At 42.9% G+C, this 72,089-nt stretch overlaps 1 protein-coding gene across 2 annotated transcripts; it reads right to left on the reverse strand.

Moving 5' to 3' along the window:
• Positions 1 to 8,632: 8,632 nt before the first annotated feature.
• TAC1 (tachykinin precursor 1) lies at positions 8,633 to 31,035 on the reverse strand. Of its 2 annotated transcripts, XM_035129552.3 has the most exons (6): positions 30,743 to 31,020; positions 30,252 to 30,520; positions 21,986 to 22,082; positions 19,260 to 19,283; positions 15,093 to 15,146; positions 8,633 to 9,335 (listed from the first exon to the last, which is right to left on the reverse strand). In XM_035129552.3, the coding sequence occupies exons 2-6, from the start codon at positions 30,372 to 30,374 to the stop codon at positions 9,286 to 9,288; spliced, it is 348 nt and encodes a 115-aa protein (XP_034985443.1). In that variant the 5' UTR covers positions 30,375 to 30,520; positions 30,743 to 31,020; the 3' UTR covers positions 8,633 to 9,285. The 2 variants fall into 2 exon arrangements, with proteins under 2 accessions (XP_034985443.1, XP_034985444.1); XM_035129553.3 differs by lacking the exon at positions 15,093 to 15,146 and having other exon boundaries at positions 30,743 to 31,035.
• Positions 31,036 to 72,089: the final 41,054 nt, after the last annotated feature.

Below are 72,089 nucleotides of genomic sequence, written 5' to 3' on the forward strand. Positions count from 1 at the left end.
TATGTTTATTTGAAGCCCCTTTACTTACCCCTGGAAAAATTCCTGTAGACTCCCATGGCAGAGGATGTACAGCAGATAAGATGGAAAAAAGTAGGTTTAGGAGATTACTAGTTCCGGGTTTTGTTTTCCTCCAGCCTCAGCTATAGACTTTGGGGTTCATCCCGGCGATTGTCAGCAAAGCTCATCCCTTTGTACCTCACCCTAATGAAATACCTGCCCTTACACTCATGTGGTGTTGTTTGTCTACCTCGTTCTGTGAAAAGTTCCTCTTAGTTTAAATGTTAGGTTTTTTAGCTTATGCAACAAATTAACCTTGGCGCTTTTTGAGAGAAAACGGCAGTTCTGTCCTTAACAGTTATAATAATGTGGAAGGGCAGGACATTTTCAAGAACCGGCAGTTAACACCTTTCTTTGTTCAAATGGCCTTGGCTGTTTGAAAGAAGCAAAAAGCTTTCCACATACAATGACAGCATTAGTACAAGAGAGACAAAAAAAAGGGCGGGGGGGCTTTCTGAATCTATCAAGAGTGCACTTTTGCTATTCTGCTCTACCTCCTTAAGCAACTTCAGTCTTTATGGTTCTGGTGGTTTTTCTTCTCTTGGGGAGGCAGGGGCAGGGAGAAGCGGGGTAAGAAGCTGCACACACACTATGCATTTAAGGCACATTTAAAGAACTTTCCCCAGAAGAAACTCGTTTGTTGAGAGTGCTAGTAAGCTACAATTCCCAGGATTCTTTGGGAGAAGTGGCAGCCATGTTATTTCTGAAATGGAAGTCCTTTGAGTACCAATGAGGTTTTTCTCCTTTCCATCGAAAGGCTTAAAGAATCTGTGTTTGCAAAATTTGGCAATGTAAAGATGTATTGAAGTGGTAATATTGCATTTTTCTTTTTGCATGTGTGCATTCCCTCCAACATTTCTCTAGTGAAAATAGGGATGCCCCCTTCCATAATGATAATTTTTACTATTTATACCCCACACATCTTACTGGGTTGCCCCAGCCACTGTGGGCAGCTTCCAACATATATAAAAAGATAATAAAACGTTTAAAAAAACACAACCCTTCCCTATACAGGATTGCCTTTGGTCGGATAACTCAATACCCTCAGTCGGATAACTCAATACCCTCCAACATTTCTCCAATGAAAATAGGGACATCCTAAGGTAGGGGTCAGCAACCTTTTTCAGCCATGGGCCAGTCCACTGTCCCTCAGACCATGTGGTGGGCCGGACTATATTTTGGAAAAAAATAATGAACGAATTCCTATGCCCCACAAATAACCCAGAGATGCATTTTAAATAAAAGCACACATTCTACTCATATAAAAACACCAGGCAGGCACCACAAATAATCCAGAGATGCATTTTAAATAAAAGGACACATTTTACTCATGTAAAAACACACCGATTCCCAGACCGTGGGCCAGATTTATAAGGCGATTGGGCTGAATCCAGCCCACGGACTGCCTACCACTGTCCTAAGGAAAAGGGGGACATTCTGGGATCAAATCAGAAACTGGGATGGCATCTCTAAATCAGGGATGTCCCTGGAAAATAGGGACACTTGGAGTGTTTCTGTGTGTTGTTATTGTTTTAAAATGTGAAATCACATGTACAGACAAACAAAAATAGGAAACGTAATCAAAGCTACAAAATGCAAGAGCAGTGCAGGGGTTGCATTTTCTGAATAAACAGAGTTGATAAGGTAGAAAAATAAAAGCTGCAAAGCACACCATGAAAGGCGAATTTTGCAATTTTGTGGGGGACAGAGAGCTTTGTATACCTGCATTCGACATGTCAGAACAGTGTAATTTATATTTATTTATTTAAGCAATTTATCCGTGTGCTGCTCTGGTTCTCCAGAAGCGGCTTTGTCATGCTGGCCACATGACCTGGAAGCTGTACGCCGGCTCCCTTGGCCAATAACACGAGATGAGTGCCGCAACCCCAGAGTCGGTCACGACTGGACCTAATGGTCAGGGGTCCCTTTACCTTTATGTATGCTTAGCTAGACTCAAAGCGGTTTAAAAGATACAATACAAAAATGTCAATCAAAATGCCTGTGGGGTTTTGTTTTGTTTTTGTTCTTTTGGTAAAGTTCCTCAGTAGACACTAGAAGTTCATTAGGGAGAGGGCTTGCCTGGCCTCAACTGAAAGGTGCTGCGTTGGCAGAGCAAGGTGTGACAAGACTCAAAGCTTTTGAGCATGATTTGTCTATTTAATTCCTGACAATTCGGCTCCTGACTCCTTCAGCCCTCTCCTCTCCCGGACACAGCCCCTCCGATGCCTTGTCACTTAGCTCCCTGCTGCCTTCTTCATTTTGCAGGTGCCCAGGGATGTGAATTGACACAGCTGGAGGTGAGGTTACCTGCCAGTAGTTAACAGATGGTGCTGTCTCTGTAGATGATAGTGGAAGAAGTAATGTCAGCAGGGTGTGAAACTTTTTCAATTCGCCACACATGCACAATGACATCATGATGTTACCCATGTTAACAGAAGGGCGAGAGAGAACGGTGAGTGAGGAATGTGTTTGGTGAGCATTCAAGCACATGTCAACATCTCAGAGGAAAGCTGACTGAGTCATTTATTGCACGGAGTGCAAAAAAAATCAATGTGGAATGGAAAGATCTTCAAAAGATACTGGGGGAAAGTACTGTTGAGGGAGGGTGCGGGTGGATGGCTTAAATGATGTCATGTTCCGAGTTCTAACTAATGTAAAATCATAGAATTGTAGAGTTGCAAGGGACCACAAGTGTGAGTCTCGAACCCACGACCATGAGATTAAGAGTCTCGTGCTCTACCAAGTGAGCCAACTCCAAGACGCAAACTTGTTTCGCATGAATACATGAAACATAGAAAGCTGCTTTTTACTGAGTCAGACCATTGATTCTAGTTTGATAATGTTGACACTGACCGACAGTGGACTCCTCTATACTTTCACTTGACACATTTTTTGGATAGTATTCCTCTGGGTTGGAGAGCTTTTCTCGTCGTTCTGTGCCTTGCAAAAACCCCATTTTAACTGCTGTTCGGATCTTATCAGATGCACGGAAAACCTGAAGAGAGTTTATGCTTAACCGTTCTGCTTAACAGTTCTGCAGGTAAGTCTGCATTTATGCAAGGGGTAGCCATGTTGCAAGAGAAAAGCTCTCCGACCTGGGGGAATTAATCAGTACGCAATGCAATCAAAATACAAGCCAAACAAAAGTGTGGACGAGCCCAGTGTCTCTCCACTGTTTTAGGCATGAGTCTCTCCCCGCCCTACCTGGAGATGCTAGGGATTGAACCTAGGGCTGTCTGCATGCAAAGCAGATGCTGTTATGTATAATTGTTCCATTGCACACTGAAATGGAGAATGCCTGTATGTATATTGCTGAAGTGATACTGGAAAATTCCAATGACGCATACTGAAGCTCTGTGAGCTCTTAGCAGGTTGATTATAGAATCACAGAATTGTAGAGTTGGAAGAGACCGCAAAGATCATCTAGTTACAGTGGTACCTCGGGTTACAGACACTTCAGGTTACAGACACTTCAGGTTGCAGAGTCCGCTAACCCAGAAATAGTACCTCAGGTTAAGAACTTTGCTTCAGGATGAGAACAGAAATCTCGCAGCAGCGGCACGGTGGCAGCGGGAGGCCCCATTAGCTAAAGTGGTACCTCAGGTTAAGAACAGTTTCGGGTTAAGAACAGACCTCCTCCAGAACGAATTAACTTCTTAACCCGAGGTACCACTGTACAACCCCCATGATATGCATGAATCTTTAGCTCAACATGGGGCTCGAACCCACAACCCTGAGAATAAAAGTCTCACCGAGCTATCTCCATGTTATTAATTAACAGTGTGGTGATTAGCTGTTGATGTTCCCCGCTAGCTCTCACATGGTGTTTATCTTTAGATCATGTGAAGGTTATTCAGTTACAAATCTTCATCTTGAATGTAGTTGCCTGTTAGTCTATCTCTGGAAGTCACAGAGAACAAAGAATGTGATTATTATACCTCATCAGGAGCACATAGCCTTAAGCTGGAATGCAAGCTATAGGAGAGATAGAGCTTTGCTTTTTGCTCTGGTCATACTTACGTTAGATATTTCAAAAGAAGAACCTATGCTTGGACAATCATATGCTTTATATAACTTTCTGGGTGTATCCTTGATTGTTTTGTACCTGTTTTGAATAAGTTCTGGTTAGTAAAGCTTGGAATAATATTCACGGGTCTGGACAATGTTTTATTCCAAGAGGAGTCAGCTTTTATGTATCCAACTGCTTCAAGCTGTACAATATTAATATCTGCAATAGATGCTCTACTATTGAGCTGTGGTCCTTCTCTATGAGCCGTAGCAACTGCCCAGATGCAGTGAAATAATGGTGTAGTATGGTTTCGGATTCTTTGCAAACTAATTCCCAGATCTCCATATTCAAAATGTGTAAGAGAACAGTGGCAGCCTGTGTCAATCACATCATATCCTATCAGCAAAGAATGTGGAAACAGCTGGGTAGCAATAGTTGAGTTTTGCATGTATGAAAGTGTGCATGTGTGTGAGAGAGAGAGAGCGAGAGAGAGAAATGGGGAACATACAAAAGGCAATAAATGGCTCAAATTGAATCCTGTCTCATGCAACTGAGTTATTGGAGAGGCAAGAATGAAACTTACCCGCTTAGAAAGGCCTGCTGAGAAATGACCTTTAATTAAAAGTCCTCCATTGAACTGGGGCCTTATGAAATCCCTTATTCCTTAGGACAAAACAATCATGGAGAAGCAGCGAACATAAAGCAATCTAAGCTGGCAACGCAATGTGGAAGAAATGCCAGGGCAAGTCACACGGGTGAGAAAGAAAGAGCATAATTGATCAGGAACGTCTACAGTACAATTGGGGAGCTCCTTCCATGTGCATGTTACATGACAATCTAAGGGCCCCTCCAGACCAGTGGTTTGTATTCTGCAACACGTCTCTGACAAAATAATTGTGCATGTAGCAGCGGGTTTATTACACTAACCGTTCACACACAAACCATTCTGCTTTATTAGCTGTTCTGCAATGGCTCCCCAGTGTCACTGCATAATTGTAGACTGGAGGGATGCTCTTGTGCTAACAAAAGTGGGACGAGAAACCAAAACAACCCCGAACACGGTGATAGAAAAAGTTGGTTGCTTTTTACAGGTTGGCTCTGAGCAGCCAATCACAGGAGTTACACTTAGCCTGGGGCTTAGAGGTGATCTAGGTGTTAATAGCAGGAAGATGAGGCCTGTCAAAGTAATAAAATACTACAGAAATTGTTCTGCTTCCCTGCTAGACAACGATCTTCCCTCAGGTTGAAACATAGCTGCCAAGTACCCCGTTTTCCCCGGGAAACCCCCGCTTTTACTTACCTTTTCCCAGTGGTCCCTCGTATCACTTCGTCTCCCATTTTTCTCCATTATTTCCTCCTGCTGGCGGCCATTTTTTTCTTTCTGATTTGCCCTTCTATGGGCACAAAAAATGGCCACTGCCGGCTTCAAAAGTCACATCTACGCATGTCCGGAAGTGCATAGACGCTACTTCCGGTGTCGGCGGTGGCCATTTTTGGTGCCCATAGATGGGCAGAGCGACACCGGAAGTAGCGTCGACGCACTTCCTGACATGCGTAGAAGCGACTTTCGAAGCCGGCGACGGCCATTTTTGGTGCCCATAGAAGGGCAAAGCAACACCGGAAGTTACGTCAGCGCAACGTCCGGTGTCACACGGCTGCTGGTCCCGGATTCTGCAGTCCGGGACTTGGAAGGTAAGGGTTGAAATAATAATAAAAAAATTGTCCAGTAGAGCCTTATAGGCCAACTAAGTTTGTTCTGGTATAAGCTTTCATGTGTATGCACACGTCTTCAGATACACTTCCCTCAGGTTGTGTATTGAAGGGGAGACTTGATCTCTCCGCTTAAATATGATGAAGGATTTTGGAAACTAGGGGATCTTGAAGGGACAGGCTAGGCAGGGTAGAAACCAAGGCTTTTTTCAGCCCTAACTCACAGGAACCCAGTTCCGGCTCCCCTCAGGTGGGCGCCATTGCGATTCTAAGAGAACAAAGGAGGTGTTCATGTTGAGTTCCAATACCCCTTTTTCTAGAAGAAGAAGAAAAGCACTGGCAGAAACACGCCACAGGATGCATATAGGTGAATATTTACGGGGGGAAATATAATCAGTAGGACAAAAGACTGCAGGATGTACAATTTGTGATAGCTGTTTGTAAAGCTGAAATGCACTCTCATCTCTACATTCTTACCCAAACTACAATCAACCTTTGCTCCTGAATGTTCCATTAAAAATCCATCATGACAAGAAGTTTCACCTGTAAATTTGTAGCATCCTTGAATCTATATTGAGGTACACAAAACAAACAAGTATTCATAATAGTCCAAAGCTATGCATGCACTTAGTGAATAAATCTCTGTACCCATGAAGGACACGTGCTAAAATGTCTTTTAAACATCCACTCGTGTGTTTTTTCTGTAGTCGTTGAAATGTTTCCACTTCACTGGTTTGAGAGGACAGGTAATTGCTTCAGCTCTCACGTAGCTCTATGGAAGTTCCAACCCCCACCCCCTGCTTTGTGCAAAAATAACCCTATATTATTAAAAGCAAAACTTCACAGCTGAATCTTGGAGGTAATCTAGGTTAAGGAATGTGGATCTATGTTCCACCGGTGTATGTGCTCTCCACAGAAAGCAGCAAGTTTGTTTGTTAAACTCTGTCAGAAATATATCCCTCCCACCCTCTTTTGGTCAGTTTCCTCCCCAGGCATCTATGCAGTAACCCACCCCCCTTCTCAACCTGTTCAGTGATTTCACCTGTTCTACAGGTATGCTGCTCAACTAGCAAGTAGCAGGGCTGATGAACAGGAGAAGCTACGGCTGCCCTCATCTCTCGCTGTATTAGAGGAAAATCAATTTGAAGCCCCCCCCCCCCAAGACAGGTGTTGGGTTCAGAGTTTTTTGCTGGTGTTTTGTGCAACATATCATTGCTGCCATTCAAGTGCACGAGTTGTGGATTTATACTGGACCATCCACACATTGCTCTGCTTTAGTTATTCTGCAATGCTTCCACAGTTTTACTGCATTATTGCAATCTGGAAGGGCTTTCTTGGGCTATAGTGGAAGGAAAGTAGAATAATGACCAGGAGTGCCAAACCGAATAAAATACTTTTTGGGGGGAGTGGCATGTAAACTCTGTTTCACAGAATCAGTCACAAGACATGACACATGCATACCATTTGAATAGCAATGCCTGTCAACTCGGGGGAGCGGCTCAAATATTTTATTGGGGTGGGGGGCTGAATGGACCTGTGCCCCTAGGAGTTGCTTCCTGTGATGATGATCCTCTCCCTCAGGAATATTTGCAGTTACAGGATTCCAGGTTACAGGATTGCAGCAGGGAACTATGGGACACACACATCTATGGCAAACGAACAGTATAACTGCCCCAAAATGTTTACAAGTGTGAGTGTCAGTGGTATTGGAAATGCGATTGCGTAGAACCACCCCAATAACATCACAATGAATGTTTAATAAAAAGGACTCTTATTCATTGGAGGGAAGAGCTTGTGACTCTGCCCTGTTGAGCTATCTGGTTCCAGCCCTATTATTAACATATTAACAGCAATCTCTGCCCATTGACTTGTTGGGGGCAACCTCTACCAGTGTCCTAATGTCAGGCTTCAGGGAATCAGCTTCCTCCCCCCGTGGCAGTAAATAAGCCAGGCTTCCTCAACATCGGCCCTCCAGATGTTTTTGGCCTACAACTCCCATGATCCCCAGCTAGCAGGACCACTGGTCAGGGATGATGGGAATTGTAGTCTCAAAATATCTGGGGGGGGCAGGTTGAGGAAGCCTGAAATAAGCAGATCAAACGAAAGGAAAGTCTAACCAGTTGGGCTCTCCATGTCCTTGGGGATGGGGCGGGAACGCTGTCCAGAGACTGTGAATCTGTTAACCCTCTCTCTTCCAGTGTTTCTTCTTCTAGCTGCTCCTACCCTTCCTTCTCAGTTCAGCCCTCCTCAGCACAGTCCCTGACACCTAACGCAATTTTCTCCCATATTTGATAGGCACCAGCTGTGTACTCTCAGGCCCCTTTTTGAACCCATTGAGTGTGCTATGGAGATTATAAGCTATGCACACTGACTTGGGAGTAACTCTCATTGAAAACAATGGGATCAACTTTCTGAGTATACCTGTGTAGGATAGTGATTAGCTACTTAGATCAGGGATGTGGAAACTGTGGTCCTCCAGATATTTTTGGACTCCAAGTCCTATGCCAGCAAGCAAATTCAATGGCCAGGGCATAGCTGCCAAGTTCTCCCTTTTCTCGCGAGGAAGCCTATTCAGCATAAGGGAAAAATCCCTTTAAAAAAGGGATAACTTGGCAGCTATGGGCCAGGGATCATGGGAAATAGAGTCCAACAACCTCTGTAGGGTTCTAGGTTCCCCCACCCTGGACTTGGAGTCAAGAGAAAGTAGAAAACACACCTAATACAGTACCTAATTTGTATATCTCCATCCTGCCTGCACACCCGCTCTGCTCTCCTCCCTCACTCTCTCTGTGTGTTTACATCCAGTGCCTTTCTGTTTGAAATAATTACATCATTGCCTGCAAGTTGCAAAATCTCCAGAGTAGATTTTTCTTTTATTTAAAGTGTTAGCTGCTGTAAAATCCAGATAATGAAACGAAGACTTCTAGATTCACATTTAAAGCACTCTCTTTAAAATATATGTGTGTGCATGAAACAAACAAACAAACAAAAAAACAACATGCTGCAATGATACAAATATATTTTAGCTACAGAAATTACAGCACATTCTCTCCCCCCCCCTTTGGCTATGAACACAAATTGAGGCACTAGACACCAGAGCAAGTTGGCGTTGGTAGTGAAGCTGATACAATTGCTATAAATTAACAAAAGTTTATTATTATTATTATTTCTTTACTACTTTTTCTTAAACATTTGGTGAACATCTCTTTCACAGAACATATCAAACAATGTGCTTTGTTGTGGAACACCACGGATTTCTTTATTCCGTACGGAGTTGCCATAGTAGAATCCATCTTTCGCATACCAGTTTACTGTATGTATCAATGCCACAATAGGAAGGGGTGGGGGGAAATAATTGTGTGGGTTTTCTTTTTTAAAAAAATTAAATTTACAACGTTAAAAAAAAAAGACCAGTCTTAAATAAATAATTCCTTACAATGGCTCTTCCATATTACACCAACTTGGCCATTTAAACAAACAAATCTCAACATATAACGGACCGGGAAGTCTCATTTACGTCTCCTTTCGTACATCTGTGCTGCATTCCATTCAGAAGATCCTGGGAGGGAAACAAAACGACAACAAAGCATGGCATGTTAATTTGAATGCCGTTCGGCTATTGGACATCGTATGAATCATGGTAAATCAGTCTAGAAGCATAAGCTTATTCCACTATGGCCCGGTTCGGGAACCACATGCTAAGGAAGCCATTGACATTGAAGGATGGAGAAGGGCTGTGGGTCCATAGCAGAACATCTGATTTGCATGCAGAAGGTCCCCGGTTCAGTCCCTAGCATCTTCCAGGTAGGACTGGCAAAGCCACTGCTGCTCAGTGTGGACATTACTGATGGATCCATAGCCTGGCTCTGTATGAGGCTGCTTCCTATGTTAAACTGGAGTATATCCAGAGGAGGTTGACCAGGATAGTCTTATGAGAAATAGTTAAAAGAGCTGCCATATGTTTACCCTGGAGAAGAGAACAAAGGAACATAAGAACCACCTGTTTGACGAGAGAAGGCAGTGGGCTCTCCTTTGGTGGAGGTATTGAAGCAGAGGCTAGGTGGTCATTGGTCAGGAACGCTGTAGTCGCAAGATCCTGCCTTGTCAATTCAGAGTATGGAGTTAAGACTATAGGACCTTTTACCTCTGTGGTTCTTTGAGTGTACGGAACTTTGGGGAGGCCAACTCCTGTCAAAATCAGGGTTGTCTTAGCAGCTTAGCAAGTGCTGGGTGGGACCCATCCTTTGTAGATGGCGCCCCAAAGTACCAAAAAAGTAAAACCAGAGGAAATGGTGGCGTCCTAAGCTTTTGCATTACCTTTCTGCCTCTCCTTTCACCCCTTCCCTCCACAGTAGTGCTGATAGCATTTGCTACAATAACTTTTGGACTGGCACAGATCTTTAAGGATGAGGGCTGCTCTTGCTAAGCTGCTAAATAGATTACACAGATTACAGCTGTGGGAGGATCAAATGAATGTTCCCACAGGTTAAATGTTCCTGCGCATTCCCTAGCTTGTCAGGACAGAAAATGTTTATTTTCTGTGCAGATTCTTGCTAACTTTTAATCTCACTGGCAGTTGATCAAGACCAGGAAAAAAGCTGCGCACATGGCTGCTGGGATCAGGTGTTTTGCAGCCAAGAGTGTCCTTCCTTCCAGTATAGTTTTGGTTTCAATGTGTGACATGTACTGTGCTTTGCATTTCCCACCTCTCCTCTGTAGGTCTCAGGTTGCGTTTGTGCATCCCAACTGAAGTGTGTGCCATTGCCAGTGCATTAATTTCCCTATAAATCAGTCATGGTTACTATATCAACTGTGGCCCCCAGATGCTGTCGGCCTCCAACTCCCATGATCCCTGACTGTTGGCCATGCTGACTGAGGCTGATGGGAGTTGGATTCCAACAGCATCTCGAGGGTCCTACAAGGTCCTCACCCCTGGTCTTCTGCTAGTGGTTATAGAACACAAGCTGGCAAAGAAGAGGGGCTCAGAATGGTGAGGAAAGAAAGTGGAAGTCCTTCGAAGAACTGTTGGTGCAGGATGTCGAGGAGGAAAGACAAGAGAGACTAGGGAAAGCAGCAGAAAGAAAAGCAGTTAACTAGGGATGGGCAAATCTCTCAATTTCAAATTTTCACCCCCCCAATCTTAACTTCAGTTCTCCAGATTTCCATATCTGTTTGTGATTTTTTAAATAGTCCTCATAAAAATGTGATTTTCTCCTAATATATACCCTTTTGTGAATTAGGTAGGTTTGTCTTTAATTGCAAATAGAATCAAATTTCTTCCTCATCCTTAGACACATAATAACTGACAGCCAAATGTCAGGAATGCTTTGATGGTGTTTCCTGCTTGGCAGGGGGTTGGACTGGATGGCCCTTGTGGTCTCTTCCAACTCTATGATTTATTCAAGAAATGCCCCGTGGCACAGTAGCCAGCTTTGGTTTGGGGCTGGGATGAAGTGGGGTGTCTAATTGTTCATCTGTGACTACAGTTGCTCATTTACTGGTTAACTTAGATGTCAAATGAGATGCCACTCATTTCTGACAGCAAAAAATACTGAAGCATTGCAATACCCTTAGATCAGGGCCAGCCCAAGGTATTTTGGCGCCTGAGGTGAACCACAAAATGACACCTCTGCTGCCAGTTGAGATGAGAGGGAGGAGTGAAGACCAGCATTGGAATGGAAGGGGAAAGGGGAGAGAAGCATTGGGATGAGAGGAGGAGGCGGCGGTGGTGGAGAAGGAGAGGGCACCAGAGGTGGCAACAGGTGGATCTGCCGCCCACCCAGGTTTGCTGCCCAAGGCGACTGCCTCACCCTGCTTCAGAGGCGAGGTGGTGCTGCCTAATGTGTTGGAAGAAAAAGCTAAGACCCCTTCATGCCTGCTTTTCATATCATCAGCCGCTGTGAAAATTCACATCATCCAGTAAGGAGAATGAGAAAAAAACAGCATGCAACAGGCTAAATGTGGAAGGTAACTGCTCTGCTCTCTCTGCCCCTTCTCTTTGCATTTCACTGTTATGGGGTGGGTTTTTAGAATGTCAGTCGAACCACGGAAGCAGCGAAAGGTCCACACTGGCACACTTTTCCTTAAACATGAATTTTCCTGCCTTCGACATTTGCTGCAAGATAAGAACCAGGGCTCCATCAGGGCCTGTAGAGTCAAGATTTAGTTTAATCGCCCATTTGCTCTTACAGTTGGAGATATAAGTGGTTTTTCAAGTGGGGCTTTTCTAATCCACACTTGTGACGGATTAGAAATACAGAACTGGAAGTAGTTGTAGTAAAAGACGACTCTAGTTTAAACTTATTATGTTAAGAGGTTGGAATTAGAGGGGGTGTAGCAAATGAAGTGCTTTGTATACTTTATCTGACCGCTCTCATCTGCGGAACTGGCACTGCTACAGGTACTGCATAATACTCATTATGAAGTTGATCTTTCAGTGTGGCAGGTTAAGTCATTTGCCGGTGGCATCAGCTGACAATCTCCATGCAGTTGGGTCAGCTGGCAATATTCAGGGCAGGCCTGAAGCCTGGAGTGTGCCTCTGACTCACAAAGCCTAGGCGCCTGGCTGGCTGAAAGACTTGGGAGAACTGGTGGCATAAGAGGCGGTGTGACAGAGGCCAGCTACATTCCCCTGGTGCCTCAAAGGGGCTAGACTGAGGAGACAAGAGAGGCTGAAAAATTATCTTAGCTACCTGTGAAAAGGGAAGGGCACCACATATTAGTAGCAAAAATCACTTCCAGAACTTTGACCGTCTCAAAGACTTGTGAACAACCCCTTCCTGTACAAGAAATGTTCCTAACTCGGTAGCAGCCTGGCTGCTTGATGGATTCTACCAGTCATCTACTCTAAAAAGAAGTTCCGAAATCCTAAATGCATAAGGAAGCAGCAGAATGTCACCAGATTTGCTGAACAATAGGGCCAAGACCCCAGTCCAGATTAATGCCTGCTCAGAGGCTCATGGGATCATAGCTCACTGATAGAGTAGTTGACTTGCATACCATCGAAAGTTGCCAGGTTCAGTCCTGTGCATCTCCATTGATAAAGGATCACATAGGAATGACCTCTGTTTGAGAACCTGGATACTTACAGTCAGGGAAGACATTGCTGCATGAAATGGACCCACACAGTAACTCAGTTTAAAGTAGCTCCACACAAGCATTCAGAGCTTATATTTAAAACATAATAAAACATTAAACATTTGAAAAAACTTCCCTATACAGGGCTGCCTTCAGGTGGCTCAGGGGTCAGATAACTCCCCTCCAACATTTCTTCAATGAAAATAGGGTTGCTAAGGAAAAGCGGGACATTCCGGGATCAAATTAGAAACCGGGACGGCTTCTCTAAATCAGGGACTGTCCCTGGAAAATATGGACACTTGGAGGGTCTGGAACAGGCCTAGTCCCCATACACTTGGTTCAGTTCTCCTAGAGGCAAAGCCTTTCAATGAGAGCTTATTTAACAAAGGAAGAGACACCTAAAGAAAATGATATTATGCGATTGCTAATGTTTATACAGTGTATAACAGCAGACTCAAGTGGCTGAGTGTCGGCAGGACTAGACACTGGAGAAGCGAAAGCGAGGTATCAACATACTTGTGTGAACCCCAAGGAAGGCAGATGTAGAAAACCTTTTTTTAAAAAAAGAGCAAAACAAAATGAGGCTACCCTTTCCACACACAAAAAAAAAACTAATAAGGATTGAGCATGCTCAGTAGCTTATAGAAACCATATATTCCCAGTTGGGAGACTGGGAAGCAATGACTTGCTGTCCATCTGCCTGGAACCCTGGTGCCACCTCTAATGTCTATACGATACCTTTCAGAAAGGAGACTTCGAAAGCCTCTCTTAATTTCAGGTTACTGTTACATAATTTCCAGTAGGTGACTAATCCCGGAGCTCTGGTGTTGCACAGAGAATTTGGAGCTAGGTCACAATCTTGCTCGGACACTTTGAAGCAGCCTCACTGAATTTAAAAGGACAGCTCTGAAGTGAATAAATTACAGGGTATGTCAGTACTACTTTAGTGTCAACATTTGATTGAACTAAAGTGTGGGAAATGTCTCTTTAAAAAGAAACCACTTCCCATTTTTGTTTTTGTTTTTCTGCAGCACACCAAAATGCAATCAGAGTATTTTTGTACATAAAATTCCGGTGTATATCTCTAGGCAATGAAAGACACTGTCCTTCTTTCATTTCTGCAATCAGATCTATATATTTCATTGTCTTCGGCCACTCAGGCTTTGTGGGTGACACCAGAGTAGAAGAGAAGAACAATGAATACAGAGATGATTGAAATCAGAACTTAATCTTCCAGGCTAGAATATTTCAGTTTCCAAGTGTGGTGATGAATATCTATTGTTCATGCTCGCTTTAGGCAACTAGCTGTAAATTATTCTATACATTACAGCAATTCTGAAATAATAAAACATGGTTATTCGCACTTCTTGTATTTTCAGATCACAATAGGAACAGAATCTCAACTCGAGCTTGAATCTGTCAATTGGTATTTGCAAGTCCCTTAGTATCTAATGGCTACTACCCAGAGATAAACCCTGCACTCAATTCCTCATGATTCATAGCAATTTGTAAAACTAAACAGAGTACCGACATAATATTGCAGTGATCAACGCTGCTGGGTTGGAAATAAAGCAACCAACAAATTGGAATTTCAGAAAAATAGTTTGCAATGCAAGCTTAAATAATTGCTAAACATGTTAGGCAGTTTGGTTTCCTACTCCACTTAAGAAAATAGCAGAGGGTATTCCTTTAAAATCTTTCAATAGTCTATAGAACACATTTAAACCAACCACGGTCTCTTTTTCCCCTGTTATTCAGTAATTACATGTCTCGTGGACAGACATCACATTTTCAGTGGGTAAATGAAGCCTTGTTAAAGTAGCAGTAACAGAATGACAGCTTAATGTGAAGATAGGTTTGACTGGAGAGATATGGCATGGTGCCTTTATCCCTCCACTAAGCAGTTTTGCCACCCAAAAATATGCAACTGGTTGTTACTTCAGCCAAGTGCTGTTTGATTGAGGGAGGCACTGAAACTCAACGGCAGAACTCAGGCTTGGCATGCACAAAGTCTCAGGTTCCAGGTTCGATTTCCTGCAGCCTCTCTAGGCAGGGCTGGGAAAGGCTCGTGTCAAAAGCCTTGGAGACCTGTTGGCCATCAGATAGTGGACCAGGATGCAAGATGAGCCGATGGCAGGAGGCAACTTCCTATGTGAAGATGGATATGTTATGAACATACTTATTATTATTACTATTTAAAGAGTAGGTGCTTGCAGGCTTCGCTGTAGTTTATACATACCAGAATCTAAAGATCTTTTGCCCATGAGTCCAACAAATGAATCTGTTTTATGTCCTGAAAAATATATTTGGGCGTGTTTAAGTACATTTGAAATACATCTCTCTCTCTCTCTCTCTATGGCAATGCGTGTTCATGATGAATACACAGTAGAAACAAACTGCAAATGATCTTAGTGTAAGAAAAGACAGAAGTACCCCTCAACTATTACTTCTGTGTCCTGCTCAAATAATTACCAATGTTTATTCATTTAATATGGTTTTGGATTAGCAGTTAAATAGTGGTCACTGGGCTACCAACCTCAGTTGAAATCCACAGTTGCTCTTGAGCTGTCTTTGATGATGGAACATGTGCTGGGAAGCATCATGGCTTAATTCAGGGGTCCCCAGACTTACCGGGCTTCGGGCCGGTGCCCGCCGCGCCGACCGCGCAGCGGGCCAGAGGGCGGGGGAGTGCGTGCCCGTGCGCATGCGCACACGCACACGGTTGGGAAAAAATCGCCGAAAATCGCTTGTGCGCATGCGTATGGGCCTCCCCCGACCTGGAAGTGCATCGGAAATGACCTCTTCTGGGTTGGGAGAGGCCCATACGCATGCGCACAAAGGATTTTCGGCGGTTTTTGCCGATTTTGAAGATCGCCGCTGCGCCGCCGCGCCGTAAGAGCGGGCGGCGGCAGCAGGCGGCGGGGGTCGTCGCGGGCCGGATTGGGAGGCCAATTGGGCCGCATCCGGCCCGGGGGCCGTAGTTTGGGGACCCTGGCTTAATTCTTTCTTTTAAAATAGCTTGAAGTTTCTTGGGGCTTAGCTTCAGTTACAGTTCCTTGGTTTTTGTAGCCAAGAGTCCCAGTCCAATGAGCTCAAATAGGGGGTGATGACACATTTTAGAGTTTACTAAGTTCTGTAAGAAAATATTGCCTTGGAAAAATACTTTTTAAAGGATGAGGCTAACATCCTTTGGTGTGTGTAGGGAAAGAGAATTTTAGAGAGTCACACCAATTGATCGGAACACTGAGTTTGACTTTGTACCAGGTGGGCTTACTGCAAAGCTTACTGCAAGGCCTTGGGCAAATTGTGACCCTCACTGTAGCTGTTCTTATTGAATTGTTGCAAGGATCAATAATAGAATCTATCGAGTTGGAAGGGGCCACAAGAGCCATCCAGTCCAACCTCCTGCAATGCAGGAATCTTTTTGCTCAACGTTGGGCTCGAACCCATAACCCTAAGATCAAGAGTCTCATGCTCTACTGACTAAACTATCTTGAACTGCAAGACAATTTTGCAAGAATATTGAGGGTCACAGTGAAGTAACTTCTGGAGGGAGGCAGGTACATTACACTGGCTGTGCACTGAGAAGTGCTATAGAAAGGACCAGTTACTAAAAATGTGCAATCAAGGTGCATCACAGACAACTTTCCCAGCCCAGAGTAGAAGATGCTGGCAGAATCTTTCACTGTCCCCTCCATGCACTCTCCCTGATGTCACCTGCATCCTCTCCTGTCCATTCTGCTTCTTTCAAATTATCTGTTTTTCCTTTGTGTTTCTTTCATGCCACTGCCCCCTTCTTCCTTTCTAAGCTTTAGAAGAATGATGCTGGATTAGATCAAAGCTCTGGCATCTACTAACCAAAAGTCTCTATTTCTTTTTCCTCCCAAAGGAAACATACATTGTAAAGGCTCATCTGGGCTCCACTGCGTACAGAAAGGAGAGAGCCGCTATAGGTTAACTTGACCAAAGACTTCCCCATTCTTTAATTCCCCAAAACCGAGTGGCAGCTATAAATTCCCCTTTGGAGAGAGTTTTGTCTAGTTAAAGCTATTGATCGAGACAACAAATGGCAAAGCTTTCAGAAGCCAGACATCTGCGTATATAAAAGATTTGTCTCCCAAGCTAAGACAGTGTTCTTCAGCATACTATAATTTTGAAAGCAGCCACTAAGCACAGCTAGATGAGTTTTGGCTGGAAGAGTTTTAATTGTCATTCAAATGGGTGATCCTAGTGATTTAATATAGCCACCAGCCCAGATGGCTAGGAGTCTTATTAATCTGTGGCAAAATGCAACTCCCCTTCCCTCCCTAAAAAAAAAACTTAGCATTGGTCTTATTGAAATCAAAGCATCTGGATTTGTATAGCTTTGGACAGTTTTGGGGAAAATATGTCTCTCTGTTGATATGCTTTTTCTCTAACAAAATGCAATCTGCAGTTTTTGTTGCCTTGGCTTATATATAATGTATTGCATGGAACAACCTAAATCGAATGACGCGTTCAAGCTAGTGCTGGAATTAGATTTAGTGCTGTAATATTATAAACCCTTACTGGGGAGTAAGTCCCATTGACCACAGTGGGACTTACTTCTGAGTAGACATGTGCAAGGTTGTACTGTTTGACCCGAAATCACTATTGGTGCAGTTTGCATTAATGTATTAACAATTGTAACAATCATTTATGGCTGCAAGCTGTTCAGAGAACAAGACATTCACCCTCCAGAAGTAATAATGTACTGTTTTGTGTACGTGTCTGCAAATGCTAAAAAATGAGACCTTGAGCTATGAAGTTCGCAGCACAATGCAATCCCATGCAAGCCTACTCAGGAGCTAGTCTCACTGAGTTCAATGGGACTTTTACTAGGTAAGTCTGTTTAGGATTGCACCTTAAACCAAATTGATTTAAGAAGAAGAAGAAAAAAGCAACTGTAGGAGCCTAGGTCAGGAGACCTGGTTTTACTCTCACCTCTGGGTAGATTTGCACATTTAAAGTTTTGCTGCTGTTCCCAGAGATAAAGCCACAACTTTCTGAGTGCTGGAGAAATAATGTCAGTAATGCTGTATGTCGGGTGGTCAGGTATATAAGTGAGCAGGGCTCCTGAACCTTAAATAGTTGTGTGTAGAAGTCTGAGCTTCAGCAGGTGTACCTTGTCATGCAAACCATATCTGGGAAAATTCCCTCTTCTACATAACTATTAAAGGTGCTAGAGCGCAGTCCCTTTTCTTTGCATCTGGTCACCCTAGCTCAGGCAAACTCAGCCCTCCAGATGTTTTGGTCCTGTTAGCTAGGGATGGTGGGAGCTGCAGTCCCAAAACATCTGGAGGGCCGAGTTTGCCTATGCCTGCCGAGTTTGCCTATGCCTACACAGCTAAGCTGGGGGGGGGAACGGGTGATGTAGCCCTCCAGATGTTGATGGACTCCAAGTCCCATCAGCCCCAGCCAGCCTGGCTGGTGGCCAAGGATGCTGGGAATTGTAGTCCAACAGCCTCTGGAGGGCCTATGCATGACCTTTGTGCATAACTATAAACTAGTGTTGCCAGATTTCAAAAATTGAATATCCGAACACTTGTTTTTGTTGTGCAAAATTTCCGAATGAAGTTTTTACTTTTTTATAGAAATCACCAAAAAAATCAACACTTCCAATATGGGCTGCCTTCCCCCAGGTTTTCCTTGGTATTTTAGCTGCTTTTCGAAAATTCCGCACAGAAGCCATTTTTGACAGATGAATCCTGGCTATGTCTGGGAAATTCTGGACATATGGTGGCCCTACTATAACCAGCCCTGACTTTAAGTGATACTGTTATTACTTTCACAAAGTGGCCATGATCCAATGACACACTGGGGCACATTTGTGCCCCTATCAACTGTAGATAGTCATGGCTAAGCCCCATTGAAATCAAAAGTTAGTATGAATTCATGTTGCCTTCAGGGGAACCAAAGCTGGACTCTCACCCCTCTTACTTGGGAGTAAACCCCACTGGGCTCATTTTGACTTACTTCTGAGTAAGCAAGCTGTTGCCACAATGGAAATTCAGAGCAACCCTATGTGTGTTTACTTAGAAGTAAGAGCTACTGTGTTCAGAAGGGCTGACTCTCACTTTAGAGTCAGATTGGAGCCACACAGTGATCACCTGGTTCCCTCCAGTTGGCAAAAATCATTCGTGAATTATATTGTTTGCAATTACATGAAGTCCTCAGTACAGACAACCACAGGGCAGCTTTTGTTCATGTGAAGCCCCAGAAGGTACATCAGCATTTCCCTGTTTCTGGTTTGGAAGCAATAAGAAACAGGTGTAAACTTGCAGTCCTGGATATCAGTTGCATTGAAATCAGCCAGAAACAGCACATTAGGAAATTATTGTAGGGGAGGGAATCAGCATTATTTCCAGCAAAACCAGCATTAACTTACTTTTATGGGAGAGAGGGCTGTATCCTAGAAAACAATAAAAGAAGAAGAAACAATTAGCTGAAGTAGTAGAGATGGCATTTTATTATGAAAAGAACAAAAGCATTTAGCACCAGCTCAGTAGTGTTACATTGCAGTTAATGCACTGATTGGGGACCCAGGTGGCGCTGTGGTTAAACCACTGAGCCTAGGGCTTGCTGATCAGAAGGTCGGCGGTTCGAATCCCTGTGACGGGGTGAGCTCCCGTTGCCTGGTCCCAGCTCCTGCCAACCTAGCAGTTCGAAAGCACGTCAAAGTGCAAGTAGATAAATAGGAACCGCTACAGCGGGAAGGTAAACGGCGTTTCCATGTGCTGCTCTGCTTTGCCAGAAGCGGCTTTGTCATGCTGGCCACATGACCTGGAAGCTATACGCCGGCTCCCTCGGCCAATAATGCGAGATGAGCGCGCAACCCCAGAGTCGGTCACGACTGGACCTAATGGTCAGGGGTCCCTTTACCTTTACCTTTTAATGCACTGATTATTTTCCGAATAATTCATGGACACAGGCACAATACACCAGGATTGCTTCCTGCACAAGCTTCCTTTTAAAAAAAGGAACATGCCTTTATACATCCCCCCATCTTCCCCACTAAATCCCTCTGCGAGGGATGTTCCGGATCCAAAATATAGCAATAAAATGAAATGGATTTTGTTAACTACTGGTTTTATATGCAGTGTAATTTAGCAGATTCACTGGTATTGTTGCAACTAGTGTGTGTGTGTATATATTGGTGGGTGGGGAAGAGATCTTTTTACCTGAGGGCCAACTTTCCTTCCCCAGAGGCTGCATGCAAGTGGAGGAGGGGGACAGAGACATGTGTGGGTGGAAGAAGAAATTTATATTGGTTAGCGATAGCTGAACAATGGAAGAACCAGACTGAAATACCCCTGAAGATATGAGAAAATAATATCTGGGATACAGCAGTGTCTGAGCTTCTCACCAGACACAGGAGGGCCCCTTTCTTTAACCATGCTAATGATCAAAATCAAAACCTTGTTATACCAACAGCTCAATATTCTCAGGGGAGAGGTCGCGTTAAGTAATATGTTTGAATATTGAATGTGTAAAATAAAAAAATTCCTTCAGTAGCACCTTAAAGACCAACTAAGTTTATATTTTGGTATGAGCTTTCGTGTGCATGCACGAAATATTGAAGGAATTTTTTTATTTTGCTTCGACTCAGACCAACACGGCTACCTACCTGTAACTAGAACTATTGAATGTGTAAGTTTCTGTCTAGAGTCAATGGATAGAACATAGACCATTAGATGTACTGCTGGAAAAGTGTTTAACGGTTCTTGTACTTGTTCAAAAACCAATAACAATTCGTTTCTTAAAAAATGAAGAAGAAGAAATGCATATTTAACTTTTATACAGTTAGATACTTTGTATGTAGGCCTCTTTGTCCATCCAGGCAAGCAAAAGGCATTCTCAGACATATTTTGTTGTTGTTTAGTTATTTAGTCGTGTCCGACTCTTTGCGACCCCATGGACCAGAGCACGCCAGGCACTCCTGTCTTCCACTGCCTCCTGCAGTTTGGTCAGACTCATGTTGGTAGCTTCGAGAACACTGTCCAACCATCTCGTCCTCTGTCGTCCCCTTCTCCTTGTGGCCCTCCATCTTCCCAACATCAGGGTCTTTTCCAGGGAGTCTTCTATTCTCATGAGGTGGCCAAAGTATTGGAGCCTCAGCTTCAGGATCAGTCCTTCCAGTGAGTACTTGGGGCTGATTTCCTTCAGAATGGAGAGGTTTGATCTTCTTGCAGTCCATGGGACTCTCAAGAGTCTCCTCCAGCACCATAATTCAAAAGCATCAATTCTTCGGCGATCAGCTTTCTTTATGGTCCAGCTCTCACTTCCATACATCACTACTGGATAAACCATAGCTTTAACTATATGGACCTTTGTCGGCAAGGTTATGTCTCTGCTTTTTAAGATGCTGTCTAGGTTTGTCATTGTTTTTCTCTCCGAAGACTCGCAAAAACTCTCAAGAAGAATGGGAAGCAGGGTTGGTGAGGGGGTGTGCCCTGGTGAGGGGGTGTGGCCTGAGGAGAGGGGTGTGGCTTGTGGGTGTGTGGCCCAGGGAAGGGGTGTGGCCTGAGAGAGTTGGAGGGCTGCATTCAGCATCTGAGTTTGAGGCTCCTCACCATGACCTGCCCTGATATTATGCACAGTGAGGCTGCAACCCTAACCCTCAACTTGTGCAGCAACGGTTAGGTTTCGGTGGTTAGGTTAGGTTTAGAGGCAATTAGATTTCATTGGACATCCCTGTCTGCTTCACCAGCTTCTGCCAGTAGAGGAGGTGAGGTGGTCCTGCTACTGCAGAGACCCCAATGCTATTTGGAGTTTCCTCCCTCCTCCAAGATTAACCCCATATTTCCAAACGATGAAGAATGACTGGGTGAAATTCTTCAGCCCAGCACTAGAAAATACTTTGATGGCATGCAGCAGGGGGGGTTATTTTCATGGGGATTTTCAGGGCGGGAATGTAAATGTTTTGGTGTTTTGCTAAATGCGTTGTGTCCAACTGCTAAATGTTAGTTGCGGTGGCTTTTAGTTTTAAACTGATTCCAAAGAAAGGGAAGTTTAAACAATTTTGATAAAACAGCCGACAGTTTTAGCTGAAATTGTCTTGCATATAAATCAAGCGAGCTGCATGAAAGAGTGAGATCGGAAAAGGGTTCTCACCAGAATCTCGTTTGCCCATTAAGCCGTAGAATTGTTGAGGTCTGGGTCGCCGGGCAATTCTCTGAAGGAAGTGCTCAAAGGGTAAAGGCAGCTCCTCCTGAAACAGAGATATTGTACCGTTAGTGGAGCACTCGGCATGCGATACTGACAGCGCAATGTTAGGTGAACACAAAAAGAAGCCCCTCAGTCTGGAGGTATTTAAGTATGGTGCCTTAGTTTCCTCACTTTTGTTGTCTGCCTTTTCCCAACGTCTTCAGGGAGAGATGATCCTGTCGCAAAGGAAAATGTCGTTTCCTCTAAGGCCAGATTATGAACTAAACAGATTCCAGACAGAACTCCAATCAAAATCCAATCTGGAATCAAGTTACCCTATGTTCTGTCACAAGGAGGCCACTAGGGGGCAGTGGAAATACAAAGTCAGAAAATACCAAAACTAGGGGCAAACTACACCTGATGCTGGAGATCCATGATTAGCATTTTGAAACAGGCGTGAAGAGGTAAACATAAGAACAAGGATGGACAATTTATTTATTTACTGTAAATCATTTTTATTGATTTTCCAATAAAAACAGCCAATTAACATATCCAACAAATCATAATCATAATCCAACTAAAACCAATAAACTAAAATAAAAAACAACCAAATTACAATCCAAATTATTAATTATAAATTTTTTCAGGCTTCCCATAGTCTCGATCTCTGAAGTATATCTGCAATATCTTTGTTCCTGCCCTCTTCTTGTTGTTCTCATATTTTCCACATTCCGATCCTAACGCTTTAAAGTTCTCCGTCCCTGGCTATGCGATTCTCAATCATGTCAGAAATCATATATCCTTTCATCCATCGAATACAGCTTTATTTGCATATATATTTTTTCAGCTGTTTATTTGCCTGCTCAGCTTTTCCTGACTTCATTCCAATCTTCCAATTTGGGCTGTTGTCCAAGTCCATCGTTTGAAGTTTAATGACGCAGCAACTCCCAAATTGCTAAATTATTCCAATCCGGGCTGTTGTCCAAGCCTGTCTGTTGAGCATACTGTTTGCAGCATTGCAATGTAAATGAACTGTATTCCACAGATATAAGTCATTTGGTGATCGATCATCTTTCCTGGAGACCACATAATCCCCCCCCTGGGCCCTAGAAGGGAGGTTGCTAGACATCCATTTAGCCTTTTCTCTCGCTCATAGTGAAGAAATTCTGCAAACAGATGCACTGTATCTTATCCCAAATTGTTGTCTCAAATCATTATAAAGTCATCTAGCAAGTATTTCCCACTTCCCTTGAAAAAGGGAAGAATTCTCTTTTCCCCTTGCTGCGTCATATTAACAAGCACCACCTTGTTTCTTCTTTTATCTTTATCAAGTCTTTCAAGTATAAGTAAAGCTGCACAATTGAATACTTAATTATAAATAGAAGTCCATCTGTACTTAAAAAAAAAGGTTTCTTAATGAGGCTTGGCATAGAAAAACAATTGTGGGTATTGAGGAAAAAAAGAATGTACTAATCACCTCCGTAATCCAAACACCATGATGAGAATCTCTTTGAAGTCCGAGCTTAAACACCAGGGACTGTGCAGTTCTGCAGGTTTTTTCTCATTCTTCTTCGGTCCAGACTATGTCTCTTTATTGTCCAAATCTAATTATTTTATCAAACAGATATTTCTGGCTACGAGAGTGACTTTGGAGAGTGCCAACCATGTTGTGCTCTGGGACCCAGTGTCCTGCCGCTTGCACCTTGATGCAAGCTGACAATCTCAGACAATCTGCGGGTCTACAAGACAGTCCTCCTCCACCCTGGGGAGTCTGCCAGGGCTAATTACCCCCATATCAACCCTGAATTTGGCACGGCTGAGGTCCGATCATGTGGGAGTCAGCCATTTCTCAACACCGGAAACAGGAAGCCTAAGGATGGACAATTTAGATCAGAGGAATGTATGTGTTTGGAAGTGTAAGATGCAATTTCCTCCGGTGCTCCAGTGTTTCATTTAAATTTAGAATCTCATGAAAATATCCAATTATTAGCATCATTATCCTTATCATCATCGTCACACAAGGTTGCTTTGTTTTAAATTTGCAGCACATTTAAAATTTGCTTTAGAACATCAGCTGAGTCACATGTGGTTTGGCCCTATGGGGATGCATTCATTATGGGATGTGCTAATAGTTCTCTTAAGGAACTTTTACATGAGAAGCTTACATGTGCCTTTGAACTTTTCTTGCACTGTTTGTGGCAGGTGCAAATGTGCTTATGTATGCGAGAGTTGACATGGAAGGGAAATTAAATGGGTGTGGTAAGCAATGGAGCTTTCATATTCCCATGTCATGTGGATTTAAACTCAATCCATTGTCACACGGGACACTTAAAAGCCACCACTGTTTTATATTTAGGTAGGTGCGCTCACATGCAACAAGGCTCACCACTGCACACCAAATATACACAACACCATCCCTACCGGCTCTTTGGTTTTTAAAAAGTAGGAGTGTGCTGGACGTTGTGTGTTTTCTAGCCTGAAACCAAAATATATTGCTGCTCAGTGTTTGGGGAGAGGCACTCTAGACTTGCACAGAGGAGCTTTCTTCATAATTAATCCAGATGTTCCCCAAATCAATCAATTCAAAGCAAGTGCTGGAACTAAGTTGTGACTCACACGCGGCATTTATATTTGCGTTACTGCTCATTCACAGTGGTTAGGCATGTATTAAACACTTACTTTAAAAAAGAAAGAAATAAAACCAACACCAACACAGCATTCTGTGCCACCATGACCCCAATGTCGCTATTTTTTAATTTACTAAAAACAATTTGCTTATTTTAGCACGACTCCCTTTATTCCCAAAGTTCAGAGGAGAGTGCTGCTGTTCATGTGGCCAAAACAGTACCACCCATGCACAACAGGGAGGCAACAGCAGGCTCTGGGGCACCCCAGGATTTTCGGATGATGGGAAACTCCAAAAGTAGTCTAGAGTGGATTGGGTATTAGCATCTTGGTACGGTGACTGGTTTGGGAGAGAAACAAACAGAAAAACAAACAAATGTTGGAGATGGGAGGGAATGGATTGGAATAGTGAGGGGAAATGGCATGGCTGGCTGACCAGAAATGTGAGCACAGGACTCATCCACATGGTGTTTTGCTACCAGAGGCAAATGAGACAACAGCATCCCCTCCCTTTCCATGCACCAAAGGCAAACATATTGGCGACTGAAGCTTATTCAGCACTGACAATGGGACAGCACCTGAGAGCAGCAGGACAGGTGAGGGGCAACCGGGCAAGCTGTGTGGGATGCGCAGCTCTGTTTTCCAACATATTGCCACTGCTTCCCACTTTTCAGGCAGCCAATTCACTCTGCCTGGTGGTAGGGGCAGTCCTTGTTAATTCTTTTATGGAGAGGGGCAAGAGAATCTGCACAACAACAAAGACTTTCTTCCTCCAGCCACTGGAAATGTGTCAAACCCTTAGGCACCCACTAACTGCTGAGGTTATAAAAGATATTGAAAACCTGCATGTCTGTCAGTGTAGACTGTAGTCCTTTGGGAGAAATGGTGGGATATAAACAAACAAACAGACCAGAGCAGACCGAGAATTTATTAAAATTCAAGATTCTCAGAAAGTTGAATGTTGCAGCTAGTATCAAATTCCATGTGTGACTCAGTTTTGATCATCCACCAATTTTTAAAAGTGGATGTTGAGAGAGAGAGAGAGAACCGAAGGAATAGGTAGAATGTCTCTTGCTTACTGAACTACTTCAAATTAACTTAAAGCATCTTCTTTAAGCCTTCAGACATCACAAGGTGTTGTTAGTGGTTCAGAGCAAGACTGAACAACAATCTATTTCTGCTCAATTGTGCTGCCCAACCATTTCGAATCAACCCAGGTGGCTTTTGTTCAGGATGAAGCCGGATCCATACATGCACATTGCTTGATTTCTCATCCCCCAGTCAACAGTCACTTGATGTCTATCAGCTGATTCTATTGAGCCCCATACCAAAGGTTTTGTAGGGTATGATATGAAAACTGTTGTGTCTGGTCTGTGGTAGTTGTTTCAGCAATCACTTGGTGTATAAGCTCACTTCAAATATGATAAGATTTAAATGTGTGTTGGCTAATTTAGGAAAAAGATAATTGAGGATTAAGGATCCTGTGAAAATGGAAAGTGGGTGCTATGCTTCTCTAGGAGCTCCATCTCTCCAAATCTTTGGGAGACGGCCTTTTACTCCCCCCCCCAGCAACCTTTGATCTTTATCTTTAGTCATCTTTATTTTTGATGACTATGTCATAATGATGTACTTTTGCTGCCCTGAAATTAGTAGGCATTTACTCAAGGTGTAGCAGAATCCCCAGCATTTCCTCATTTCGTTGTTCCCGCAAGGGGACAATGACAATAAAGATCTATTCTATTCTATTCTATTCTATTCTATTCATCATCACTAAATTCTATGTTGGTGCCATCTTCCCTGTCAAACCCAAGCAACCTAACCAACTGGCAGAAGATGGTCTTATTCCATGGGTGAGGAAGCTGTGGCTCTCCAGATGTTGCTGGACTCCAACTCCAGCCAGCATGGCCAATGGTCAGAGATGATGGGAGTTGTAGTACAACAATGCCTGGAAAGTCACATAGAATCATAGAGTTGTAAGGGACCACGAGAGTCATCTAGTTGCAGGAATCTTTTGCCCAATGTGGGGCTTGAACCCACAACCCATGCTCTACCAACTGAACTAGGTTTCTAACCCTCCCCCCCCATTGTAGGGAGGTAAAAGTGATTCAATTAAACCATTGGAGAACAAACAGCAAGCAAACACTGGCGTTCAGTCCAGATCCCACCTCTTGCATTTTGCAGGGGTGAGGAACCCTGGATGCACCCAATTTCACATTCTAAAACTGTATTATTTGAGCAAACTGCAGAGGAAGTCTTGAGACCCACAAACTCTCACACGATCTCACATTATTTGCTTAAGAAACATGCCTTTGGAGAGCAGTGCTGCAGAGCAAACCTAAGACCCCATTGCAATTCACCTATTGCCTATATCCATTGTTACTGTGGGCAGATACGAATAGAATCAGTTGCGCATGTTATTTTGCACTGCCCCTGATATCAGACAATTCAATCTAAGTTTATTAATCAGTTGGTTATTAGTAGAGAGTGGCATGCAGACGAATGTAAGGTAGCCTTCCTTATCTTTACTCAGAATGGGGATAAGATAGAGTTAGTAGCCAGGTTTCTGCAACACACAGTGAGGATTCATGGATGTTATCCAACATTAATTTAAGTGGTAGATGCAGGTTTTTGATGAGTGATTTTATGGTATCGAACCCTACTGGAATCCTGTATATACATGCCAATAAAGATTTGAACATTCCATTGCTATGGAAGTTTTCATAGAACAACATGGTTCTATGAAACATAGGTAGAACAACATGGTTTTATGAAACATAGGTAGAACAACATAGTTAGAACAACATAGTTCAGAGAAATTGATACCTGCAGCTCAGCCTACATATTGTATTTATTAAGAAATATATAGCTTGCCCTTGAGATTTTCCTCTTTTATCCTGTGCCCAGTACACTTCCCACTTGCAATCATTCCCTATTTCTCATCCCATTATGATTTGCATTACATTTCAGGAGCACTTTGCTGTTGTTTGTGTGTTAGTGAATAGCTACCCATCAGTATGCAGAAATGGAGGCAGTGAGAGATTTGACTTTCTTGGGTTCCATGATCACTGCAGATGGTGACAGCAGTCACAAAATTAAAAGGCGCCTGCTTCTTGGGAGAAAAGCAATGACAAACCTAGACAGCATCTTAAAAAGCAGAGACATCACTTTGCTGACAAAGGTCCGTATAGTTAAAGCTATGGTTTTCCCAGTAGTGATGTATGGAAGTGAGAGCTGGACCATAAAGAAGGCTGATCGCCGAAGAATTTATGCTTTTGAATTATGGTGCTGGAGGAGACTCTTGAGAGTCCCATGGACTTCAAGAAGATCAAACCTATCCATTCTTAAGGAAATTAGCCCTGAGTGCTCACTGGAAGGACAGATCCTGAAGCTGAGGCTCCAATACTTTGGCCACCTCATGAGAAGAGAAGACTCCCTGGAAAAGACCCTGATGTTAGGAAAGATTGAGGGCACAAGGAGAAGGGGATGACAGAGGACGAGATGGTTGGACAGTGTTCTCGAAGCTACGAACATGAGTTTGACCAAACTGCGGGAGGCAGTGGAAGACAGGAGTGCCTGGTGTGCTCTGGTCCATAGGGTTACGAAGAGTCGGACACGACTAAACGACAACAACAGTATGCAGATAGAGAAGAATCCTTGTCATTGTCTCCCATCACCCTTAAAGATGCCCCAAAGGCTGATGTTGTATCCAGAAGGGGGAAATGACAGAGAAAACCACCACTGCCACCACTCCAAACTGAAACAGAGCAGGGCATGGATGGAATTGACCTGACAGGATGGAAAGGACCTTGGAGTCTTTAAATAATTTGGATGAATGTCTGCCCAGAAGCCTCCTGCTTCAAATTTTCTGGTGCAAAGTTGGAAGCAAGACCAGGAACTGTTGCAGGAGGACACACGTTTCATGGGCTCTGAAGCATCTTTCCATTTTATGGGCATCATGCTACCGGCATAGTCTAGATCAGGAATAGTCAATGTGGTGCCCTACAGATCCTGTTGGGACTCCAACTCCCATCAGCCCCAGCCAGAAAACCAATGATTGGGGGTGATGGGATTTGGAGTCCAGCAACCTCTGCCTACCCTGGTCTAGATATTGTGTTTTGCCACATCCTGCTGTTGCAGGCAATCCTGAACATGGGGAATGCACTCTAACCTCTTGGCATGCAGGTGGCTTGCAGATAAGCAAACTGAGTAACACGTGGGAGACCCACAGATTCTTATCCCTATATTCAGGCACTACCCAGCAGAACTGTCGTTATTATTCTCAATAATAATTTATTATTTGCCTTCCAAGCAATCGCCCCAAGGTGATGCACAATCAAAGCAGCAAAAAACAGCGAAACACAAATGCCCAATCAACGAACCAATACATTTAGTACAAAAGTAACGCAATGCAAAATAGACGCTAAGGGCAAAGATCCACCTATCTGGCTGGGAAAGGCTGTTGGAGCAAATGTGTCTTTCTAGAAGGTAAAGATATTGGGCACCTGTGGAGCTTGGCAGAAATGTCATCCCACAGGACAGGGGCACGTTAGAGCTGACTTTTCTCTGTTTCTATCCCTCTGACGCCCCTACCTGGAACCTGTGTGACACTTTTGCCCCATGAGCTAATGTAACCAGTCTTGGGAGGCGTGGGAAAGGAAGTTCAAATCTAGAAGTAGCCTTTCAACTTTGATATCTATTATCTCTGGTGGGGTCTGGCAGGGGAAGAAATGGGAGTTTTTAAGGATCAAACTCCCAATGACCCCTGCGCCCCGATTCCCAGTGCAATCAGCTCAGAAGTTAAGTTCCCCATGGATGGTATAAGAGTTCTTATAAGACATGCTGCATCTTCGGTGTCCGAAACGAAGAAAAGTTTTCCATTTTCTCAGCTCTGGCTGCGCAGCCAGCCGGATCTAAAACACGCTTAACTCCGAAGTAAACTCCCACCCTCTTGGCTAGGATTTACTCTCAGATTAACCGTGCATCGGATTGCAGTGTTGCGGCGCTATCCGATGCATAACGCCCCGGGGCTTGGCCGTTTTGCAAGAAAAGGACGGTAGCCTTAATATGAAAGAAGAAATAAAAAGCAAGTGCACTGGGTGGCGTCCAGCTAAACCCTCCTCAGAGTAGATCCGTAGAAATTAATGTACATACAGGAGCCATGCCCGTTACTTTTAAGGGATCTGCTCTGAGTATAGCTAGCGATGAAAAAAAAATCTTTCTCTCTCCGTCTCCTTTGCTTCTAATCTTTAACGGGGCATCCACAGAACCGTCCGCAGTTTCGCCGACGACGCTGTGAATTCCTTTGCTGGGGGGAACATGTTGGCAAGTTGCATGGACAGACGAGGGTTTTGGAAAAAAAACACACAACCCTCTGGATTTGCCTTCCTCTCACTGTCTAATGAACACACACACTCCGGAGAAAATCGCTGAGCACCCGTGAAGTCCAGGACTTTCCCCAGACGTGATCTCTGGTTTTAGAACCAATTCAAACTCGACAGCAAAAACCAGCACGATCCCAGGAACGCCCCAACGCCCGTGCGCCACCGTCGAAAAAAAAAAGCCACCATCGGACTTAGCCGTCGGGGCTAGAAAAGCATCTTTCGCTCACCTTGTTTTGGTCGCCATCGGACCAGTCCGACCAGTAATTCAGCTCCTCGTTGTCTCCCAGCTCTTCCGCAAAGGCTTGAGCCGAGACTAGGAACAGCACGGTCAAAACCGCCAGGAATTTCATCGCCGCCGCCCGCTTTCCTCCACGTCGAGGAGCAGCCCGAGGAACCCTTGGTGGGGACGGCAGGAGGTGGAGAGGATGCCGTCGAGGAAAAGCCCGAACCGCCGTCCCTTCCTCTCGCCCTACGGCTGCTGAAAAGTTCTGAGAAGCTGTAGCAAAGAGACAGAGACAGACAGAGAGAAAAGTGAGGGGTGGGCGTGTATTGAATACAGGCTTTCCCCTCCTTGCCAGCGCATCTCAGCCTAGACGAGATGAATAGAAGGCAAAGGCGGCTGGTCCTCCCGCTGGATGCTGCGGAGAGATGCAGGAACCTGAATGCAAGTGATGCCTAAGGCAAGGAGCCAACGCTGAAGCAGGGAGAGGGCACTTACTGTGAGAGGACTGCTGCTTTCCTGAGTGTGGGGCTCGATGAATGCACACCAAGCCAACCCTCTCCACTTTATATTCCTGGCGGTGGGGAGGGCCAGAGAGCTTCCTCTGCCTTAGCCTAATTGCTCCCTGGTATTTATCATATGAGTCACATGAGAAGACCCCACCCGCACAGGCCGCCCCAAGGCGTGATGGAGACGGAGCAGCATCCAGTCACCTCAGGGCTCACACACTTCGTTCTTTCGGGGGTGGCCCCCTACTTGAGAGTCCGCATGCAGAGAGCTGTCTTCCGTGTGGTTTTTCCAGATGATGCAATCTGGGATTTGTATCTACGTAGGAAGGAGCCCTCTCCTTCCAGGCCTCTCCGAGATGCCTCTTGTGCCATTGTCCCAGGAGGACCCCAATGAATCATCAAAGCAGATCTTAGTGACTCATCCAGGGTGACTTTGTGAAGATGTTTTTGTATGCCAGGCCCAGCTTGGTTTGAAGAAGAGGGACCTCAAGGCCTCGCTTCAAGGAGTGGAAGGACGACTTCTTCTTTACAGAGCCCTAAATAAACCTCTAGATCAGGAGATGATAGATAGATCTAGATAGATGATAGATAGATAGATAGATAGATAGATAGATAGATAGAGACATCAAATTTGCAAATGATTGCACAAGCTGTGTGACTTGGCTGCACAAAATGCTTATGCCATTGATAATGCAGATGCAGAGAAATCAATCTTGGGTTGCTGGTTTGCAAACTTTTTCCTTGCTCTCTCCATCATGTACTGTTTCCAGGCTCAGTTGCTAAATGCCACAGTGATGGGCAAGGACATTAATTTGCTAGGTGGTAGGATTGCTAATGCCCATTTCAAAAAACCCACCACCTCTGCTTCAGAACTTGAACTGCAATGAGAAGGAAGTCTGCTCTGTCTCCTGCCCAGTTCCATCAAGGTACAACCTGTGGGGTTAGTTTAGAAAATGGCGTGACATACCCGCCGATCCTCTAGAGTTTAGAAAACGCAGTGCTGGCAGGCCAGCAAAGTGACAGGTCAGGAGGTAAAGACTCAGGTCAGTTGTACTGGATGGGACATGGTGGATCTGGGAAGATCGGGTTAGATCTGGTTGGTGCAGGTCTGGCAGGAGAAGACCAGGATGGGTTGAACCTGGGTCAAGAGAAGAACAATGGGAAACAGGAAGGGTTCTGGAAAAGTACCAGGAGTCACAAGATGGAAAGGAGGGGGATGTTTAAAGAGCAGGCATGTGACAGGTACATGCTGAAGGGGACGTGAGGCTCACCACTTCCTTCATGGCCGAAATTTTGGGTGTTGGCAGGAAGTGAGGTTACATGAGGTTACACTCCTGTCATTGGTTGGAAGTTACATTACGAGTTAATCATTAGCTGTCAAAGTTGCTATCAATAAATACAGGCTCCTGTGCTACGCCCAGGGTTGCCTTTTGGAACTCTACCTTGTCTCCGGTCTCGTTACTGGTCACCCACAACCCAATTGCATTGGGGTACTTAGATTTCATATATTTTGGCGCTTTGAACTTTGAAGGATATGAACGGCTCTCACTCATGTTATATTGGTTATGAGGAATGTAGAAAACTTTGACCTACTTGGTTAGAAGCCAGGGGAGTGGAGCTGCCGAATGTATCCATCTAGTGTCATTTCAAGATCTCATGTTAGGATCTTGGTGCTAGGGCAGGATCCAAGGTTAGGTTCCTCTACTGCAATAAATAATGGCTACCTCAGGAGCAAAGAGACAATATTGGCTGAAGGAGAAAGGCTTTCCTCTGTTTCTGCTGACCCAGAAATGTGAATTCAGTGGGCAATATCTTTTAAATTCTGCTTGTGTAACAGTGCAATCCAAGACCTAAGATTGCAGCCCTATATTTGAGGGTGGCTCACACAAAACAGCCATTGCCATTCCTAGGTACTGCTAATGAAATGCTGTGGGGTTATTGCTTCTGTTTGTGACTATGTTACGTATTCCCCCCCCCCTTTTTATATTGTAACTCCCCCGGGGATCCTCAGAGGAAGGAATTTAATAAATGAAATGAAATAAATGAAAATGAAGTACAGCTGCTTAGATTAACTCCCATCAGCCCCAGTCAGCTTGACCAATAGTCAGGGATAATGAGAATCCAACAATATCTGGAAGATTACAGGTGAGCTATACACATGTCTCTAAAAAATGACCTTATTTTCAAGGGGAACCATATGCTTCCAGACTGATAGGCACTGAGCCACTGGAGTTTGCTATTAGAGGAAATGATCAGTCCTTCTCAGTTTGATGAACTTTCTTGGCCAGTTTACAAAACTAATCATAAGATTTTAGCTTTGTGTACTTTGTTGTTGTTGTTGTTTTATAAAAAATAACCCATGTATTTTATTCTTTTGTGTCTTTACCCTGCTGATTGATGATGGACAGAAAATAACCCTCATTTGATTCAACGTATGAGCCAGATATGATAGCAGGTACTCATCCAAAAGGTTTTCTGGTAGGTGGTACCGGCGTGATGGAAACTGAACTAGTCTACTTGCCTTTACCTGTAGATTCCCCCATTCCTTTTTATTCTCTTTGAAGCTAGAAAGAATGTTGTCTTGACAGTAATTTCCACTTAATGGCTCAGGGTGTGATTAGTGGCAAGAGAGGATTATTTGAACAAAACAGTCCAATTAGGAGAAATCTTTACTCTCATGTGGGAAGAAAAAATAATATTCTGGACAGAAAGTTCCTGCTCACTCTCTATTCAGGAGCACCTATTCTGATCCTTGAATAGTTTTGCACATGCTTTAGAGATGTTTGCTGGTTCTCTGCGCAGGAGAAATATATATTAGAGTCCTTTCTCAGGGAGCTTTAAAATATAGCTATGAGTTTGGGGTCTTAACCTGGGTGCCAGACCCCTCTAATCGCTGGGTCCAGCAGGTGTTAGAATTTAATCAAAATTCCTAACTCTTGGAATAGCCAGGCTAGCCTCCTGGTGAGCTCATAGAATCATAGAGTTGGAAGGAACACCAAGGGTCATCTAGTCCAACCCCCTGCAATGCAGAAATCTCGGCTAAAGCATTGATGACAGATGGCCATGCTACCCCTGCTTAAAACCTCAAAGGAAGGAGAGTCCCCAACTTCCACTGTCAAACAGCTCTCACTGTCAGATGATAGCCTGGGTGGGTGATGAGACATTAAGGGGGTTTAAGGGGCTCAGTGTGAGACAGCAAATATGTGGGGGGGGGGCTACCTCAACAGATAAAACCAGAGTTTGGAGTTAACAGGAGCAGTGATATGACCTAGCAAGGAAAGCAGCAAGCTGGAGAAAGAGAGGGAGAGCAATATTTGAGAGCAATGTTTGATTTCTGTTTGAATCCAAGGTTGCAGCTATGTGAGAAACAAGGCCCTTTTGGGGTGTTGATGCTGTGAGCCCATCCATTGTAGGCTCAGGCTGTATATAGGTGGAAATAAACCATATATTATAAAGACACCACAGTCTCCACTATGCCTCATTTCCCAGAGGAATCATGAACTCTCGGCAGGCATCTGGAACCCCATTCGGAGATTGGAGTGCCGTGCAACAATAGATATGCGTTCAGTCATGCAACCCCCAACCCCAGCTAAAGTGGTTCAGTCTGGAACAGTTTTGCCCTGTTTGTCTATAAAACCTCACATATTATATTCCTGTGGTTTGCATCTCAAAAGCCACTCCTGTGCCATGTTCCCAGTGGCTGGATTTATCATAGAAAATTACAACCAGTCTGCTAATGAACATTTATTTGTGCATAACAATATGCCTGAATCATCTCCAGCCTCCTTCCATGAAGGTCCCTTTCCCCCCCACCAGGGTCTTCTCTAAGTAACAGAAGAACTTAAAAAGAGCCCTGTTGGATCAGATGGGAGGTTCATCAAGGTCCAGCATCCTCTTCTCACAGTGGCCAACCAGGTGCTCAAGGGAAACTCATAAGACATGAGTGCAATGGCCCTCTCCCCATTTTGGATTCCCAGCAGCTGACAGTCAGAAGCATCATACCTTTGAAAGTTCAGGCAGAGCATACAGTGGTACCTTGGTTTGCATACATCTTGGTTTGCATAAGTTTTGGATTACAAACACGTCAAACCCAGAAGTGTGTGCCCCAGTTTGTAACCCCCCCTTTTTTGGATTATGAACAATTTTTTTGGGAGGCCCCATTGGTGAAAGCGCACCTTGGGTTACAGCCTGTTTTGGTTTACAAACGGACCTCCAGAACAGATTATGGTTGTAAACCAAGGTACCACTGTAATCTGACGCAACCCCTATATCTCACTGACCTTTTTGCAAGCAAATGTCTGGTGTATACTGTGTTGGAAGCTGCCCAGAGTGGCTAGGGCAACCCAGTCAGATGGGTGGGGTATAAGCAGTGCTTTTTTTAAGATAAAAAATGCCACACTTTTAACATTTGTTGGGGAAAGGTGCCGGAACCCCCAGAAAAAAGCACTGTGTACAAGTAATAAATAATAATAGTAATAAATAATTTTTATTTTTATTTTGAGGAGAGAGAGCAATTGCACACTGTTGATGTTAAATAAATGTAAAATAAGAAAAGCATATAAAGTAAAATGTAGCTCAAGGCTGATGCCCACATTCACATACAGGTGAAACTCGGAAAATTAGAATATCATTGAAAAGAGCATTTATTTCAGTAACGGAACTTAAAAGGTGAAACCAATATATGAGATAGATGAATGACATGCAAAGCAAGATATGTCAAGCCCTTATTTGTTGCTATTGAATTATTTGTCGTTAGGCGGGTCAATTCTAAATGGAATGTAATTAATGAAATGTAATAGCGATGCTTATTTTTGTATTATTGTAACTATTTGTTTTATTACTGTGGAGTTTCCAAAAGAAAGCATTTGTAAAAATTAAAAGAAAACTAAAAAATAATAAGTTGCATTACTGAAATAAATGCACTTTTCGACGATATTCTAATTTTCCGAGTTTCACCTGCCAAGCAGGAAACACCATCAAAGTATTCCTGACAGATGGCTGTCAAGCCTCTGCTTAAAGACCTCCAAAGAAGGAGACTCCACCACACTCCTTGGCAGCAAATTCTACTGACAAACAGCTCTTACTGTCCGGAAGTTCTTCCTAATGTTTAGGTGGAATCTTCTTTCTTGTAGCTTGAATCCATTGTTCTGTGTCCACTTCTCTGGAGCAGCAGAAAACAACCTTTCACCCTCTTCTATATGACATCCTTTTATATATTTGAACATGGCTGTCATATCACCCCTTAACCTTCTCTTGTCTGGGCTAAACATACCCAGCTCCCTAAGCCGTTCCTCATAAGGCATCGTTTCCAGGCCTTTGACCATTTTGGTTGCCCTCCTCTGGACACGTTCCAGCTTTTCAGTATCCTTCTTGAACTGTGGTGCCCAGAACTGGACACAGTATTCCAGGTGAGGTCTTACCCAAGCGGAAGACAGTGGTACTATTACTTCCCTTGATCTAGATGCTATACTCCTATTGGTGCAGCCCAGAATTGCATTGGCTTTTTTAGCTGCTGCATCACACTCATGTCAAGTTTGTGGTCTACCAAGACTCCTAGATCCTTTTCATATGTACTGCTCTCAAGCCAGGTGTCACCCATCCTGTATTTGTGCCTTTCATTTTTTATTTTTTCTTGCCCAAGTGTAGTACTTTACATTTCCCCACCTGGGCAAAAAAACTTTCCCTCTGCCTTTTTTAATCAGTGATGGCCACCTCGCACAGTGATGAATGTGTCCAGGTGTGAATTCACTCTCAGGGACAACAGGTTTTTTTGGCACGGTGGATCTCATTTTGTGTGTGAATGTAAAGTGAACATTTGTTCTGACAGAGAAGGTTGCTTGTGATCTACATCCCCTCCCCCAGGATGACAGTCCCACGTGAGTTATGGCATTCCATTTGAATAACAACTTAAGATCCCTTAACAGATCTTGGAGCTGCTCTGATTTATTAAATTCAAGGTTAGTTAGGCATGATTGTGCTCATTTAACCTTGGCTCTTTCCCAGTGGGCACATTGTCAGTATGTTGAATATTCTCCTCTAGTCTAGGCAATTCAAAGTTTGGCACTAGCTGCTAACCATTTTTAAAAAGAAACAGCATGTAAGAGAAAATAGTATTCACATTAAGCAAATCTTTGCCAACTTGGTGCCTAAGGGAGCAAGCAAGACCCAAGCAGAAAACCACTCTCCTTGTCTGTGGTTTCCAGCCATGAGTATTCATAGAATATATCATGGAATGTGTGGGGTGTTAGGGGAGGGGTGGGGAGACATCATGCCGTGGGTGGGGACACATCATGCTCCTTCTGGGGTAGTTTGTCCACCTTTGGTCCCCACCCTTAACTCAGTGCTCACCTGTGGCTCATAGAAGTTGTCAGCATGCGACAGCATGCTTGGCAGGGGGTTAGACTGGATGGCCCTTGTGGTCTCTTCCAACTCTATGATTCTATGACAGCAGCCACACCCCAAGAATGGCTTTGATGGACCAGTTATGCATTCAAAACAATCCAAGGATTCTCAGATTTGATCATTGCCACCCCACCCCACCCCCAAGAAGTAAAAGCACCAGTTTAGAGCTCTAATCCTATGTACCTGGAAGTAATCCTCAATGAACCTCAATGAACTCACTTCTGAGCAAAAAATGCATTGGATTCATACACAGCACTCTGTTAACTGAAGCAACGCTATGATCCTTGGAAGGAATCCCCACTAAACACAGTGGATCTTTCTTCTTATTAAGCATGTGTAGTGATATGGACATGCTTGATACAGAATATCTGATACCTGCAAGAAACAATAGCAATCACATCGAAAAGAATTGCATTGATGTGCTTATTAAAATGATTGGTTCTTTCCTGCTGATGACAACAGAGCAGCTTTTGAAAAACGACAGATGCCAGCTGCTTGCTCTGCGCTAGTTTCAAGCAGACTGGGAAATGTACATCAGAGAAGGACAATGCATTAGGAACTGACTTCGTATTCTTTGGACCACTGAAATGAATGATGAAATATTCTCCCTTTCCCACATGCCTATATATGATATACATCAGAGAATATTGCGAAATGTACATGTGATTCCCCCCCCCCCATTTGCATCTTCTAGAATTCATTTTGATGTTATGGATGAAAGGCTTGATGGTGCTTTTGAAGGATTCAGGAGGAAGCAATTAGGTCTCCCTGTTGCAAAAAAAGAGAGGTTTGCTCTGATCCCATGGTTGTGTTCTGGCTGCAGTGATGAAACTGTGACTTGCAGTGATATAGCTAAAATCTCATCCTAGAAGAATTTTTTTTTAAAAAAAGGTGACTTGCTCTGTGCTATAAGCAATAAAACAATGAAGAGGGTGGTGATACAATGACTTCTGCAATCGACACAAGAGAATATCACAAAGGCAACTATCTGCAAACAAAAAAATAAAATGTTCAGAAAAATGGCAAAAGTAATGAGAGAGGTTTCTGGAGCTATGTAACTTCATGAGCTAATAACTTCAAGCTGGTAGCAAACAATGTGGTGGGCTGGAGGTGCTTACCTGTTCTCCTGGCAGGTGAGTCCCTCCTGCTTACTGAGATGGGGAGGGACGAGGTGGTAGAGTGGTTGGTGCAGTGCAAATACACCAGTGGAGTTAATCTGCTGCCTCTGCTGGTGTGTTTGCACCTCCTCACCATCTCAACCCTGCCCTTCTCCCTCCAGGTAAGCACCAATGACTCATCTGCTGGGAGGTCAGACAATGACATTACCATGTTGTCTTCTGCTGCTTTAGGTACAAGTGTGGCTTTTGAAATATACTCTCCACTGGGGGAGTGTTCATGGAGTATATTGTCAATGCTAATACAAATGAACTATATATATATAGATCAGAGATGAGGAGTCTGTGTGTCCCCCACCCCCCCAGTTGTTGCTGCGCTACAACTCCTATCACTCCCAGACCATTGGCCATGCTACCAGGGACTGATGGGAATTGGAGTTCAACAACATCTAGAAAGCTGCAGCTTCCCCAGCCCTGCTATGGATGGCCTTGACTGTTTAATGAAGGAATTAGATCTTCCTTTATCAATGTCCTCATATATAATTTAGATGCTAAAGGGAAGGAGATATTCCTTTCATGAGCGGAGGAATTTATGCACCAAACAAGCATACTAAATGATCTATACACTTCATGTCGAACCACATCAAAGGAGAAAAAGGGTATTCCTAGAATTTAGGTCTACAAACCAAGGATATATATTGCAGCCTGTTTTTCTCTTGTTCTACTTCATTAAAACTAGAACATTTTTATCATTCACCTTCCAAACCTTTTTCTTAGTCCTTCCTGCATCTCAGATAATAAATAATTGTGCGTGCTTATAGGTTTTTATAGTGGCAGATGGTCTTCTTTCATCATCTGTGCCGCAAAAAATGAGCAATTTTAGAATGTATGATTATGGTGTGATTACTTTCAACATAGCCATTTGGTCATAATAACCCAACAATTGAATTGGTAGGTCAGATCAAAGTCCATGCAATTCAGCAGGTAGCAAGAAGGTTGCAGTTCTTTGTTCCCAGGATCTCTTCTTCAGAGGTATACTATACCTGAACATGGATGATTCATTTACAGAAACACACACACACACACACACACACACACACACACTTCCCTTGCTTAAGAATCCTAAATGCTTAACATTAGACATATTAGAATGACACAGATTTTAAGGATAAAACAGCACAGCCCAATTAAAAAGCCATATCTCTATATCTTAGACTATATATATAATCAGGAAAAGTGGAGCAAAACCACCACACATTGGCTGGTTTATGGGTGCTTAGTAATAAATGATCTTCACGGAATTTTATGAGAAGCAGGTTCCATATTGAGGGAGCAACTACTGAGGTGGTGCCCCAAAAGTTCTCTTATTTTGATGTAGCATTTTCCCCAATACAGTACTTGTACTTGCAAAAACATTCCCTGCTCCCCTATCCTGTTTGCTCCCATTGTTCCCATCTCCGCAATTGTTTTGGCATCATTTCCTATCTTCTCATCACTGCATTTTCTTCTTCCTTGATTAGCCACATGAGTAATCCCGGCCAAGTAGGGTTCAGGCAGTGAAGGGAATAACATCCACTGCTGCGTTGCCAGTTTACTATACTATCACATTATCAAGGGCAAGAGGCCAGTGGTCCACTAGATAGATGATGCTAGCCAATCAGGGATCATGGAATGCTGTGACAAAGCTATTGTGCAACCAATCATATTTCAGTATGGGCTGGTGTCACTGAAGGCAAACAAAGCCTTCACTCTTGATAGGTGAACATCTTCACATTCTTTTCAAATAATAATAATAATAATAATAATAATAATAATAATAATAATAATAATAATAGCTTTAAAAGAGGCCCCTTTTGATGCTTTTGGAAATGTTTGAAAAGTGTCCCACTTTGGCTCATCCCCCTGATCTTTACGACCCTATTCCTTGGAGTTGCCTAACTTAACTTCAGAAGACAGGGGCATCCTAGGCAGTGCAATGGAGTTCCCTTAGATGGAATCTAGGAGTGTGGCATCTTTAACAAGTAACGCACAACCACAAATGGCAACTGCTAATTCTTTTACAGAACTGGTGTCCATTCCCCTCCTTGTTTAAACACCACAGTGTGGTTTCTCTATATCCACAGCAACACCAAATTTATTATATACTTCCCCTGGTCCCAATATATGGCATAACCCCTACAGATTGTGCTTTTACCCTGAGGAACCAAAATAAGAAAGCTGTTTCCTCTGCCAGACTTTGCTGAGGGAAGCAACACAAACATGCAGATGCCTTGCTTCACCACCTGTGGTGGCATGCATATGGGAGACAGCATCCCTTAAATAGACCACTAATAGATGTAGCTTCCTTCTTTATAGCCTGAGGAAGAATGGACTCTGGAGGATACAGCTATTACTACAACTTTTACTTTTCCGTTCTCTCAAGGTGCCTCGGTTAAATGCTAAGCTGCTGTGCTGTCATCCAGGATACTAGGAAATCATCACCTGCAAATTCAAGACTGGTTCACACACCATCTTTTTGCCCCCAGGGTGTCAACACCTGCCCAGTATAGATGCTAATTTGCTTTAAATGAATATGCTGCATGGAGTTAGGTTTGAGGCTGCCGAGAGGAGGATACAGTCCACAACAAGCAATGTTGTACACAAAGTGTACACAGAAGCTTTCAACCAAATGGAGGAAAGTCAGGGGCAAAAGTTTCATTGACTGTAATGAATGAGAATGGTGTTCATAAGATGCAATTTCCTTCTGAGCTTCCTGTCTATCATTCTGTGCAATGGATGCAGGCTGGAATTTAAAAAGGCTCTTCTCCACAGCATCTATGACAACCTTTTTTCAAGTTTGACCTGCCAGGCTTCTACCAGGGCATTTTCTTTCCTTTCTTTCTTTTTCGAAAAAGAAAAGAGTAATGTCAACATGAATAACTTCACAGCTTGACACTGTTGACTATGGGAAAAAATAATTCACAGCTTTGCCAACTTGCCATAAGAGCATGTGGGTGAATCAATTAATTTTTCAAACTTGAGAAATGCAAAAGGTTGGTAATGACCACAAACTCTTCCCAGGCTTTCAAAGCGAGGAATGATTGTGAGTTTTAGCCTGTATTCCTTTGGCTATGGCTTTTGTGCAAATATTCTATCTGATCTTCTTTGTGGTTCAACGTGAAATGACAATGTGTGCCCTTGTGCCTCCGAGCTACTCTGTATATATATATATATATATATATATATATATATATATATAGGGGCATTGATGGGAATATTTCTGGCAAGTTTGTTTTTGCATCGCCTAGAATCATTCCACACACAGTCAACAGGGATCTGAATCAAGTATCACTTGTTTTAACAATGCAATGTTGGGCAAATCATGGTTTCAAAAGATGCTTTCCATTGCATATACTGTATCTTGAACCATTAGGCAGAAAATCACACGCCGCCTAGAAGTCTTATGCTTTTAGTGGCAAATCATCATATGCAGTATCAGGCATTCAGTTTATAATGGAAACAACCTCCTCCTTTGCATAGCTCCAGTGTGATTTTAAGGAGTTTCACAGTAGAAGTTTCAAGCAGATCGTGCAAAGTTTAAGTGCAAAGTGGATGGCACTGTTTTGCTCATTTTCAATCACGCCATGTATTGCATTTATTGTAGAAAATCTTCATATTTACACAAAACGGCTTCGATTTTTTTATTATTCCTTTGCAATGTACAGTGGTACCTCGGGTTACAAATGCTTCAGGTTACAAACTTCGCTAGCCCAGAAATAGTACCTCAGGTTAAGAACTTTGCTTCAGAATGAGAACAGAAATTGTGCTCCGGCGGCACGGCGGCAGCAGGAGGCCCCATTAGCTAAAGTGGTGCTTCATGTTAAGAACAGTTTCAGGTTAAGAATGGACCTCCGGAACGAATTAAGTTCTTATCCAGAGGTACCACTGCATACTGTTTCCACTTCAAAGTGCTCATCTTTGCCACATACAGAGTGACTCCAGTCCAACTAATGCTAGTTGCACTTAAGCCCAAACAAGGTTTCCGAGAAGTATATGGCTTCTAGGAGAGCCAGAGTGGGACTAGAACCTGGAACACCAGGATTCAAATCCCTCCTCAGTCATTAAGCTCACCAAGTGATTTGAGGCCAGTTACTGTCTCTCAGCCTACCCTACCCTACAAGGTTGTTGTAAAACAGGAAGGGGAAGAAACGTGTGTCACTTTGATCTCCTTAGAGGAAAAGAGATATATAAATGTAAAAATAAAGAAATGGCTGGCCACTGTTGGGAACTGAATACTGGGCTAGATGGGCTTTCTCCGTGATCCAGCAGAGATCTTACATTATTATGTTCTTACCTTTCTCTCCTATGTGACATCAACAGACTTAACTCAGTTCACTCCAAAAAGCAATAAATTAAAGCAGCAGATTGTCTTATTTCTAGAGAGGTAGTAAGAAGGAGTTGATAAACTCTTCCTCCACCCATAACTTCACTCTCCATGTCTTCCTTTTTACTTCACAATCCCCACACCTTGAAATGCACTTGACTAGAAGAAAGATGTCTTGAGGGTGGGGGAATTACAGGGGAAAAGTGGTTGCTCAAAAAAATATCTGTACCTGCCTGCCACTTTTGCATTGGAAACAATCGTACCAGACTAGCATATCAAAAGAACCCAGGACTATTCAGAAATATTTATTCAGAGTATAACCTGCTCCTATAGTCCACTGCTTTGGGGAAATAGTATCCCAAAATAGTGATATTCAGTTTTTTGAGCTGTTTACACTGCTTTTTCCATCACGTTGCCGTACATCCGGGTTTTCCCTTACATTTTCCCTTGTGTTTTGGCTAATTTCCCCCTGATGACAGTTTTACACTCGAAAACCAGGACATGTCAGGAATTTTCCTAAAATAGGGCAACCCTAACCTTAGGAAACCATTTAACACTCAATTTATTAGAAATATGAAGTGGGTATATTAAATACTAAGTTCTTTGTGAAATATTAATCTTTTGACATTTGAAAATATCTTGAATGTGTGTTTGAAACAAGGCGATGGTTAGCTAAAAAGATGAATTCTTCCCCCCGCCCACCTCCAGTGGCTCTTGGATCATTTCGAATCAAACTGCACTGAGTTCCAATTTCTGAATCATCCTGCATTCCGTTATGCTGTTAAGATACCATCATTCATTCATTCATTCATTCATTCATTCATACATACAGGAACTGCTCCAGGCAGTGAATATTCTCATTGAAGAAGGTTGTGTTTGAACGGAGAATGAGCAACAGATCTAAAAATAAGAAGGGTTCTTTACGATTTTGACTGCCATGCCATATAGTTACTCTAATGGTGAGTTGTCTTATGTAACACAGAGCAGGGAACATTTCCTTCTTGGATCAGTAGCTTTGAAAAGTTTACTTTTCAACCACTGCTGAAGAGACAAATCAAAATCCTCACCAGAGGTTGTTTCCAAGAAGAGAGACAGAGCTTTGATTATTTTAGCTCTGGGTGTAAGATATCAATAATCTAAGATATTTTACCTGTGCTGGGATCAGCGTAAGATATTATGCATCTACCTGTAAGTAACTTTATTTATTTCAAGTCGTTTTGGAGTAAAGTTCTGTAATAAAGCTTTTGAAACATATTTTTGTACTAAACAATGTTTTCTTCAAAGAAGAGTCAGCTTTTATTCATCCAATTAGCTTCCATATGTACAGTATTAATAACAATAAAGTTAGTTACAGGTAGGTAGCCGTGTTGGTCTGCTATAGTCAAAACAAAATAAAAAAAATTCCTTCCAGTAGCACCTTAAAAAGGTAAAGGGGCCCCTGACCATCAGGTCCAGTCGTGTCCGACTCTGGGGTTGCGGCGCTCATCTCGCTCTATAGGCCGAGGGAGCCGGCATTTGTCTGCAGACAGCTTCTGGGTAATGTGGCCAGCATGACAAAGCTGCTTCTGGCGAACCAGAGCAGCGCATGGAAACGCTGTTTACCTTCCCGCTGGAGCAGTCCCTATTTATCTACTTGCACTTTGATGTGCTTTCAAACTGCTAGGTGGGTAGGAGCTGGGACCAAACAATGGGAGCTCACCCCGTTGCAGGGATTCGAACCGCCGACCTTCTGATCGGCAAGCCCTAGACTCTGTGGTTTAACCCACAGCGCCTTAGAGACCAGCAAATAACTTTCCCTCTGCACCATCAGTGCAATCTGACACTATAAAGTTAAAGACAACAAAACATATTCAGTAAAGTAAAAGGGAAGGAGGGCAAGATGGGTTGGAAGAAAGGAAATAATTGTAAAGTACAAAACTTCCAATGGATTGGAATGACTTTAGCTGGGTAACGCCTCTTTAAATATAACAGTTGAATAATGATTTCACTTGATCAGATAGGCAGCAAAATATTTAAGGAAGAAAGATGGAGAAGTCAAAAAAGGGGGAAATGAAGCAATCATGATACAGATCTATCTGTTTTTATTATTTTCTTTTTCTGTTTTCACTGATAGCTGTATGTTATCTGAGTGGTTTTTTTGTACACTGTCCCCAATAAAAATGTATTTAAAACAAATATTACCACTGAAGAAGAGGAAATAATTCAATGGATGTGTGCAGAAGAAGAGAAATATATTACTAATTTCATTTTTATCTCCTTCTTGCTCAAGCACTCTGGGAGGTGTACATGGTTTGAACATATGAAATTACCCCACACCGTCAAACCTTTTGTCCACCTGGCTCAACATTGTCTGCTCCAGAGATAGGGAACCTGTGCACACACACCCAGACATTGAAGGACCACAACTCCCATCTTCCCCAGCTGTTGGTTGATAGGAGATGGGGCTGATGGGAGATCAAACCAAGGGATGCTCATTTATTTAGTCCTACTCCAAGCAAACCTAGGGACGCAGGTGGTGCTGTGGGTTAAACCACTGAGCCTAGGGCTTCCCGATCAGAAGGTCAGCGGTTCGCATCCCCGCGACGGAATGAGCTCCCGTTGCTCGGTCCCAGCTCCTGCCAACCTAGCAGTTCGAAAGCACGTCAAAGTGCAAGTAGATAAATAGGTACCACTACAGTGGGAAGGTAAACGGTGTTTCTGTGCGCTGATCTGGTTCTCCAGAAGCGGCTTTGTCATGCTAGCCACATGACCTGGAAGCTGTACGCCGGCTCCCTCGGTCAGTAATGCCCTATTTTAGGAAAATTCCCGCAACCCCAGAGTCGGTCACGACTGGACCTAATGGTCAGGGATCCCTTTACCCTTTACCTTTTACCAAGCAAACCTATTGAAATCAATGGAGTTAAGTTCATTGATTTTGATGGGTCTGCTGTTAGCATAACTTGCTTTGAGAAACCCCTTAATTATTACTCTGGTTTCTCTTCAGATCATATAAATCTTTCTTATTTATTTTCGAAAACCCACATCCTGCTTTTCTTCCATCATGAAAACCAAAGGCAACAACCCTGTGGCCTCCAAGCACTGACCAGACCCACACCTGCTTAGCATTAGCAAGGCTGTGGCCTCATCTGTGCCATCAGACCATATCCTGAGACCTCATGTATCCCTACCTGAACCTATCTTAAATTTTGTTAGGCTATAAAAAAAAAAATTCACCGCTATCTACAGTATATTAGTCAGCCAACTATATGGTAATTTTCCCTATAAATGACCAGCTGTTTCTTTTACTTAGGCTATAATCTTATTTTCACTCCATTGGGAATAAATACCATTGAATTCAGTTAGATTTCCATCTGAGTAGATATGCATGGGTCTGTTTTGTTAATGTTAGCATTATTTCTTCCTTATTTCAGAAAGAATTTACTGATTTCACGACTGATTTCTGCATGGTGCTATCCATTTTCTTATATCATAAACTATCCAAAGGACTGACCTACAAGAAAACAAATTTTTAATACTGTTAAAATCTGATTTTCTGATGAAAATCAGAACCACAGCCAACTTGTTATATCATACTCCACAAGTGCCCCATTTTAAGTGGGGCATGCTGGAACACAAAAGCCAAGCCCAGCTTCTTCTTGGATCCTGGAGTGTCCTGTTTTTGGGTCACCCAGTGTGGTGTAGTGGTCAAGAGCAGTGAACTCGTAATCTGGTGAACCGGGTTTGCTTCCCCGCTCCTCCACATGAAGCTGCTGGGTGACCTTGGGCTAGTCACACTTCTCTGAAGTCTCTCAGCCTCACTCACCTCACAGAGTGTTTGTTGTGGGGGAGGAAGGGGAAAGGAGATTGTTAGCCGCTTTGAGACTCCATAGCAGGCATCCCCAAACTGCGGCCCTCCAGATGTTTTGACCTACAACTCCCGTGATCCCTAGCTAACAGGACCCTTGGTCAGGGATGATGGGAATTGTAGTCTGGAGGGCCAAAGTTTGGGGATGCCTGCTCCATAGGGTAGTGATAAAGCGGGATATCAAGTCCAAACTCCTCCTCCTCCTCCTCCTCCTCCTCCTCCTCCTCCTCCTCCTCCTCTTCTTCTTCTTCCTCTTCTTCTTCTTCTTCTTCTTCTTCTTCTTCTTCTTTTCTTCTTCTTCTTCTTCTTCTTCTTCTTCTTCTTCTTCTTCTTCTTCTTCCCTACTTATTTCATGCTACTGTCAACTGAGAGCCACTGTGGTGTCAAAAGTTAGAATGTTGGACTAGGACCTGGGAGACTAGGGTCCATAATCCCCATTCAGCCATCAAGCTCACTGGGTGACTTTGGGCCAGACACTATGAGGCTAATCTACCTCACAGGGTTGTTGTGGGAATTAAACAAGGAGGGCAAGGACCAGGGCTTTTGGGGGGGGGTGAAACTTGCCAGAACTCTGTTCCGGTACCTCTCAGGTGGGTGCCATTGCCATTCTAAGAGAAGATGTTCGTGGTGAGTTCCGGCACCTCTTTTTTCTAGGAAAAATAGCACTAGCAGCAATAACTTAGTATGTCACCTTGTGTTCCTTGAAAAAGAATGTGGGGGAAATAAATGCAATAAATAAATAATTTATGGAGGGTTTGGTCAGGGCTCAGCCTGACTCCCCTTCCCTTCCCTTTTTGTATAAGAACTACCGGTAGTATGAAAGAGGCTCCCCAGCATTCTCACAGGCCCAAAAAGATGAGCGTACTCAGTTGGGCCTGATGAGCATTTACTGTGCCCAACCCAAATCCTGCGGAAAGCCATCTAATTCAGATTTTAATTTCATCCTGACTTGTTTTTAAGATGTGATTTAATTATTGTTTGATTTTATATCAATGTTTATATTTGATGTTAGCCGCCCTGAGCCTGGTCTCGGCCGGGGAGGGCGGGATACAAATAAAATATTATTATCATTATTATTACTACTACTCAGTCACAAATACTTCTGAGGAATGTAATGAAACTAGAGATCTGCTTTATGCATTACTCTCTGCCTCCTCCCTCTTAGTCCCTATTTGTTTTCTTATGATGCCTTAATTGCTCTTCTCCTAATGCTTCGTTTTTTCATGCCCTTACCTTTCATCAGTCAGTTTAATTTCCTGTATTTACTTTTAAAGTAATGATGACGCTGCTACGTTCTCACCCAGTCAGCATAGCTCCACCTCCACATTTCCCTGTACATGATTAATCCCCCTCCCCCAGGGGAGAAAGCCAATGAATGTAACTTTCTGCTTTCTCTCCATTATTCGAATGAAGTTGCGACAAATTTGATTGTCAACTACTTACATTGATTTCCTGTGCCTTCAAACAGGGTTGCCTCCTGTCATTCTTCAGAGCTCAAGGGCAAGGAGATTTAATAAGCTCGATGGTGTCCACAGTCACATGGTGATCCCAGTATGTGACGAGTCCAAATGCTTATGGAATTGCTCATGCATTATCAAAGAATGGTGATAGGAAGATGCTACAGGGTTCACCTGACATGTGTTCTCTTTTTTTTTTAATTTTTTTTTATAATAAACTTTTATTTCAGAAGATCATTTAAAATTACATGTTAAAAGAGAACAAGAAAGAAAGAAATACAAAGGAAAAACCAACAGAAAATTACAAAATGAGAAGAAAAAAAAAGAGAAGAAAAAAGAAAAAAAAGGGGGGGTCAACAATCCCTCCTTCTCAAATTTACATAAATCATATCTTCTTCTAATCATGCATACAAAACTGATACTTCCACACATACAAAATATACTAATCAAATCATAACAGAAAGTATATATATATTAAATCAAAATTCCAAACATTCACCACCTAATTCATGCTACAATTATTAAACACCATTTATAAGACATAAACACAAACAGAAATAATAATAATAATAATAATAGTAGTAGTAGAAAATGCCAGCAAAATTAAAAATACAAAAGATAGAAATCCAAATGAGAACAAAGGTGAAAAAAGAAAAAAAAGAAAAATACAAGAGTACTTCCGATTGTCTGTCCACTGTTATCTTATAATATGCTCTTCTTCTTACTTGTTACATTCCCACTTTCCTTTCCGGCTATTTCCGGATAATTTTTCCTTACTTTAACCTAACATATATTATCTCTTTGTACGGATCTTAATTTAAACATATCACCAGCTCTGAATTTAAGCCCTCTTTTATTAAATAGTCCTCTAATAGTTTCCACTCACTTTGGATTTTTTGTTTCGGGGTGTTTCTTATATACGCTGTCATCTTTGCTAAGTTCATATACTCTATTACTTTGTTTTGCCACTCACATACCGTCGGCATCTCCTCCCTTTTCCATCTCTGTGCTATGAGGGTCCTTGCTGCTACCACCGCATATAGTAAAATATTCTTCCTATCCTTAGGTATATCTTTGGGGACCATGCTTAGTAAAAACAGCTCTGGGGATTTTTCAAATGTACACTTTAACATCCTCTTTAACTTCTCATAAATTATGTTCCAGAACCTTTGTATTTTTTTACACTGCCACCAACAGTGCATGTACGTTCCGATTTGTTCGTGGCATTTCCAACACTTATTTGAACCTTCTTTATATATCTTCCTTAATTTCTCTGGTGTCAGATGCCACCTATATACCATCTTCATTGTGTTCTCCTTAATTGCTGTGCAAGCTGTAAATCTTATACTTTCAATCCACAAATTCTCCCATTTTGTACACTCAATAGTCCTACCGAAATCTTGTGCCCATTTTACCATGACATCTTTAACTAATTCATCTTTTAGATTCCACTCCAACAAAAATTTATATATTACTGCCAATTGTTTTCCCTCATTTTCAATTAACAATTCTTGTAATTTTGATTTATTTTTCTGAAAACCGACTTCCCTATGTTTCCTAAATAAACTCTGTATTTGAGTATATTGTAACCAGCTTGTACAGTGATTTTTCACCTCCTCATATGGTGTCAATGTATACCGCTTGTCTACCTCCTTTATCAGGTCCTGGTACGTTAGCCACTTTTCCTTATTTCTCCCCCCCCCCAGGGCCGTCATTTCAAAGGGCGATGCCCACCACGGTGTCTTTGGTTCTAATAGTTTCCTAAATTCCAACCATACCCTGAATATTGAGTTTTTGATTACGTGGTCAGTGAATTCCTTATATGTCTTTTCATTTTCTTGCAGAAGGTATGTGTGCCACCCAAGAGAGTTTCTAAATCCCTCCAGATCTAAAATTTCCCTATTGTCTAACACTATCCACTCTTTTAACCAACACAAATTTGCCGCTGCATAATATAATTTTAAATCCGGCACACCCCAGCCTCCCCTCTCTTTGCTATCCGTTAATAATTTGAACTGTATTCTAGGTTTCTTTTTGCCCCAAATAAATCTACTTAAAATTCTCTTCCAATTATTAAAGATCTCCAATTTCCCGATAATTGGCAACATCTGAAACAAAAATAAAATTTTTGGTAATATCATCATTTTTATCGTTGAAATTCTTCCCATTATGGATAGGTGTAAATTATCCCATTTTTCTAAATCTTTTTCAATTTCCTTCCACAGCCTTCTATAATTGTTCTCATATAAATTGACATTATTCTTTGTCACTATTATTCCCAAATATTTTACCTTTTTTACCACCTCCCAGCCCGTAGCCAATTCCAATTCCTTCGCTTCCTTTTCCCTCAAATTTTTAACAATCATTTTAGTTTTCCCCATATTGACTTTAAATCCTGCTATTTCCCCATAATTTTTTAATTTAGATTTCAATTTACCTACCGAATCTGCTGGGTCCTCCGTTATTATTAAGATATCATCCGCAAAAGCCTTAAGTTTGATCTCACTCTTCCTGACTCTCAATCCTTTAATATTCCTGTCCTCTTTTATCTCTGTGATTAGACATTCAATTGATAAGATAAATAGGAGAGGGGACAGTGGACATCCCTGCCTCGTACCTTTTTTAATCTCAAATTCCTCTGTAGCTTCGCCGTTTATTAATAATTTAGCTGATTGCTTTTTATATATCGCATTAATTCCCCTTAGAAAATTTCCCTCAATCCCAATCTCTTCTATTGTTTTCTTCATAAATTTCCAGATCAAATTATCAAACGCTTTCTCAGCGTCGAGGAAAACAAAGGCTGCTTTTTGACTCGGGTTCCAGTCGAGGAACTCAATCGCGTCTAGGAGAATTCTCATATTATTATGCATCTTACGTTTGGGCAAAAATCCCTGCTGATCTTTGCCCAATATCCTATTTAATACTTTCTTCAATCTATTTGCAAGAATCAGCGCAAAGATTTTGTAGTCCGAGTTTAACAGGGATATAGGTCTAAAATTTCCAACCTCCTCCTTTTTATTATTTTCCTTTGGAATCAAAACAATAAAAGCTTCTTGCCAGGTGTTGGGAAAAACTCCCCTTTCCAAAATCTCATTAACCAATTTTTGATATATTTCTAATAATTCATCTTTAAAAATTTTGTAATGTTGATTTGCTAAGCCATCTGTCCCGGGCGACTTTCCTTGTTTTAATCTATTTATTGCATCTAATATTTCTTCTTTTAATATTGGGGTACTTAAATCTCTTCTCTCTTCATCTTTTATTTTGGTCAAATTCAATTTCCTAAAATACTTATTCAATTTTTCCTCACTTATGTCCTCCTCTCTATATAAATTTTTATAATAATTTAGAAAGCACTTCTGAATATCCTCCCTTTTTGTCCAAATTTTCTCCTTCTCCTTAATATTTGTGATTAAGCTACTTTCCTGTTTTTTCCTCAATTGCCATGCTAGCAGACGTCCAGCTTTCCCTCCCAATTCAAACTGTCTTTGTTTTGCCCATTTTATCTTTTTTTCAATTTCATTCCCTATCACCATTGACAGACTGTTTTGTAAAATTTTGATCTGATTTGCTATTTTTAAATCTTTTGGATTTTTCCCCAATTCCTTCTCCTTCTCTTCTATTTCCTTTTCTATTTTTTTAATTCTTTCCCTCCTCTCTCTATTTATTCTACTTTTTTGTTGAATATAGATGCCTCTCACGAAGGCTTTACTCGCTTCCCAGACTGTTGTTATATTCGAACTCTCCCTCATATTCACTTGGAAGAATTCCATCAATAACTTTTTCACCTTTGCGACGAACCCCTCGTCATTTAATATCCCTTCATGCATTCGCCACCTACCTCTCTTACCTTCTTTCTCTTTCAAATTTACCATTACCGGGTTATGGTCACTTATTGATTTTGGTAAAATTTCGCTATTTGTCACTTTTAACATCAAATTTGCGGATAGCCACACCATATCTAATCTGGCTGCCGACTTATGGAGATCTGAATAATGAGAGAACTTTTTTTCCTTAGGATTCCTTATTCTCCAACCATCTTTTAGTTCGTATTCCTCTGCTAAATCTCTAAACTCTTTTGGTAGTTCTCCACTACTCTTTCTCTCTTTGTTAGTTCTATCCATTTCAGCATTCCAGACCCCATTAAAGTCTCCCGTTAAGATAATTTCCTCTCCTTCTATTACCTTACTCATCTGATCTCTCAATTTCCTAAAAAAGCCAGATTTACCTCCATTGGGTGCATAGATGTTAATTACTATCACATTACCTCCCGGTAAGTGTAGCCTTGTACCCACCATTCTTCCTTCTCCGTCCTGGAGGATCTTTTCTGTCTTAATGTTTTTCTTTACATAGGTGGCTACACCCCTCTTCTTTCTCTCATCCAACGATGTATATACCTCACCCAACCTTTTGTTCTCTAAAACTCTCTTATGTCTATTTGCTACATGCGTTTCTTGAAGGCAGATCACATCCCAGGCACCTTTTTTCAGGATGTGCTCTACCTTATTCAGTTTATTATTCAGGCCATTCACGTTCCACGAAACCACCTTAAGATTCATCACTTTATAATTCACTTTAATAACTCAAACCAACCAATAAAACTCACACTTTACCCTGCACCTACAATGGAAAGTAGATGGATTATATGAAACTTATATCAGATCTTATATATTATTCTAACAGCTTCTAAACTCGAAACACCCCCTTAATCGTTTATCAAGAAAAAAAAGAAATAAGAAAAGCAATTAATACAATCTAAACAAAGGAAAATACATGCAGCCAATTCTTTCCCCCTCCCCCCTTTATTCTTCTACTTGACCTTCTTCAATGTCGCCCTCCTCCCCTCCTATTTCGTTCTTAATTCTCCTACTGACTTTCTCCGCCTCGTCAGCTGATTTTATCGTCTTCCTTCTTTCCTTATAGAAAAAAGTCACACCTTCTGGGTACTCCCAGGTGTACCAAATTCCTCTTCTCCTCAGGACATCTGTCAAACTTTTATATTTTTGTCTTTTTAATCTAAACCTTTTCGGTATTTCTTTGTAGATGGCTATCACTCTCCCGTCAATTACAAGCTCCTCTTTCTTCTTCCTTTGTAGAATCTTATCCTTCAATAAAGATGAATTCAAATGGAGCATGCAATCCCCTATCATCTTCTTCTTTTTATCCATCCTTACTCTGTAGATTTTATCCACGTCCATCCATAAGTCCTCTTCCTTTACCTTTAGCCACGCCGCCAATTCCTTCACCAATCTTTCTTCGATCTGTTCATTTTGGGTCTCTGGGACGCCTCTCACTCGGAGAATCAGGGCCTTCTGCCTCATTTCAATTAATGCCAGCTGGTCCTCCAGTTCTTCACATCTTTTCCTCCAATCTCTTCTGTCATCTTCCTCTGTATTGTGCAGTCTTCTCAGTTCTTTTGTCTCTTGCACCACTTTTTTAATAGCCTCCTCCTGTTTGTTCACTTTCTGGTTTGTCTCTTTTATTGCTTTATCCAGCTCCTTGTTTTTGGTGCTTAGTTCTGTTATTTGTCCAGCCATATCCGCGATCATTTTGGAGTTTTGTTCTATTTTGGACTCTACAGTCTCTATTTTGGACTCAACGGCATCTAATTTGTCACTCAAAGATTTATTCATCTCCGTAATGAGTTCTTTGATGTCTAGTAGGGCGTCATTATCTGGAGATGATGATTGTCTCCTGGCTTGATTTGCTGATGCCGATGTTGCTTGTGTTTTGTTTTTATTCATATTGTCAGACTTAAGGATTACTATTTTCTTGGATGTCCCGTTTCTCTCTCACTGGGAGTTCCCCACTATTAGACTATTATGGCATTAATTTCCTCTCTCTATGCAGAGAGTGAACTTCCCTTCTTGTCTTTTAAACTACCAGTTTAAAGACTCTCAATTTCATTGGGGGGGTGAATGTTCCTCCCCTCCTCCAGGTGTCACTCTCTGCCTCTAGTCCTCACTCTTCAGTTCCTTCTTTACTGTAGGGGTGGGCACTTCGTCACTCAATTGTCCATCATTTCACTACTCACTTCCTTAAAGAAGGGGGAAGTCCATAAGCTGCATGCATCTGCTAAAATCTGTCCTCCATTTTTGGTATTCTCTGCCTTCCTAATTCCGTTCCAAAGTTGGAAAATAGAGTAAAAACTCCTCCCTTCTCCCACGCGCCAACCAGTCTTACTTTCGATCAACTTCTTCCTCTTTATCTCATCTCTTTCGCCTCCCGCTCGCCTGCCGCCTCCACTAAATTGTGCCGGCGTAAGCTTGCTTTAGGCTTTCCGTTAAAATTATCACCACTTGGCAGCAACTTGGTGAATGCTTCCCCTAGTTAAACAGCCTTAAATGTCCGTGCAAAGTCGCGCTTTTACAAGTTTCTTCCCCAGTGGGGGCACGGCAACCCTCCGACCTTCCTTCACTTTTACCGCTTCGCTCTTTCTCTCCACTCCTCCCACCTTCGCGCCTCACCTTCAGTCGTCGTTGGCGGTTTCCTTATGATCTTAGGTCGGAGTGCCTCAGCGCTTGCTGGACGGGAGTTCAAAAGGGAGCGTCTTGCCAGAGAGCCGCTGGTAAATTTGCGCTTGGCTCCTCTCCTCCCCCCCTTCCGCCGTATTTCAGTGCCGGGGGAGCGGAGTTCTGCCTCTCGCGCCGCTTTTCCTGTTTCACGATAGCCCCGTGCTATCGCTAAAACTGGGGGGGGGGAATTGACGCTAGCCCCCCTCTCGCTTAGCTCTCGGCCGCTTGGGTTCCTCCGGTCACGGAGCTCTTTCCAAGCGTGTCTCTCCGCCAGCGCGCCTCGACCGGAAGTCGAAAGTCACCTGACATGTGTTCTCAATGTATTTCCTATGTGAGGAATAGATGAAGCTTGGGGATGGACCTTTGTATGCAGAAAGCATGAGAATAAATTGAGGGATACATGCATGGGTGAAATTGGCAACATGATATAATGATGTATGTTAGCTTTTACTCTGCCTCCATGGTCAAAGGCTAGAAGACTTCTGAATAGCAGTTGTTAGAAGTCCCAAGAGGGGAGATGTCAGGCTTCTGGGACTTGGCTTCCTCCCCCCATTTGGCCGTAGATAAGCAGAACAAAGTGAAAGGAGTCTCTTACCAGTTAGAGCTTTAATGGTCACAACAAGAGAACAAAGAATCCATTTCTAGGAATGAAGGTGCTCCCAATTAAGGTTTCCACCCACTTCCCCTCTAGTCACCCAAGTCACTTCCGAGTCTTGCAACCTGAACTCGCAACCACTGTGCTTTCTGTGCAACCACCTTATCTGCTCTCCTTGACCTTGGGCTGAGCAGATGGACACTTTCCAGTGAAAGGGAGTCTGTTAACTCACTCTCTCCCAGTGCATATTCTCCTAGCTGTTCCCCACCCAGTTCTTCCAAACTTCTGTCTTCTGAACTATGTTCCTCTGCAAACCACTGTTCCAAATCTATACTGTCCTCCTGCTCCTGGGAAGATTCAGGATCCTGATCAGGAGCAGAGGGGGGGGGGCTCCCACCATTCCTCCTCAGTGCTGCCACCAATCGCCCGTTCCCCCACTGCTATCCGTGTATAAGATGACCCACGATTCTGCCAATTATTTCTACGGAAAATATATCGTCTTATACACGGAAATACAGTATGTGCCTTTCGTTGACCAAACAATGCCTACACTCCAAGCCACGCAATGCTTGGAAATATGGTTGCTTATGTATATGCTTGCTATTACTTTCAACCACTTCTTAGTATCTACTTTCTCCTCCTCCATTTTACTGCTTCGGGGTTCACTTTCCAAAATAAGTGCTCCCAGCAAAAGGAGACAAAAGCCACAGAAGCCATTTACAGAATCACTGCAATGTTAATCCTGCATTCTTTTAAGAAGTATAAAAAGCTGCTTGTTTCACTAAGTATGACAGGTCAGAAAAAGAGCCCTCAGCTTGTTTCGTAGATGTGGCTGCTTAGTGTTATGAGTTACACTATTATAAAGATGAGGCAATATGTTTTTGTTCTGTTCCTGACCTGCCAGTTCTCCTCATTACGCCTAGTTTTTCCCCATTGGTGTAATGCTGCAATTGTTGATAACACTGGAATTCAAGATTCCATATAGCTCTGAATTGAAACTCAGAAGCATTCTTGAATACACTTCGCTTCCTGTGAGAAGAGCACACAGCAATAGATGTAAACTCGGTACTGCTATCATTGAATAAAACATGAAGAGAGAGAGAGAGAGAGAGAGAGAGAGAGAGAGAGAGAGAGAGAGAGAGAGAGGGAGGGAGGGAGGGAGGGAGGGGGAGAGGGAGAGGGAGAGGGAGAGGGAGAGGGAGAGGGAGGGAGTTTAGGTTTGGTTCTTTTCCACCTGGGATGGATGGATGAAAACATTCACCTCCTAAGAGGAAGAAATGCTTCTGATAAAGCATTTCTTTCTCTGTGTTCAGAGAGCACAGTTAAGCTATAAAACTTGCTCTCCCGGGGGCAGTGATGGCCAGCAACTTGTAGACAAATCTATGGAGGACAAACTTGTCAATGGCTGTCATGATGGCTATATTCTGCCTCCACTGTCAGAGGCATCATGTCTCTGAATATAGATAAAGGTAAAGGACCCCTGGACAGTTAAGCCCAGTCAGAGGCAACTATGGGGTGTGCCAACCTAGCAGTTTGAATGCATACCAGTGCAAGTAGATAAATAGGTACTGCCGCGGTGGGAAGGTAAACAGCGTTTCCATGTGTCTGGTCTCTGAATACCAGCTGCTGGTAACCTCAGGTGGACAGAGGATTCTTGCGCTCAGATCCTGCTTGCAGGTTTCCCACAGGCATCTGGTTAGCCACTGTGAGAACAGGATGCTAAACTAGGTGAGCCATTGGCCTGATCCAGCAGACTCCTGCATTTTCCAAAGGACGTCCCCTGAGTGTCTCTCATTAGGAGTTGTGAATGAAGAACTCACCTTTTGGAGGCTGATAGTACAATCAAGTCTATAATCTCAGATAAAATGCCTTTCAGGTGTGGAAGGCTGAGACCCAATGGCCTGTGACGGGTATAGGGCTCCGTTGAGTTGTTTATGACTCAATTAGGAGCCACTGATTATCGCCCGGCGCGCTTCCTCTGAGCTTCTCTGCTTCCGTAGATCCGGGCTGGCAGTAAAACACACACAGCAGAGTTCTTCTTCTTCTCACACAGCGAAAGCTTGTATAGCCGTTGGATAAAAAGCCTCTTAAGAACACACAGAGTCCAAGGTGTTCTAATAACTACTTAAGTTTATCCTAGAGAGAAAATAACAAACAACCTGGTGAGAGCGCAGACATCTTGCGACCGTCTCCCAGGCAGAAACGAAACCAACTGCAACATACAGAAACACTTCTGGTACATTCTGTAACATGATATCTTCCTCAGTGGTCAGGTGCTATACAGAACACAGTTAACTCTTTGGTTACTTGTTACTCCTCACATGGCCATGCCTCCATCACTGAGATGCATGCAGGGATGTAGGGACACGGGTGGTGCTGTGGTCTAAACCACTGAGCCTTTTGGGCTTGGTGATCGGAAGGTTGGCAGTTCGAATCTTTGCAACGGGGTGAACTCCCGTTGCTCTGTCCCAGCTCCTGCCAAACTAGCAGTTCGAAAGCATGCCAGTGTAAGTAGATAAATATGGCTGCGGCGAGAAGGTTAACGGCGTTTCTGTGCACTCTGGTTTCCATCACGGTGTTCCGTTGCTCCAGAAGCGGTTTAGTCATGCTGGCCACATGACCCGAAAAGCTGCCTGTGGATGAGCGCCAGCTCCCTTGCCCTAAAAGTGAGATGAGCGCCGCAACCCCATAGTCGACTTTGGCTGGACTTAACTGTCCAGGGGTCTTTTACCTTTACCTTTTTTATGTAGGGATGCCCCCACTGTCAGGGTGCAGGAAGCTGTGAGCCAAGGGTTCTTGACTTTCATACAGTGGTACCTCGGTTTAAGTATACAATTGGTTCCAGAAGTCTGTACTTAACCTGAAGCGAACTTTCCCCGAAGCGAACTTTCCCATTGAAAGTAATGGAAAGTGGATTAATCTGTTCCAGATGGTCCGCGGAGTACTTAAACTGAAGCGTACTTAACCTGAAGCGAACTTTCCCATTGAAAGTAATGGAAAGTGGATTAATCCGTTCCAGATGGTCCGCGGAGTACTTAAACTGAAGCGTACTTAACCTGAAGGGAACTTTCCCATTGAAAGTAATGGAAAGTGGATTAATCCGTTCCAGATGGGTCCACGGAGTACTCAACCTGAAGCGTACTTAACCCGAAGTATGAGTGTAATTGGTTCTGGAAGTCCATACTTAACCTGAAGCGTACTTAACAGGAAGCGAACTTTCCCATTGAAAGTAATGGAAAGTGGATTAATCCGTTCCAGATGGGTCCGCGGAGTATTTAAACTGAAAGTACTCAAACCGAGGTGTACTTAAACCGAGGTATGACTGCATTAGTTTTGCTCCTCATTCATGGAGTTGCAGACCAATGAAGCAACAAATAAACCAATCTCAATGCTAACCATCAGACGCTTGTTTGTTTGTTTGTTTACTATGCTCACTGCCTTTAATACATGGATGAAATGCCTTCCAAGCATCTCTGCCTGGCTTGTTGCACACTCCACAGGCCAAATCCTTCATCAGTTCTGCTTCGCACCTTCCTTGAGTGTTTTTGCCTGCCTAGAATTTGCCTTGAACTCTGATTATGCCTTTTGCTAACTTGAATGTTGGACGGAGAAGTGTGTGTTGGTTTGTGTCGAGACCAGCCTATTGTTGAAAGGTAACATTATTGATGCCATTGACTTTTGCCTCTGGCCCTGTCCTCCATTGGCTTGTGGTCCATCAGGCTGAAAAAAGTTCCTCACCCCTGCAGTGGGAAGATTCCATACAGGTAGTGTTAGGACATATACAGTATCTCTGTTTTTGTTTTGTTTTGTTGGGAGCTCCTTGGAGGTCAGGTGGTAAAAGGCTCTGAAAGCTGCTTCTCTTTGCTTACAGAACAACTGCCACAAAAATAAGTGTCCAGGCTGCTAGAAGCAAAGAAATCTGTGCTGTTACATGAAAACCTCTAAGCATCTCTTGAGTGCTTTGCCTGCATTGCTGCCATAGTAATGGCTGCGGTGAACAGAAAATATATCTCCATTAATCTCTCCAAACTGACAACACTCTGATTTCTTTTTGTACAAGTGTTTTTCAGCAACTCTGATGATGGCAATTAGCACCTTTTAAAAGGATGCCAAGGCTAACCTCTGCATCTTGATGCAAATGTCTGAATGGGGGAGATGAGGACTAGAACTAGTTAAATTCAAGCACAGTGTGCACCCTTGTTATTTTTCAATCAACTTTAATTAAATTTAGGGTGGGTGATGATGCGATGATGGATGGATGGATGGATGGGGTTACTGAAGCTGAAATGTTTCTGGCTAGGTAAATGAATTGAACTGATTTGGGTAATCTGTACTGGAGTGAAAATGAATTGAAATGTTTATTGGGGGGGTTGGGGAGGAAAGTTGGCTTGCCTTCTGTGAAATGCAAATCCTGGTCATCATTTCTAAATGTCAGGGGCTGGACTGAGGAGGAATGGTGGGGGTCACCCCCCCTTCTCCTGAACCTTCCCGAGAACATAAGGACAGTACAGATTTAGAACAGTGGTTTGCAGAAGGTCATAGTTCAGAGGCTGAAGAGGCGAGAAGCTGGGAAATATTAGGAGAGGAGCAGCAGGAAGAAGAAACACCAGGGGAGAGACAACTCATAGAATCATAGAGTTGGAAGAGACTACAAGGGCCATCCCGTCCAACCCCTTGCCAACAGATTCAGTGTCTTTTGAGAGCATTCCTGACCCCCCCCCTCTCCTAGGACCAAGTGAGCAATAAGGGTAGGAGAACAGATTAGTCATCGTAGCTCAGATTAGTCATCGTAAAGGTGTTGTAGAATAGGAGGGATGGAGGGGGTTGGACTTTATTTAGAGCAACGCCATTATTTTAGGAATGCTGCATTCCTTCATCTCTCTCTGTGATCTATAGAATAAATTACTTGGTGAGAACTCCTCTTGTTTGTCTGCTTACTGGCTGCCACCGGGGGAGGGATCGGATTCCCTGAAGCCCGACACTAAATTTGTGTGCATATAAGTTAGCACATAAAAATCTGTGTCTCTGGCTCTAGACCTTGGATCTTTCAAGTACATAGCAATGCCTCTAGATTTGATGCCCCAGATTTGATGTCCAACTGAAGGATTTGGAAAAGTGGCAGAACGACCTGCTACCTTCACGTCAGTTTGGGTACATTGTGCTGACAACTTCAGCTGGCATCATGGGCCACGAGGAAGCTAGGCGAAAACACACAGGAGGAAAAATCCTGGGATTCTTTTTCTAAACTTGTAAAAACAGGCAAACGAATAAATTGCTCAAATGCCTCTGCTCAGAGGAGCCAAGTTCCTCACACTCTGAAACACCCGCCTTATGGGGAAGTGAGGAAACACCATAACCCTGGAGTTCAGCAATGACCAGAACACAGAAGCTACAGAGCCATTGGCTGAGGAGCTGGGCCATGTTCCTGACTTTGAGCCTCGATCATGGACCCCTGAGATTGGTAGTGAACCAGATCCCCCAGTACCAGGCCAATAAAAGCAGAGGTAGGATCCACACAGGTTCCTTCGCCTGGGCTTGAGGCAGTCAGCACACCGGGTGGGAAGCCTGGAGGAGAAATAAACACAGAACAAAGGCAGGCCAGCTCCCACTGTGGGGGAAAAGTAGGTGTGTATTTGTATGTAGTAGGCTTCTTCAGCCAATGCCATCAACTCCAGGGACTGGATCCCTGGAATTTCCGTATTTGGAAAATGTATTTGTTTTGTAAATCGGTAATCTCTCCTGGCACAGAAATTCTAGCTAAGTTAGCCATCACAGTCCCTTTGTTTCTTGGCTACTACGGTAGAGAACACGGAGTCTCATTGTGGCTGTAACCCTGAAACAGGCATCTATACTCATGTAATTCCAGTTGTGTAGTGGGGGAAGAGATGAGCTACACAAGGGGTGGCCAAATCTGTCAATTTTGGTTTCTCTCAGTCTTTACACTCTTTGGTACAGTTCTCCAAATTTCCACATCAGTTTGTGATCCCCCCCCCCAGAAAAAAATCCTCTTGAAAATTCCCCAGCAAACCTCTTCCTATTATACACATTTCCACAGAGCCTTTCCCCCTAAAACAATGCAGTTTTGTACGTTATTTTCACTATTATATGTACATTTATACAGTGCCCTTTTTTCTAAAAAAAATGTTTAGGGGTACTTTCATTTTGACTCAAGAAAATCACCATTTTATAGTTCAAATCAGGAAAAATAAATACAATAAATGGAGAAAAGTACAAAGATTCACAAAAAGCTCTGTATTTATGCATATTTTACCACAGTATATGCATCTTTGTACACATTACTTGGCTGGAGATCTGCGCTGCACAGTTTGGAGAAGTGCAAATTTTGAAGTTTGGTTGTGTTTTGGCTTGTGTATGCTTTCGAATAACACGAATTGCATAACTTTCAATGCAGTCTGAATCTAATTTCTCCCCATTCCCTAGGCTGCCCTCACTGGCCCAGCCCTGTCAGCTGCATTTCTGCCGCAGCATCTGACAGGTGTTTAGCAGGGAGTCTGAAGTGGGCGAGTCTGCTGTATATGCATAGGCTGCGTCTAAATTGCACGGAGAGGCCGCAGATGTAAGAAATGTGTTTAAACATACAAACAGAGCAAATGATGCCGGTTAATCATTTCATCACTCTCTGTTCCTAAGGTGCATTGGCTATGCTGAGTGAGAATCGCAAGAAGCTGTAGGGCTGGAAATGGCCTCCATCTAGCTTGGATCAGAGTAAATCCAGAGGAGGTATGTTGAAGCCAGTGATGTCCCACTAATGTAACAAGTAGAAAGGAAGTGAACAAGGCAAGGACTAGACCTAGGGATTCGAGAGATGCAGTGATATTTCACTCTGGCACTGATAAAAAATTCATAATCCACCCACGAACCTAAGTGGGAAAGTGGGTTATTTGAGGTCAAGAAACTTCTGCGAGATAAATCTCTGAGAAAGTTTTTGAGAGCCTTGATTTCATTCTCTGAGATGTTGGGATTCTTTTCTTTCCCTCCTTACAAATGCAAATAGATTAACAGAAGAGGTAAATTGGGGGTAATGTGATCTCAGCATTTCCTCGCTTTGCTGGGTGAACTTTGCTTTCCTGATCAGGCCATCCCTGATTGCCAGATGTGAAACTGGAAAGGAATTTCCTCCAAATCAAATAGTGGAATTTGTTCACCGTCCTTTTTCTTTGCTTTTGCTGGTTATAAAGCTTCTGCCTTCCAAGGCATTGCTTCTAAAAATATGAAGTAGGAGAAGTAGTTAATCAGACTGAGGCACTCTGATCCAACAGCTGCAAATTAAGCCATAGCTGCCAAGTTTTCCCTTTTCTCGCGAGGAAGCCTATTCAGCATAAGGGAAAATCCCTTTAAAAAAGGGATAACTTGGCAGCTATGAATTAAGCATGGAAGTGAAATTTCTATGCAGTGATCAACTATTGGGGTATAGCTGATGTTTCTTCTGCAACCTGTCTGCCTGATGCTCCTGTGTGTGTTTGTTAATTCTCAAACAGAAGATGGGTGCTGTGAAATCCTTCTGAACAGTTTACAATTCTGCAGGGACATGTCTAATGAACTATTGGCCTGTTATTATCAAATCTCCTTATTCATAGCCTTTTTCTTTACTTGCATTAACAAAAACTCACATATCAGATGAAGCTGCTTTACTCCAGATCAAACTACTTGCCTTTCGTTCTCTTATTCCTGGAAACTTTCAGATTCATTCTCCTTTGGATTTCTCTATTAGGCCAGTGCCTTCTATCCCTACTCAATTCTTTGGCTTTTATGTCTGTGCCTAACATTGCTTGCTGCATCCTGAACTTAGTCATTCCTCATCAACACAGAGTTGGAAGGAGCTCAGAGTTCATCTATTCCACCCCACTTCCACTGCAGAAAACCTGCAACTGCAATATCTATGCGAGTTGAGGATCCAGCTTCTGCTTAAAGACCTCTAATGATGGAGAGCCTACCAGCTTCTGTGACAGCTTGTCCCACTCTCAAACAGCTTGTACTACCAAGAAGTTCTTTCTTCTTCTTTTTTAGGTTAAAATATACTCTATTGGAATTATAAATTACTACCAAGAAGTTCTTATTAATGTTTAGGTTATATCCCCTTTCTTATAATTTCAACCCAATGGTTTGGGTGCTCCCTCTGGAACAACACAAGGCACATTTGCTCCATCAACTATGTGTGCTCCAGATGACTTGTTTATTGAGCATTTATCCCAATTTGCTTGTGTGAAGCTTATGTGGAGTTTAGACAATGTCTGTCTCCACTGAACATTCATTCTGTTTGTGGGGAGGTTATTCAGCAATGGACAGTTACCTTGACTTGTTTGTGGGGTGTTTATACATCTTCTCATTAATCCCATGCTTATCAGTTCATTTTACTGTCACTTTCCTAACAGCAAACAGTCCATGAAAATAAGTGGGTTTGTCACACTAGGGCAACAGAGCACTTTAATCCACTTGAATAGTGCAAGGAAGGTTAAGTTTCCAATATGTGCTTGAATTCTTCCCAAATATAGTGACAGTCTTGAGGCAACCTGTCACAGCCCATTGGATAATTGAATATGGGTATCATATTGACTCTTAATCAGCCTCTTCAAACTATTAGAATTAGGTCTCCAGATCCTTTACCATCATTTCAATGGCCTGGTTTTGATGTGGTCTCATTTAACGCTATCTAGCTTGTTCTTAACATTTTCCCTTCCTTTCATTCCCTTGCTCCCCTGAAAGCCATATAACTACCGGTATGTTTATTTACTTTACACCAGTGCATAGGAATCATTGCTTGGAATAGCATCCTCCCTATGTTTCATTTCCTAACTAACTAACTAACTAACTAAAGAACAAAGCCTTCTCTATGTTGCTAGGTCACATATTCAACAAACCTCCGAACTATAAATAAGTGCCTGGTTTGGGGCTTTCTTATGTGTCTGAAACCAAGAAGCAGATGTTCAAAAGCACTCCACTTCTGCCATCTCTGCTAGAGCTAGACTTTCAGAACATACAGGGATGTCAGGGAACAGAACCCTTTAGAAAATCATCTGATAACAAGGATTCTTTGTTGTTCAAAATTGGTCACTACAGCCCACGGACAAGAAATGATGATCTAGTTCACCAAGTTATTATTTTCTATTAGGTTTAGCAGTACTCTTGCCAAATGTTAGTTGCTGTTTCCCTGACAAAAAAACCCCACACAATTTCTCTTTCCCTCCCTACCTTACCATTTAGCCACTGGCTAAAATGGGGCTTGAAGTTTGGGGAGGAGATGCCCAGTCATTTCACTAAAAGCTTCCAGATTGCCTTGTGAGTACCTTGTGTGCTTGGTCTCATAAACAGAGGAGAGAAAATACCGTGGAGGATTAATAAAATGATTCACTTTACAACTTTTTTACTGTTTTATTTCACTTGCTTCTCTGGAACAACAGTGGAGTCGTGAAGTTTATGTCATCATACTTTATCCTAGATGTAGGAAAGAATGTTGTAGGGGGCAGAATGTTCTTAAGGGAACACTGTAGGTTTTGCCATACCAAAAGCTGTGTTGTTATGGACTCAAATATGTTATTGTCTCTGCTATTGCCCATTAATGAATGGCATTTAAAGGCTGAGCAGTGGAAGCTTTAAAATAGTGAATTACGTTTAATGGAGGAGACTGTCCAAATGCATTCTAGGAGAAGACACCTTGTGCAGGACGTTAATGACCAAAGAAATGAAAATATCAAATGACACTGATTCCTCCCCCCCCCCATTAAAAACATTGCTCTTAGGTCACTTAGTTATGTTAATTTCCACTTAGGGATAGTTTTCACATTTTAAAAGGCTGCAGTTCCATGGAGATAGAGGTAAAGGGCATAGCTACCAAGCTCTCCCTTTTTTAAGGGAAATTCCCTTATGCTGAATAGGCTTCCTCGCGATAAAAGGGAAAACTTGACAGCTATGGTAAAGGGACCCCTGACCATTAGGGTCCAGTCGTGACCGACTCTGGGGTTGTGGCGGTCATCTTGCGTTATTGGCCGAGGGAGCCGGCGTATAGCTTCCGGGTCATGTGGGCAGCATGACAAAGCCACTTCTGGCGAACCAGAGCAGCACACGGAAATGCCATTTACCTTCCCGCCGGAGAACCTATTTATCTACTTGCACATTGACACGCTTTCAAACTGCTAGGTTGGCAGGAGCTGGGACCGAGCAACAGGAGCTCACCCCGTTGTGGGGATTCGAACCGCCAACCTTCTGATCAGCAAGCCCTAGGCTCTGTGGTTTAGCCTATTTACAAGCTGACAAAAGGTTGTGGATCTCTTTCAAATGCTGTGCATCGCAAATTTCTGTACATATAGGCAGGTTTCTTCCCCCTAACTACAGATTTTTGTCTACTTATGCAGCGGCTTTTCTGAAATCAGAGTGTTTATCATCTCCATCTAAGATTTTGAAGACCCATGTTGCAATCTCCATTAGGTTATTGGGTTGACTCACCATCTCGCAAGCCCACTTGAGGTGTTCAAGAATCACACAATGAAAAGGGGAGGGGAAGCAATCTCATTGGTCTACTCCCTTTCCCATATCCCCTTTCCGGGCTTCATCAACTTCTCTGTGTTGATGAGAAATTAAAGATGGCGGCCAGCAGTAGTAAGGTTCTAGGAGGAGCACTGTGTGTTTTACGTCCCTTCCCTCAAAATGTGTTCCTTCCCCTGGAAGTAAGTAGAATCCCACCACCTGTCTTGCCCCATGCAAATGAGTCAGTGAAATAAATTATGTTAACTCTACATGAAAGGAAGGAATTTTCATTATGTTCAATGGGGCTTATTCCCTTGTTGGTGTGTTCAGGACTACATCCTGTGTATATATAGAATTACATTGTACAAGAATAATTTATTTCTTGCTAGAAAACAAGATATTAAACTGTGTCCCCCAGCAGACTGATTAAAGTTATTGCTTTATTAGTAGCTGACACATCGCTGGGAGCCCTTATGTTATTCCCTTCAACAAGAAAAGGCTGAGAATAAAACAATCCCCAAGGCAGAAGACATTGAGGGAGTGTTATCTGACAAAGGAAACTGTACATAAAAAGTAAGCAGACAGCACATTCCATTTTTATAATTCATTTGTTTTGTAGTACCAACAAATAGGCATTATTTTCTTATCTTATTCAGAAATAAACAGCAACAGAGCACACCAGCTATTCCTGAGAAGCTACATTCACATAGCAGTTTATTCTGCTCTCATATGTTCCCCTGATTGTTCATTTCTGCATTATTTTTTAGCTTTTAACACAACGTAAAATCCATTTCCAGAAATAGAGCAAGTATATATACATACATACATACATACATACATACATACATACATACATACATACATAACTTTATCTGTATATGCTACCTTTCCACAGTTCAAACCATGTTCCAGGCAGCTTACAATATGGGGGGGGGGACTACAACATAACAAAAGTAGTCAATTTAGCACTCATTTCCATCCTAATTGCTCCCAGAAAAAGAATGTTTTTTGCAACCCTATTAACCCAGAAAAGTACAGGAGTAAAGTGATTAAATTTGTGGTGTTCTACTGACATACAGTTATTTCCTGCCATTTTCATGGGTGAATCATGGGGGAATAGAAGCAAGGATGCCCAGAATGGGTGGGGGAGTAGCAACACTGACCACCGGTATCAAATACAGCCTTTAGGTCCTTCCCATTGGGTGCTTGAGACTCTTCCTAAGTCATGCACACTCCCCTGGCCACCCCCCATCACTAGTCCTGCTCTGCACCTCCTCTCCCTTGCATGGTTTGGCTTGGCTAGATTATGTACCTAGAATCATAGAATCATAGAGTTGGAAGAGACCACAAGGGCCATCCAGTCCAACCCCCTGCCAAGCAGGAAACACCATCAAAGACACCTGAATTGTGATAATGCCTCAAACTTGTTCGGAATCTCATGTGAGATATCCATGCAGTGAAAATTGCTCCCAGTACCAGTCACCACACAGAAGTAGAGAAGGTTTCGGCTAGTTTACTGTTGCAGAAGATAAGGCTCAGTAAAACCATTCTGGATGTAGATATATACAGCTTGTAGGCTTTTGCAGATACAGATATATACAGATGTATACAAGCACAAAGTATGCCTATTGCTCTTAATAAGTTCAGTAATTCTTTCATAACACTGGACAAGTAAGACTGACTGGCAGACTAATAGACAAGACTACAGAGCTGGTATGCATTAATCACAGATATAGTCAGGGAACTGGGCTATTACCATAGCAAACTGGCTTTGATCACTTTGCTCCTGTGAATAGCTCATCCATGGGTCATAGCTGCCAAGTTTTCCCTTTTCTCGCGAGGAAGCCTATTCAGCATAAAGGAATTTCCCTTTTAAAAAGGGAGAACTTGGCAGCTATGCCATGGGTTGATTTACACTCCTGAAGGAAATTAACCCCTTCTCAAGTCTACTTACTCCAACAATGCTTGCTTGGATGTGTGTGTGTTTGTGGGGGTGTACGGCAACCTCTGACATTTGTGGAATGTAGAATGGTGTACAATAATAAGGATAATCACATCCAGTGTTCCATCCAGTTTTGCCTCTGCCCCCTTGCACCCCCCACACTAACATGAGGCCTCTGGAAGATTGCCTGTGAGGAAATGTGGCCCTAATTATTAGATCATAGGAAAGGTCCACTATTCAGAGTACAGGGAATTGAAGCTGGGCTAAGGAAGGACAAGATCCCAGGTGAAACCTGACCTTATCTGAGAGTTCTGAAGAATGAGCTTCAATAATAAATCACAGATGTAACATATAGTGAGAACCAAGCCCACTTCTCTTATCTAATCCACCACTAACCGAAAATATGTCACAGCAAAGTGTACTCCTTCTAACCTCCTTGCGGTACAAGCTGTGCCAATGCCTCATTATTACTATTTTTACTATTACTGGGAACATGACCACCATTTACCGTACTCTATGGCACAAGTAAATGTTCTGAACAGGAGTAATTTTTTTAAAGGAACCAAGAACTGTAGATTCCTGTAGAGGCATTCTCAGATATGTACTTTATGGCCTGGGTGATACATCAATATATTGCCACTGCCATGTTGGCTTCACTCAGCAATCTGTCACTGGTGAAACCACCACCGCTCCTGAGTCTCTCAACTAGTGACTTCCTCCAGCGAGCGTTGCTAGCAGAGGGAGCAGTGGCGGTTTTACCAGTGATATATCGCTGAGTGAAACCTCCGTCCCATACTGCACAGAGGGAGAAAAAAGCTGCATAGACAAGGTGCTGATACAGCTTGTTCCTCCCTTTGCATCTTTAAACTGCTCGGCTGGGGAGTGTGCGTTTAAAGGACACCCCCCCCAGCCTGGCACTGGCTCCCACCCAAGCAAGGAGAGCGCTGCCTGGGATGGGGAGCTCTCCCGCGCCCCAGCTGAGCTGTACAAACAAGCTGCGTTGTCCCAGCCTGCTAGGCGCTGGGGTGAAACCGCCTCAGCTCCCGTGGTGTGAGCTGCTGCAATTTCACCTAGCATTGCAGGCTGATGCCAATGTAGCTTGTTTTTTCAACATCACAGTGTATCGCTAGACCGCAATGTTTGACTGATGGTATACCGCAATGTTGAAAAGCTGATATCGCCCAAATTGATGGCCCACTTAGGACCACTTCTCCTACATTATTTTGTGCAGGAGAGAGATTCTGTGAGTCACACTTGTGACTCCAACAGTTAAGGCCCCAAGTAACAGTAGCAGGGGAGGCAGCTGTGTGTGTGTGTGTGTGTGTGTGTGTGTGTGTGTGTGTGTGCGCGCGCGCACGCGCGCACACGCGCACTCTCTCACTCTCTCTCTCACACACACACACACACACACAATCCCACTTACCTTCCCTTTTTACAAAGAGACCTATGAGTTCTGGGTTCAAACTGTAGTGGGATGGATGGCAGTGGAATATTAGGGCCACAAAAATAGTGTCTGGTGCTGACAGTACTATGTCCCCTGTCAGGAGGCAAAGCAAATAATTGGTGGGTAATTTAACAGAACTGTCAAACCAGGAGTTAATATTTAATAAACAGAGAGGGGGAAAGATAGGAGGAAGCAACCAGAACACTTCAAGCAGGTATACAATTGAAAGTCAGCCTCTAAACCGCTCAACAATACAGGACTGATTCCGAGAACTGATTCTCGGTTTCAGTGTATCTGCAGAAGTGTGCATGCACACAAAAGCTCATACCTATGACAAACTTAGTTGGTCTCTACGGTGCTACTGGAAGGAATTTTTTTATTTTTAGTTCCGAGAACTGAGTTTGACACAAGTGAATATTCAAAGTCCCTCAGACTCAAGATTTGGCTGTAGGCTTATGGCCACCAACTTTGATGGCTTTAAAAGAGAATTGGATGCATGTATTTCTCTAACCCAGTAATAATGTTCTGAAATGCATGTGCTAGGGGGAAGTACATATAAAAATCACATATATACGTATGCTATACAAAACTGCATACAAAATGTGTATATTGGGAGAAATTCACACTATAATGCTAATGAATTTTTACAATGACTTTCTCTTTTTTAAAATTGCAAACCAGTGTGGAAATGTGAATTTAAGATTTTTAAAAACTGAGATAAACGTGAAGAAATTGCACATCCCCCTGGTGTGCAGGGGACAGGAGCAGAAAAGACAATGTGGATGTGCAGGTGTGTGAGAGGAAACATGCATGTGTGTGAGGACCCATTTAGTGAACATTCATCCTGAGTCACTTGTGCAAAGTTTACACAGAAGTCAAATGATGAGCATTCATTCAAGTTCCAGGAAGGTTATACCATGGTGAACACTGATTGAGATTTAATCTTGACTTGATTGCATGGTTATTCCGCCCTGAGACTTAACAACAGTGGTTATATGTCTTTCCATTAATCATTTGTTCACCCCACACTTTTCACTAGATTTCCCTACCACTTTCCTAACAGCAAAAAGTCCATTTTTTTAAAAAAGGGAAGTGGGTTTGTTGTGCTAGGCAGCAGAGCACTTTAATCCATTGTAATTGCACAAACCTAAATTTCCAGTACGTGCTTGAATTCCCTCCTGCAAAATATTGACTGTCTGGAGGCAACCTGAGAGACAGAGAAGAGTACAAGGGAAGGAGGAAAAAGGGGGAGGAATGCCTCTCCCCCTCACCACCCACACATTCTTCTTGGTTCCTACTTCTAATTCTTAATTTTTTTTAATGACACCTTTAATAAGGATTCTGTCAACTCCCACTGGAAGCTGTGCTGCCACCTAACATTTTGCTTGTTCTTCACTGATACAGTCTTTAGTCGACAGCACATTTTCCCTTGTTTAAGTTTCAGTTCATTACACCTAAGAGCTTTCCACACAAAAATGGCTGGCAATTTTCCACGAGAAAATTACAAGCCGCTGCATGGAGGAAATGCCCCTTTTATTTTCTGTAAAGAATTCCATGTTGTTAGGCCGTTCCAAATGAGGCTTCCAGAGAAACAAACTTCCGCATTTTGCTACACCAGACCACGCACTGCGTCTCGTGACAAATTTAATGCCCGGTGGGACAAACAAAGCAGAAGAAAATTGCACGATTCACAGCCTTCCTCCTGTGCTTAAGAACTCCTTTGGATGCTATGATATGTGAACTGCTTTCATATTGAAAAACTTCCAGAAGCTGCAGTAATTGCAGATGAATGCAAATTACCTCTCCTTCTCTGATTGTGTCCCTTAATGCAATGAACGGTGCCGGTGGGAATATTTTTCTCCCGAATCTCCTGCCAATGAATCAGCACAGAGATGACACCAAAATACTGCGACTTAGATCCAATGGCTCATGGTGTTGAAATCCCATCAAAATTAATGAACTTCATAACAAACGTGTCTTGCTGATTTCAGCGGGACTTTAAAACGACAAAGTTTCTCAGGATCTGGGCCACAATTTCCCATTAACTCACCTTGTGGATTTGTATACTCAGTGGACTGAAGAGGAAAAGGGAGAGGGTAAAATGCTACTTGCATTTCCCCCCTGCTCCTGCCACATCACATTTCGGTCCTACCTAAGAACACACACTGTGGTGGGACAAGATGCACCAGTGATGTAATTCAGTATAATACAGGTTCATTTCTACATGCACAGATTACAGTGGTCCTTGCCCATGCCATTACATGATCTTAGAGAATGGGCCAACTGACTCACACGCCATAAGTGAAATCTGCTATTTTTATAGACCATTGCAAACTTCCTCTGTGGTCCTCAGCCAGATAGCCACCCCAACTGCCAGTTTCATTTATGTCAGGAGTACCTATGTCCATCTTCTGGGTCACAATATAAGATACACCCTGTGTATATTGTTAGGATCGTCCTACTCACGTGTTGGTCCCTGGCAGAGACACATGCCCAACTGGCATGTTCTCTCCCTCCTGGTCGGTCGTTTGGGAGCTTCAAAAGCTTTCTCCAGCCCGAACATCACAGCGAATACCAAGAAGCATCAGCACACTTAGGGATCTGCAGAGTATTTGCAGTTTGTGTAACAGAACTCAGCAGCACAGCATTTTAGCTAATCTACTTTATTTACATATAATACACTCAGAGCATTCTGCTTTAGCTCCTTCCTCTTTCTCAACAGACAGCAAAGAGAAAAAGAACAAAGGACAATAGTCCCACTTTCCAGAACACAGTAACATAAAACATCCTGTCTCCGTCACTTCCCACACTGTGGAATGAAAACATACACCGTCATGTGATAGATAACAATCCCATGACTGCAAACACGGAGCAAGAATCCTAACATATATGCATGTTGTTAAGCTAGGAGGAACTATCCTAAGTGGATTTAAAAAAACAAAAACAAACCAAAAGACTCTCCAATACTAGAATAGTTTCAACAGATGAAGGAATACAATTCCAGTAGTTGAAATACAGTGACCTTAAGCAACAGAAGAGAAATCACAACAGAACAGAATTCAGTTAATGAAAAGTAAATATATTTGTGGTTAAGTAGCTCACATTCCTTCAAGGGGTGATTTTGGAAGAACTAGATTGTGGGAGCAAAGGTGTAGGCAAGGTTATTATTAGTGGGGT

This window comes from Zootoca vivipara, chromosome 11 (assembly GCF_965207765.1).
Source record: "Zootoca vivipara chromosome 11, rZooViv2.hap1.1, whole genome shotgun sequence".
In the NCBI taxonomy this organism is placed as follows: domain Eukaryota; kingdom Metazoa; phylum Chordata; class Lepidosauria; order Squamata; family Lacertidae; genus Zootoca; species Zootoca vivipara.

Excerpts from the sequence above, each read along its gene's own strand:
- TAC1 (XM_035129552.3), bottom strand. The coding sequence starts at position 30,374 with ATGAAATTCCTGGCGGTTTTGACCGTGCTGTTCCTAGTCTCGGCTCAA. Across the intron at positions 15,147-19,259 it reads CAGCCCTCTCTCCCATAAAA|GACATAAAACAGATTCATTT; the intron begins GTAAGTTAATGC and ends TATATTTTTCAG. Across the intron at positions 9,336-15,092 it reads CAAAAGATCTTTAGATTCTG|GATCTTCTGAATGGAATGCA; the intron begins GTATGTATAAAC and ends TTTCCCTCCCAG.